This window comes from Miscanthus floridulus, chromosome 8 (assembly GCF_019320115.1).
Source record: "Miscanthus floridulus cultivar M001 chromosome 8, ASM1932011v1, whole genome shotgun sequence".
Taxonomy (NCBI): domain Eukaryota; kingdom Viridiplantae; phylum Streptophyta; class Magnoliopsida; order Poales; family Poaceae; genus Miscanthus; species Miscanthus floridulus.
This window is the reverse complement of record NC_089587.1, coordinates 168,665,017-168,737,105: the sequence shown is the minus strand read 5'-3', so window position 1 is coordinate 168,737,105 and position 72,089 is coordinate 168,665,017. Positions and strand designations below refer to the sequence as shown.

General features: G+C 41.9%; 2 protein-coding genes and 1 pseudogene across 6 annotated transcripts; 1 reads left to right on the top strand and 2 right to left on the bottom strand.

Annotated features, from left to right (window-relative positions):
• Positions 1-22,232: 22,232 nt before the first annotated feature.
• Positions 22,233-24,929, top strand: LOC136477514 (chaperone protein dnaJ 10-like). Of its 2 annotated transcripts, XM_066475704.1 has the most exons (10): positions 22,233-22,430; positions 22,593-22,652; positions 22,775-22,857; positions 23,094-23,247; positions 23,356-23,485; positions 23,566-23,724; positions 23,806-23,984; positions 24,184-24,264; positions 24,372-24,518; positions 24,610-24,929. In XM_066475704.1, exons 1-10 carry the CDS (start codon positions 22,278-22,280, stop codon positions 24,682-24,684), a joined length of 1,221 nt encoding a protein of 406 aa, XP_066331801.1. In that variant the 5' UTR covers positions 22,233-22,277; the 3' UTR covers positions 24,685-24,929. The 2 variants fall into 2 exon arrangements, with proteins under 2 accessions (XP_066331801.1, XP_066331800.1); XM_066475703.1 differs by having other exon boundaries at positions 24,372-24,929.
• Positions 24,930-25,110: 181 nt separating this feature from the next.
• On the bottom strand, positions 25,111-31,030 carry LOC136477513 (ACT domain-containing protein ACR3-like). 4 transcript variants are annotated; one of them, XM_066475701.1, is made up of 9 exons: positions 30,738-31,030; positions 27,993-28,143; positions 27,656-27,742; positions 27,519-27,564; positions 27,287-27,401; positions 27,127-27,194; positions 26,315-26,971; positions 26,092-26,193; positions 25,112-25,855 (listed from the first exon to the last, which is right to left on the bottom strand). In XM_066475701.1, exons 3-9 carry the CDS (start codon positions 27,712-27,714, stop codon positions 25,517-25,519), a joined length of 1,386 nt encoding a protein of 461 aa, XP_066331798.1. In that variant the 5' UTR covers positions 27,715-27,742; positions 27,993-28,143; positions 30,738-31,030; the 3' UTR covers positions 25,112-25,516. The 4 variants fall into 4 exon arrangements, with proteins under 4 accessions (XP_066331799.1, XP_066331798.1, XP_066331797.1 ...); XM_066475700.1 differs by having other exon boundaries at positions 27,993-28,134; XM_066475698.1 differs by having other exon boundaries at positions 27,993-28,040.
• Positions 31,031-41,573: 10,543 nt separating this feature from the next.
• Positions 41,574-42,702, bottom strand: LOC136470147 (tubulin beta chain-like; annotated as a pseudogene).
• Positions 42,703-72,089: the final 29,387 nt, after the last annotated feature.

Here is a 72,089-nt window from a genome sequence, read left to right as displayed (position 1 = left end):
CTTCGTCGGATCTTCTCAAGCCGCCTAGGTCGCCTAGATAGGTTTGCACGGTCACCGTGTTGCTGTAGCGCGCCTCGCCTGGCTTTGCCATGGCCGGTGATGACCGGCGCACTGCTGAGCAGCACCGCCGTGTCGCCATGGCCGTCGACGAGCATGCTTCGCCCCACCTCCACTGCCACCACCTAGGTCATTTGACACGCGCTGCTCCATAGATCACGTAGGTTCACTTGTCCCCACCGGCGAGCTCACCGTCGACGAGCCATGGCTGGACCGCGTCAAAGCAGCGCCATGCCCTGTTCTTGTTTCACTGACATGTGGGGTCACTAACAGCAGGTCCCGCTTGTCAGCGATAGTAGTGCAGTAGGCTAGTTCATTTGTTCCTTTTTTGTGTGCAACTTTGAAATTTTTTAAGTTGAGCTATAGAGATCCAAAATTTATGAACCAAATTTTGTAGTGTTCCTTAGGAAGTGTAGTATTTATGAAAAATATGATATTAGCATTTGTAGTAGAGTTTTTAGAGGAATTAAAATGAAACTTGAAATATGTTTTTAAATATATGTAAACTTGTTTAATTTATATCTAGAGTTCCTGTGCTCCAAAAATTATGAAATTTATGTGGTGAGCTGTTCTTGACAAGTATAAGCTCTGGTAAAAATTTGAGGGTTAGTGCATGAATAGATTTTTAGTTATAGATTTTTCTTTTATAATTAGGTGATCCTTGTATGAATTTTTATAAATTATTTATGAATCCAATACTCATGAAATTTATTGGAGGTTGTCCTAGTACCATATGTATGCTAGGAAAAATATAAAATCTGTTGCTTGACACTTTTCACTAGGGTTTTCTATTTATGCTATTTTAAGCCTTTTTGCCTTGTCATTTTTGCATAGGATGTTTTCCTTGGTAAAATGGCATGAAAATTTTACACTAGTCTATTGGTAGCACTAGTAAGCTACTATAAATTTTTGAGAATTTATGATGCACCTTTAGTATATGTTTATTATTTACCCTAATTATTTAATTAAATTAAGAAAGGCAATTAAATAATTAGATTGTGATTAAGCATAATGTTTTCTATGGTTCTTATGATGCATAGTAACTTTTGATGTTAATGATAAGGCTTAGAAGCCATTGATTGTATACAAATAACTAATTATCGCTTTATCCTTCAAATACAAGACTGCATATATAGTTTTGATTGTGTGGATGATTTCATATGGATAATGGTCTCTACTGTAAAACTTGTTAATAACAAAGTTGTAGGTAACTTACTAATCTACCTTGTGTTAAAGTTTCACAGCCATAGGACTTAGGGTTTTTGAGTTCTAGCTGATACAATTTTGCTATCCGAAAGGTTTACTTTCTAGACAAATTTGATTGAATGATTTGTTTGCCCAATTTAACTCTTGAATCACAGTGAGAGTATTAAAGGAAATTTGTAGATAATTTTATAAGCTTTCTAGAAATTTTAAGATCACCACATTTGGATAAGTGGAACTTCAGTTATGAGTAAAACAAGTAGTTGCTATTTTGTGATATAGTAAATGCATTGTTGAAGTAGTTGATTAAATAATCAAGAAGAGATATGCACATACTCAGTAAATATGATGCACTTGTTATTACTTTAACACCATATTGTTAAGAATGCTTGCAAGAATCCATTCATCATGTATCATCATCCTATACTTGCCAACATGAATGCATTCGCAATATCTCATGTCATACTCATGCATCTAGGATCGACGGAGGAGATAACGTTGCTGGAGTTCAACGATGGAGAGGAAGGGGACCAGCACGAGATTCCTCAAGCCACAACTCCTGAAGGCGAGGAGCAGACCCTAGAAGAGCTTCTAGAGTGCCCTTACCACCGCCCCACTTCCTTTCTAAAAGGCAAGCCCTGGAGCATTCTAAGTCTCTTAGTATTTTACAAAATATTACTGAAGTCCTTATGATTGATGCATTAGGTTATAAGAGTTGATTTGAAACCACTAATGCATATAAATTCCTTGTCCAGAAAAGTACCTTTAACCCTATATAGGTCTAGGATCACGTATATGTTTAGCCATGCTTAGACCGGTAGAAGTCAGGTGATTTCCTGTCACCTATGAGTTATAGGTGGATACCGAAGCATGGTTGGCTATATTTGCTATCGTGGAAAGAACCATGGGGTAAGGTAAATCGAGGCCGGACAGAGTCTATGGTAGGTTGACTCATGTGATTATGTCTGTGCCGATTAAGGACTGTACCGTTGTTGGACCTTTTGACAAGATTGAACGCATGCCTATCACTTAGCTGGCCGGATGACTTGTTCCGACCGCAAAGCTGAGTAGCTCAACTCAGGCCAGGCCCTGATCTATAAGAGTGCGCACTCTGGATGGTAGTAAGGATATGCGGGGAGCCAGACTAAGCCCAAGCGCAAGCTAGGCCTGAACATCCTGGCATTTGGTGTCCCTGATTGTGCGGCGCTGGGCGAACCCACAAAATGTGTACTTGAGTTATACCAAAAGGAACCTAAGGCTACCATGGATGGTAGACCCAGGTTTGTGTTAGGAATAAATTTCCAACTAGTTGAAATCAATTCGAATCACCGTCTCTCCCAGATAGTGAGAAACTTGGCTAGCTCCAACCTCGTAGTAATTGTATTATGGAATATGATGGTTTGAATGAACATGAAATTACAATACCTGCTATGGTTACTATTGTATGTTCTTAAAATGATATACCACATGTTTGGCATAGGATAGTTGCTAATTTAGAGATGGATAGTCATAATTAACTTGATAACAGAATTATAATGGTATAACTGAGTTAATCGCCTTTTATGCAAAATGTTGTCAAGCTATCTCCACTTATACAACCTTGCATGATCCTTGGAGTCATTTTATTTCTGGTTTATGACGGGTAAGTCTAGCTGAGTACCTTCTCGTACTCAGGGTTTATTTCCCATTGTTGTAGATGGCACTGTGTATCATGATTATTGCAAGAGTTGCATCTATCCCGCTGTAGATGAGGAGTAAGCCTTAGGCAGGCTTCTTTATTAATCCCTCTATATGCTTTTGTGGACTGTGATTGTATGTTGGCACTGTATCAAACTATGTTGGCAAATGCTACTTTCAAACTTAATTTGCTTCTGCTTTTATTTATCAAACTTAGTTTGTAATAACTTTGTTTCATACTCTGATGATGGAAATGTATCTATGAACTTTATGTAATATGTGATGTGTATGTTGAATCATGTACAATCTTGGTTGTTGTAAATCATTTATCGAGACCCGTCGTGGTACTCGACGGACTACTGGGTTTATAAGGGTTCAAGTATGATAGTGCGACCACTTGCGGGCTGCCATTGTACTTGTACTCTTATAAATTGGTCGGTTCTGCGACAGTTCTAATGACTCTTGCACCTTTTGGCCGCTCTTCAAGAGTCCAAACTTCATTGCGGGTGAAGTTGTTTAACTCTTCATGCATGTCATTTATTGAAGAGCTTCTTCTACCTTGGTAGGCTCATAGCAAGATACAAAAGAGTGATGAACAATAAATGAAGCAAGTTTTTATGAGCGAGTCATTACACCCTTTGATGGACTCCCTATGATGAGATCTTGAGGATGATCTTGCAGAAGAGGTGTATTTCTTCTATTGACCACTTGAGGAGGAGGTTGTGGAGCATCAACATCTTGTGCTTGTACCACCATTTGATCATGGAAGACATGAGTATCTTCATTTTCTACTCTCCTATCTTTATCACAATCTTGTGGCACACTTGATGAAGAAGGTGGATCAATCACTTGTACATCATCTTCATCATCTTTAGGCTTGATGTCTCCAACCGGAATGTTCTTCATAGCCTCCCTCAATGGTTCATCACCTACATCATCAAGATTCTCATGTGCTCCTTGGGAGCCGTTAGATTCATCAAATTCCACATCATATGTTTCTTCAACAAAGCCGGTGGCATGATAAATACTCTATATGCTTTGGACTTTGATGAGTAACCAATAAGAAAACCAATATCACAACATTTTTGAAACTTCCCTAGGTGTTGCCGCTTCTTGTAGATGTAGCATTTGCAACCAAACACCCTAAAGAAAGAGACGTCTGGCTTCTTCCTATTGAGCAACTCATAAGGTGTCTTGCCAAGGAACTTTTGACAGAATAGGCGGTTGGATGCATAGCATGCGGTGTTGATAGCTTCCGCCCATATAGCTTTGGGGGTGTTGTACTCATCTAGCATTGTTCTTGCAAGAGTGATCAATGTCCTGTTCTTTCTCTCAACTATACCATTTTGTTGAGGAGTATATGTTGTGGAGATCTCATGCTTGATCCCAACTTCATCACAATAGGCTTTTATGTTTGTGTTGTCAAATTCCTTCCCATTGTCACTTCTAATCTTCTTGAGCTTCACTTCAAATTCATTTTGTGCTCTCTTGGCAAACTTCTTGAAGCAAGATGCAACTTCAGATTTATCATGAAGGAAGAATACCCATGTATATCTTGAATAGTCATCAACAATCACAAGACAATAAAGATTTCCTCCTAAACTCTTGTATGTTGTTGGTCCAAATAAATCTATGTGAAGGAGTTCTAGCACTCTTGTGGTTGACATAAAAGCTTTGATTGGATGAGTATTTGTAGCTTGCTTGCCAGCTTGACTTGCACTACAAAGCTTGTTCTTCTCAAACTTCACATCCTTCAACCCTCTCACCAAATCATTCTTCATTAGCTTCTTGAGTGAGCTTATCCCAACATGAGCAAGTCTTCTATGCCATAGCCACCCAAGTGTTGTTTTGGTGAATAGGCAAGTCTTCAAATTTGTATCTTCGGAGGTGAAATCCACTAGATATAGGTTGTTATATCTAAATCCTTTGAATATCACTTGATCATCATCGTTCTTAGATACAACAACTTCCTTCTTGGTGAACAAGCATTGGAAGCCAAGATCACACAATTGTCCAACAGATAGCAAGTTGAAGCTCAATGAAGCAACATATAGCACATTTGAGATAGAATGATCATTTGATATTGTCACTTTGCCCAATCCTTTAACCTTGCCCTTTGAATTATCTCCAAATGTGATTCTTTCTTGTCCATCTACTTCTTCATCTAGTGAGGTGAACATATGAGGATCACCGGTCATATGTTGTGTGCAACCACTATCAGTAACCCAATGACTTTCACCGGTCTTGTAGTTCACCTACACATAAGAGATCAAGCTTTAGGAACCCAAACTTGTTGAGGGCCCTTCACCTTCTCAACAAGTGACTTTGCAACCCAAATTTTCTTAGGCCTATTCTTGTTGGGAGGTCCTAAGAATATGACTTTCATTTTTCCACTAGAATCCTTTCTAAGCATGTAGTGAGCATTGAAGGCAAAAGGTCTAGCATGCTTGGGCAAGGATTGTGGTGGTGGAGTTTGGCACTCATGGGCAAAGTGACCTTCTTGTCCACACTCAAAACATCTCTTTGGCTTTGGCTTTGACTTGTGTTATTGTTGAGCTTGAGCCTTCTTCTCTTGGGTTTGCTAAATACCCAATGCCACTTCTATCTATCTTTATGACGGTGTTCATAAGTAGCTCACTTTGTAGATACTTGCCTCTTGTGAACTTGCTCAATCCAATCTTGAGATGCTCTTTCTCCAATTTGAGCTTCTTGTTTTCTTCCTTGAGAGCATCATTGTTTTTCTCTTCCTTGAGCTTCTTGTTCTCTTCTTTGAGCTTCTCATTCTCAAGGATCAAGTCACCATCATGATCAAGAGTTTCTTGCACAATAGTGTTGTGGCTTTTGATTTTTTCAAGATCTTTCTTGAGCTTTTCATTGTCATTCTTGAGCTTGACAAACTCATCATAAACATCGGCCTCAACCATTTGCTTGCCCTTGCTACTAGAACTTTGCTCAATGCTCTCAATGATCAAATCATCACATGATGTAGCTATACCAATCTTAACAACATCGTTAGTAGCATCATGTAGCTCATTGGATAAGAATTCTTAAGGAATAACAAGATTATCATGATTGATCTTTAGAGTTGTATATTCTTTTTTTAGCTTATTATGGCTAGTGATGAGCTCATTGTGTATCCTCTTAAGTTTATCATGTTTATCTCTAAGCTCTTTCTTAGAAGATTTGAGCTCCTTGAGTTTGGATGATATAGAATCATTTGCTTCTCTAAGCTCAATACTAGCCTTTTCCGCCATATCACATTTTGCTAAAAGTGAATCATTCTTAGCTTCTAGCTTTTCATTCTTAGCTCTAGTATTTATAATGATCTTAGTGTATTGTTTTAGCAATCTAGCAAGATCATCATAAGAAGGTGATTCAAATTCATCATCATCACTATCGCTATCATCATTACTAGCATGTTCATCACCACTACTATCATCATCATTTGATACCTTGCATTCACCCTTGGCCACAAGGCATAGGTGTGTAGAGGATGATGGCAGTGGTGGTGGTGAAGATGATGAAGAGTCAATAACAATTGCGGCCACCTTCTTATTGTCACTATCATCATTGGATGAGCCACTAGATGATTCAATGTCCGTGAGCCAATCACCGACGATGTATGCCTTTCCACTCTTCTTTTTCTTGTGGAAGTCTTTCTTCTTGCCATCTCTCTTCTTGTATGGCTTGTTTTTCTTCTTCTCATCTTCTTCTTCATTACTTGAGTCATCTTTCTTGCCATTGTACTTGTTCTTGAACTTGTCTTTCTTAGGTTTGGTGCATTGGTGTGCTAGATGACTAAGTTCTCCATAATTGTAGCAATCCATCTTAGATATTGGCTTCCTTCTAGAGCTAGTGAAGAACTTCTTCTTGCCATCGAACTTGATGCCACTCTTGTTGAGCTTCTTTAGCATCTTGGTGTTTTTTCTCACCATGAGAGCAAGACTTGCATCATCAACTTCATCATCACTTGAGCTCTCATACTCAAGTCTTGCTTTGCCCTTCTCTTGGCTAGCTTTGAATGCTAAGTCATTTTCTTTCTTTTTTGTAGAGGATGAGCCATCTTGAGGTGTGATGTGCATGTATATCTCATGAGCATTGATCTTTCCCAAGATTAGTGTCAGTGTAGCGGTGGAAAGATCACCTTGATGAAGCATGATCACAATTTGCCCATATTTGTCAATGGGGAGGACACTCAAGATCTTTCTTACAACATCGGATGGTTGCATTTTAGTGAGTCCAAGCCCATTGACTTCCTCTATAAGAATATTCAAGCGTGAATACATTTCATTAGCACATTCTTTAGGAAGCATCTCAAAGGAGTTAAGCTTTTTCATGACAAGATGATAGCGTTCCTCATGCTCACTCTTCGTTCCCTCATGGAGCGCACAAACGTCTGACCATAGTGCATGGGCATCTTTGTGGTTCCTCACCCAGTTGAACACATCTTTACAAAGGCCTCTAAAGATAGTGTTTCGAGCCTTTGCATACCATTTCTCGTAATTCACCTCATCGCCTTGTAGGTTAGTAGAATCCCAAGGTTTTGGGAAGCCTTGTGAGGCAGCTCTAAGTATTCCAATATCTAGAGCTTCTAAGTATGCCTCCATGTGAATTTTCTAATATGGAAAATCATCCCCTCAAAGATAGGAGGAGGTCCATCCCCGTGAGACATCTTTCTCTAGGCGGTTAAGCCTAAATATATGAGCACGAGGCTCCAATACCAATTGAAAGGATCAAGATGCCCAAGAGGAGGGGGATGAATTGGGCTAATTCTAAAATTCTTTGCAATAATTAAATCCAACGGTTAGCCCAATTAATCCCTTGTGCCTAGAAAGGGTTTCTAATGTTCTACCACATAAAAAGTCTTACAACCTAAGTTCCAATTGAATTGCTCAAAGTAAAGAGAGAAAGAGGAACACGACGATGTTTTGCTGAGGTGTCGGAGAGTCATTACTCCCCACTAGACCTTGTTGGAGCACCCGCACAAGGGTGTAGCTCCCTCTTGATCCGTGCAAGGATCAAGTGCTCTCTATGGGTTGATTCTTTGACACTCCGTCACGGTGAATCACCCATAACCGCTCACAACTTGAGTTGGGTCATCCACAAGCTCCGCTGGATGATCACCAAGCTCCCAATCACCACCAAGCCATCTAGGTGACGGCGATCATCAAGAGTAATAAGCACGAACTCTCACTTGACCACAACAAGCCTAATGAGAAGGGTGGATACACACTTTGCTACTCTTGATCTCACTAATGAGGGCTCTCTTTGGGATTCTCAAATCTCAATTACCTCACTAGGACCTTGCCCTTCTTGACACTTTTAAAGGTGTTTCTCAGCTGTTGAAATGAGTAAAAGTACCCCCCCCCCACACGAATGGAGGAAGTATTTATAACATGGGCTAAAAAACAAACCGTTTTGTGCCTCTGTGGGGTGACCGGACGCTCTGGTCATGTTGATCGGACGCGCCGGTCAGTTCACCCCAAATTCTAGTGATCAAATAGTGACCGGATGCTGGACAGCGTCCGGTCAGCACTGACCAGACGTGTCCAGTCATGATTTTTCCTCTCTAGAACCTTACTGGAGTTGACCGGACGCTGGCCCTCAGCGTCCAGTCACTTCACCTCTCAGCATCTGGTCACTTCTAGATGACTTCACCTTGATAAAATGAACTGACCGGACTCTGCGTCAGCGTCCGGTCACACCAAAGCTAGCATCGGGTCAGTATTTGACCCTCCATTCACTTCCAACTTTCGAACATACATGAATGAAGTTTGCTCCAATGGATCTAAGGGCTTTTTTAGAGCTACCTAGTGCTAGGTTTAGTAAGTGTGCACCACACCTAACTCACTAGACTCACCTAGGTCAAGCTACCCGTCCATACCCCCCTTAATAGTATGACCAAAGGAAAAACAAAGTCCTAAACTACTCTAAGTGTCTCTTCAACACCAAACAACACTTAGAACTAGTCCATCCTTAACCTTGTCATCCATCCTTTGAAAACCAAAATGATTTCCATCGTAGGGGCATGACCATCATGATAACCCAATCAATCTTCATTACCATGACCTAACTTAATTGCCTCTACAAAACACACATTAGTCATAGTAATCACGTACTATTAATCACCGAAACCTAACTAGGGGCCTAGATGCTTTCAACACCGAGGGTGTTATAGCTAGTTATCTTCTTGCTTGTGTAGCTTAGAAGTAGCTCCCTTGTATAGCTAGTTTACATTGGTAGTAAATTAGTTGCTCTTTTGCGTGACTAATTGGCTTGAGTAGCCTTGTTAGTCACATTGCTTAGTTTGTGTAGCTAAGTAATTTGCGCTCTCTAATTTGGCTTGTGTAGCCTTGTTATTGACCATTGCTAGTAAGCTTAGGAGCTTTGTGCTTTTGCTTTCTAACACATGTAGGAGCTTCCCCGTTGCTTGTAGTACTAGTTGCATAGGTTTGTGTGACCTTGCTTCTAGAATTGGTTAGGTGAGATCTAGCTAGTTTGGCACCTTAGTTACCCATCTTAGTATCTTTGTGAGATGCTAGAGAACTTAGATAGAGGGGTGTAGTCTTGGCTAGACCGATAGTTTTATTTCTGCATTTATCTCAGTTAGTCAGTGCGACTATTTTTTAGAAAGGACTATTCACCCCCCTCTAGTCCGCCATCTCGACCCTACAGGGGCCTCATAGAAGCGGGGTGGGATCCAATGAACCTTGGTTGGAGCAGACAGGACCCCTTTCTATGGGTTCACCGTGCTCATTGAAGGGGACCATGACGCCTAAGAGGGGGAGGGGTGAATTAGGCAACTTAAAATTCTAACTCTAAACTATGGGCTCTTTTTCTAACCCTAGCAAAACCTATGCAAAAGATAAACTATCTAAATGTGCAACTATGGTTTTACTAGTGTATTGCTATCTCTACCGCAAAAGGAGTAATACAATCAATGTGAATGCGGAAGCTAAAGAGCAAGGTAGAGATATGCAAACTCCCATCGACGACTCTGGTATTTCTACCGAGGTATCGAGAAGCGCGCAAGCTTCCTCCTAGTCCTTGTTGGAGCCCCTCATAAGGAATCCCTCGCAAGGGCCAAGCTCCTAGTCGTGTAACTCCATGGATAACCTCGGGCCTTCCCCACGCGCAAGTGGGTCTTCGATGTGCCTTTCGGCAAGCCTCTCCTAGATGCTCCCCGCCGTCTTCACTATCAAGCTTCCGGCCGAAATGCCACAGGCCTTGTTCCCTCCGGTACACGGTGGTGGCCACACCACAAACGTGGTTGGTGTGATCTCGTAAGACTACAAGCCCCTCCGATGTACAATAATGGTGCGCACAAGCACCGAGTGGTAAGAGGTATATAAACCTCACTAAACACTAGGCCTAAACCTAGAGCAAGCGCATAAGCAGTGGTCTAATCAACCTAAGCACTTAACAAAGCACCTACGCTAATCACCTAATAAAAAACTAAGCACTATGCAAGTGGAGATCACTAAAATGGTGTATCAACACCCTTGATATGTTTTCTCAGCTCCACACTTTCTAAATAGCTGGTTGGGGATTGTATTTATAAGCCCCACTGAGAAAATAGCCATTGGGGATGAAATCTCACTTTTCTACTACTGACCGGACGCTAGAGTCATCCTGATCGGATGCGTCCGGTCGTCCCGACTGTTGGAGCCACGAACAACTGATCGGACACTGCCAGCGTTCGGTCACTTGCCATCGGACGCGTTCGGTCGCAAATTCGCCGCTCTGGAACCTCTCTGTACTTGATCGGACGCTGTTGTCCTACATTCGGTCAGTTTGCCACCAGCGTCCAGTCACTTGCTGAGTGTGTTGTTGGACTGATGAATAGCCATCGGTGCATCCAGTCGATTTACTTGTTCAGCGTCCGATCACTACTGCTGATGCCTACTATTGCCTAGCCACTGATCAGAGTGTCTCGTCACTTTCTTCCAGCGTCCGATCCAGCGTCTGACCGCTTCTGTAAGCTTGTTTCTTCTCGATCTTGCGTGCGGCTTGGTTCCTATCCTCATGCTTGGACTTTGCTTGATATCTTGGGTCTTCTCTTGTGCTCCTAAAATCTTGCTTGAGGTGTTGATCATCAGATCATCATGTCGCCTTTGTCCAAGTCACGTCTTGCATCCTATTGAACTATAAAACAATCACTTGCAAATTCATTAGTCTAATTTGGTTGTGTTGGTCATCAAACACCAAAATCCAAAGTAAATGGTCCTAAGGTCTATTTTCCTTACAATCTCCCCCTTTTTAGTGATTGATGACAACACGATAAAAACAAGCAAATAATAAAAATTTTGAATTTAAAACCTATCTACTTACTAGAATGCAATGCAAGGGGCAAGATTATATGATGCTAAAAGATACTACTTGTAAGACTACATAAAGACTCATCTTGTCCTTGCAAATGTCCCCATGTGGTATTATAGATTTAAGCCTTGCTTCCTACAAATTCTCCCCATTACATAGGCTAATCCATAATCCACTATCCTCCCTTTCTTGGACCATTACTACAAATTAATGTTTGCTTTTGGTCCTCTAAATTCTCCCCCTTTGGAATCAAACACCAAAAAGGAAGACATTAGTAGCACAACTACCACTTGCAATCGGTGGTGGATATTTGAAGTATGATGCTTAACTCCGGGGACTCTATTTTCCTTGCAATGAGACTACTACACACATGATAAGCTTGAAAAGGTGTTAGTCTCAAAGCATCCAACTTGTAGAGTAACATCCCCCTAAATTTGTACACACAAGTATGGAATACTTGCAGGAAACATGCACGTTGATTTTAGAATAAAAAATACCACTTGAAATATGACATCACATGAATGTGAGAGTCATTTTCAAAGGCGATATTCAGTAGAAATTATCTACAATTTGGAATTTGGCACATATTAGATGAACAATTAAAGGACAAGCTACGTGTCGTGCTCCTAAACAATTTTAAACCATGTAGGATTGCTCCAAGAAATAAGAATGAAACTGAGCAAGCCTACCATATGAAATACCTAGTGTATGCATGACAAAATATATAAGAATGCAAATGCAAACCTAGGCATGAAGAGTAACTAGATGCTAAAAGATACCAATTGTAGGAAAATTTAAATCTAAAACCAATTGAAGTAAATTGAATCTAGTTACCTAACATGGGAAGGGGAATTTGGGTCCATAGTATTCACTAACCCACTTGGTAATGATTTTGTCCATCATGATGCACCCCATGAAAATGCATCCAAACTTTGCCAAGTCTCCAAATTCCCCGAAGTCCATATGACTTCTCACTTCCCTTTCGGGATCCAAACCTTTTTGGTGCTCTTCATATTGGAGATGATTTCCTTTGGCACCCAAAAGCATTTGACCCCCATTGTTGGCTTGCTTGTTTACCTTGATGGCCACCACCTTGTCATTTTCTTCTTCTTTAGCAAGTATGGTGTGGAGGCCTTCTTGTCCACCTTGTTGGTGTAGGTGTTAGAGAGCTTGCTTGTTTGCTTCTTCTCTTTCTTCTTTGCTCCTCCCCCATTCTTCACCTTGCACTCATAGGACTTGTGACCTTCCTTGTGGCACATGTAGCAAACCATAGTTTGTCCTTCATAAAGCTTCTTCACTCCCTTGACGGTGTTATCTTGATGAAGTTGGGCTTGCTTTGCCTTGCCTTTCAATTTGAGTCAAGTCCTTGGTGAGGCAAGCTACTTCTTGCTTGAGTTGCTCATTCTCCTTTGCAACCTCTTGTGTGCATGTATCTACAATAATTTTCTCAACACAAACTTGGTTGCACAAAGGTGAGTCTAAACATAAATCATTACAAGAAGTAGAGACATCCTTTTTAGACATGTTAGAACTTTTCCTTTTAGATGCCTTAGTGGGAGTTGTACTAACGGCTTCAAGATTAGCAACTTTATTAGTTAGCTAATCACAATGTTTGCGCATGGTTTCCATTTTAGCAAGCAAACTTTTATAAGCATCTTGTGAGCTAGCTAACTTTTCTTTTAATTTTTCATTTTTCTTTACATGTTGCTCATCATTGATTGTGCATGCATTTGTTGTTGCACTAGCCTCAAGTTGCTCAATTTTAGTAGATAGTTGAACATTAAGATTCGCAAAATTCTCATATTGTTTAAGCAAAGTTTTGTATGCTTCTTGTGAACTATCTAGCTTTTTCTTTTATTTTCTCAAACTTCTTTTGTTGACTAGTGCAAACTTTAGCATAGTTAAGGTTTTGTTGCACAATTTCTTCATAAGAAGGCATTTCATCATCACTATCACTCTCACTAGAGGACGAGCTTTTGTTACCTCGTGCCATAAGGCACACACGAGAAGAGCTTGATGATGAGTGCTTGCGCCCTCGCCTCTTGTGATGGTCTTTTTCTTCACTTAAAGAATCATCCCATGTCCTTATTGATGTGAGGGCTTGTTTCTTGCATTCCTTCTTCTTTGTCTTGGGTGTGGGCTTATTTAGACAAACTTCCACAAAGTGCCCTATCTCGCTGTATCCATAGCATCCTCTCTTTATTTGCTCATTTCTTTGATTGGTGAAAATGAGATCTTGAATTTGGATGGACACACCCTTGATGTTCAGCTTTTGGATCATCTTCTCCACCTTGTTGATTAGTTTGATTGATTCTTCATCAAGGTCAAAGGTAGTGGAGGAAGATTGATCATCACTTGAATCATCATCATCATCATCATCATCCTCATCTTCTTCATCTTTACTTGAGGAGCTTGAGCTTGAGCTTGTCTCAACTTGCTTGCCCTTCATCTTCTTTTTCTTGCCACATGCAAGAGCTTTGCCTTTGCTTGATGAAGAGGCTTCTTCTTGACCCATCTTGCGTGACATTTCAAATGCCACTATCTTGCCAATGACTATGGCCGAGGTCATGGTACTCAAGTCCTCCATATTGTGAAGGATAGTGATGATGCTTGCATATTTCTTTTGTGGTAGCATAGAGATGATCTTCCTTATGATGTCCGCATCATATAGCTTTGTTAATCCTATAGAATGGAGCTCATTGATAATTAGATTCAAACGAGAATACATATCATGAACAAGCTCATCATCTTTCATTTCGAAGGAATCATAATTTTGTTTAGCTAGACAATGTTTTTGCTCACGGACATTACTTGTGCTGTCATGGAGCTCTTGAAGTTTTAACCAAATTTTATGTGCCATATTTAAAGTGAACACTTAGTTAAACACATCCATGTTAAAAGATTCAAACAAGCAATTTTTTGCTCTAGCATTGAAATGAATTTCCTTTTCATCACTCTTCGTGGGTTTATTGGGATTCTTAATGGGTTTCATCCTATCACGAGTGACTCTCCAAACTCCCAAATCAACCACCTCAAGGTAGCAAGCCATTCTAGCTCTATAATATGGGAAGTTAGTGTAACAACCCAAAAATCCACACACCAAAAATCACAACTACAAAATTTTTGTGTTAGCCCTATGTGATGTTGAGTGACATATGTAGAAGCCTAACCCTAGTTTTGGATTGGATGTGACCCAACTAGGTTAAGATCATAAGCATAGTTTGGTTTTATGCCACATGTGTAATTAAATTCCTAAATAAATAAATCTTGCATGCATCCTTAATCCGACTTGTGATTTGGATTCTCTTGCCTTATGTGATATTTAACTAACTTAATAGTATGATAAACCCTAACCAAATTGGCAACAAATAAAAGAGAAAGGAAAGAAGAGGGGGCAACAGTAGCCTAGGCCTGCTCGGCCTTGCGAACCAGCCTCGCCTGCCCTTTCACGCACGTAGCCCACGAAGCCGGCCCAGCATCACCGCCCGCACGTGCACAGCCGCTGACAAGTCGAGCCCGCTCGTCAGCCATCACACGCAGCACGCAACCACATCGCGCCAAGCGCCTAACGACCCGACCCCGCTTGTCAGCACAGTAGCATCTTCTTCCTCTCGCCCACACATTCTCCACCACACAACCGGGAGCCGACCAGCGTGGCAGGCGTAGGCCTAGGGTCATGCAAATCACATGACCTTGTTCCCCTTGCGCCGTGCCTACGCTACCGCACGTGGGCTATCGGATGCGCTGCATGTATCACCACCGCTCGATCGCTGTCCGCCATTGGAGCCCTTGGAGCTCAACTATAAAAGCCAACGTCCGTGAGCCCTAACCCTCAGCCCATTCACCGCCGTCACTGGTGGCATAGCACCACACAGCGTCAAGCCGAGAGAGAGGGAGGAGGAAGAATCAAGGAGGAGAAGGAAGCCACGGCGGGGAGGACCTCACCAGAGCCAGGAGCACCACCCCAATCAGCTACAGCGATGTAGCTGCTTGGCACGGCACTGCATCGCCTCATCACGGCCTCGCCTCACCACCGCACCGCCATCCTACCACCACGAACCCTGCGGTGAGCCATCTTGCTGAGACCACCTCCCTAGCCAAATGGAACGTGCACCGCCATGATCGAAACCTTGCTGAAGCTTCAAGCTCCGGCCTAGCCCAACTGGTTAGCTAGGGAGACCACCATGGCCATGCTTGTCGAGACCTAGGACGCGCCGTGCGTGCTGCCATCAGCCAAAAGGAGGACCCCAGCCATGACGTTGTACATCGGAGCAGGAGCGCACCTGCACGAACACACTCACCATGGCCGAGAGCACAACCATGGCGAGACCACCGCGTCTTCTACGTTGCGGTAAAGGCAACGTTGACACCCGACTGGTTCCACCATGATGAGAGACTCACCGCGCTCACCCTAGTCGAGGAAGAAGCCCACCGGAGCCCTACGTTGCCACACCGCACCTCGTCGGAGCACCACCGCATCTGTTTTGCCCCCACCACCATGGCCAGAGCCACTGGGAGCACCAGGAGCTCCTTCAACATGCCCACCGTGGCCGTAGAAGCACCATGGAGATCGCACACTCCTCCAACTAGGCTCTCGCTACCACTGCAGCCCTGTCCATGCACGCCAACAAACCCACATCGCCGTTCACCGCGGCTAGAGCCCTAGGAAGCCGTAGCCGTCGCCTTGACCCCACCATCGCACTCGCCAAGGCTTGGGGAAGCTATCGCCTACCCTAATCGGACGCTAGTACCACCTGAGAGGCTCATCGGTGACCTCACCGCTGGCGGAAGCCCCGTTGAGGAAGAGAAGGGGATTTTCCCATCATCGAGCTCCGACCACGACCATGTCCCGAGCAGCTCTGCCGAGCAGCTCCGACCACGACCTCGCCGACCATGACCACGCTAACCACGTCCCGAGCAGCTCTGCCGAGCAGCTCCAACCATGACCTCGCCGACCATGACCACACCGACCACGTCTCGAGCAGCTCCATCGAGCTCTGACCATGACCACGTCATGCACGTGAACCAAACCCTAGGAAGGAGTAAGTGAACCAAGTCCCTCATAGACCGGTTCTGCGGTCTATGGACCAACGTAGGTGGGTTCACCATGAACCGCGCCTCACCTGGGCCCATGGATCACGGCCCATTAGTGGCCTAGTAAGACAACATGGCCGCACCAGCGCGCGCCACGTGGTAGGCCAAAGCCCACCCCGTATCCAGCCCCAACCAGCCCAGTCGAGGTCCAGCCTATATTGGCCATTGACTGGTCAACATTGGCCATTGACCGGGGCCACCTGTCAGTGACTGTGATCCGTTGACTCACCCATTGACTTGACGATGACTTAGATCGGGCCCACAAGTCAGCGACACAGAGCCGCTGGACCCACTTGTCATTGAGTGACGTCATGCTGATGTCATGATGACATCATGCGAGACCCCACCTGTTAGTACCAGAACTGAGACGATGATGTCATACTAACGTCAGCATGCCACGTGGACCAGTCACAGTGTGACATGTGTCAGCCCTGAATTAATCTGCCTTTTCCCATTTTCAAAGATGATTTAAACTTCGGAAATTCATAACTAATTCATACGACCTCAGAAAAATATGAAACCAGAACCAAAATCCATCTAAAATCGAAATTTACGCAATGAACCCTTGTTTGAGTGCATTTCGCTCTTTTGAATTTTCATTGCTTCTTTGTGCTATTCTATAGACGTCGCTAACGCGACTATAATTCGATTGTATGCAGACTCGAAGGAGAATCAGACGGACAAGGACCGAGAGTACCATGAGGAGTACGGAGATGACTTCACTGAAGGTGCCACATCCCACCCAATCTCGTAGCACCTATTACGCATGGCTAATATAGAACTGCTATTGCTTTACTTTACTGCTATAATCATATTTGATAGGACTTGCATGGTAGTATGCTTACTTGATGGCCTTTACCTTGACACAACATTACCCCTGCATACCCTGCTATTAGGCTAGACACATGCTTACTACTATATTTCATTACTTATACTTCTACTACGCTTATACTACATTAAATGCATGGTGGAAACTGGTGTTATCTAGACTATGGGGAGAGTGCTACATGTGTGACTTGGGTGTGTGGAGGGTGAGGGTTGTGTCGACCAAGTTGGAGTATACGATGAGCCTAGAGCAAGTCTTGCCATGGGGTGCTACCTGGGCACCCTTAGAAATGGATACCTGTGGTGGGTAAATGGTATATGAGGTGGTCCTAGGTGTGACCCTGTGATGGGAGGAGCCCGGGATGGAGGTGCTATGGTGGCACGATAAACGGAAACCCTGATGGAGACATTCTGGCTTGGTCATCCCTAAGGACTTACTAGTACTCAGATTCACCGGGAAGCCTTACGTACCACTCGCCCTATATGATGCGAGATGGCCGGACTACTTGGTAGGATATTGCCACTACTGCTAGGTTGATAGCGGACAGTGCAAGGAGGTATGGGGCACGGAGGATTTCCCCCACACCCTTCTAAGACTTCATGGAGACCTTGTGGACCCAGCTCATGACTCACAGTTTTAGCCGCCCTAGACTAGACTTGGGGTGTACCAGGGCTGAATGGTAGAGTGGCATTATCCTAGGCTAGAAAGCGTCCGGAATTAGCCCAGTTGATGACAGTCAGCGAAGAAGGTAGATCTTATGGTTATGTAAAACCTCTACAGAGTGTATGGTTGATCGATCGATACATATGCCGACTTATCGGTTATGGACCTTTCTTAGGTTTTGCTTAAACTAGATAATGAGATGAGTCCTTCTCTTCTTCCCCCGTGAGAGAGTGTCGGTCGTAGCCAGGGGCTACGGGCCTTGAGACAGTGCCGAGAGGGAGTTGGCCTATCGACTGAGCGATGGTATGGTGATGGTGTGGAGATGGTGGTGTATCGATCCCTGGATCGAAATCTGGCTCTAGACGGAAATAGGGTGGAATGGGTGTGGGAATGGTGTTAAAACTTGACCAACTATTATTATACACTTGATATGCTATTACATAGGAAACCCTAGCCTTATAGGTTCCTTTTGATTATATCCAACTTGCATCCAATTTCCATAAAGCAGTGCTCATAGGGTGGGAGTGGCCAGTACAAATCGTACTAATAAATTTTGGCACATAGGTTCTGCTGAGGAGTATAGCTCCGAGGAGTTTGACGGTTGAGGGGTTCGTTCCTACGCTCGAGTTTGGCGATCCTATCCTCAAGCTGTTCTGAATGAATGCTACTTTTGATTCCACCAATGCGGCGATGTAATAAATTATGTAATTCTACACTATTTGTACTCTGATATTATCGATGTATGGATGTGGTATTCGACTAGAAATTTAGGTAATATGATCTACAACGGTCTTATTACACTTCGACTCTGTGGATTTCCCTTCGCGGAAATTAGGTCGCTTCAGTTAGTGCCATCAAAGTGCGGAGGCCTAGAGGTATCCATCCCAACCACTCTAAATAGCGTCGGCTCAACGGCGGTTAAGCCAAAGGTCCAAATTGAGCCAACCGGCTCTGATACCAATTGAAGAGGACCGTGAAGCCTAAGAGGGGGTGTGAATTAGGCAACTTAAAATTCTAACTCTAAACTATAGGCTCCTTTTCTAACCCTAGCAAAACCTATGCAAAAGATAAATTATCTAAATGTACAACTATGGTTTTGCTAGTGTATTGCTATCTCTACCGCAAAAGGAGTAATACAATCAATGTGAAAGCGGAAGCTAAAGAGCAAGGTAGAGATACGCAAACTCCCGTCGATGACTCTAATATTTTTATAGAGGTATCGAGAAGCATGCAAGCTTTCCCCTAGTCCTCGTTGGAGCCCCTCGCAAGGAATCCCTCGCAAGGGCCAAGCTCCCAGTCGGATAACTCCATGGATAGCCTCGGGCCTTCCCTATGCGCTAGTGGGTCTCCGACGTGCCTTCTGGCAACCTCTTTCGGATGCTCTCCGCCGTCTTCACTATCAAGCTTCCAGTCGAAACGCCGTGGGCCTTGTTTCCTCCGGTACACGGTGGTGGCCACACCACAAACGCGGTTGGTGTGATCTTGAAAGACTACAAGCCCCTCCGATATACAATAATGGTGCGCACAAGCACCGAGTGGTAAGAGGTATACAAACCTCACTAAACACTAGGCCTAAACCTAGAGCAAGCGCATAAGCGATGGTCTAATCAACCTAAGCACTTCGCAAAGCACCTACGCTAATCACCAAATAAAACAGTAAGCACTATGCAAGTGGAGATCACTAAAATGGTGTATCAACATCCTTGATGTGTTTTCTAAGCTCCACACTTTCCAAATAGCCGGTTGGGGGTTGTATTTATAAGCCCCACTGAGAAAGTAGCCGTTGGGGATGAAATCCATCTTTTCTGCTACTGATCGGACGCTGGAGTCGTCCTGATCGGACACGTCCGGTCGTCTCGACTGTTGGAGCCATGAACAACTGATCGAACGCTGCCAGCATCCGGTCACTTGCCACTAGACGTGTCCGATCGTAAGTTCGCCGCTCTGGATCCTCTCTGTACTCGATCGGACGCTGCTGTCCTACGTCCGGTCGGTTTGCCGCCAGCGTCCGGTCACTTGCTGAGTGTGTTGTCGGACTGATGAACAGTGCCATCGGTGCATCCGATCGATTCACTTGTTTAATGTCCGGTCGCTGCTGCTGACGCCTGCTGTTGCCGAGCCACTGATCGGAGCGTCTGGTCACTTTCTTCCAGCATCCGATCCAGTGTCCGGTCGCTTCTGTGAGCTCGTTTCTTCACGATCTTGCGCGCGGCTTGGTTTCTATCCTCATACTTATACTTTGCTTGATATCTTGGATCTTCTCTTGTGCTCCTAAGGTCTTGCTTGAGGTGTTGATCATCGGATCATCACGTCACCTTTGTCCAAGTCACGTCTTGTATCCTATTAAACTACAAAACAATCACTTGCAAATTCATTAGTCTAATTTAGTTGTGTTGGTCATCAAACACCAAAATCCAAAGAAAATGAGCCTAGGGTCCATTTTCCTTATAGTCATGTAGTGCCCGTTCTTTTTTTGTCAGCCCTAGCCCAAATCGAGAGCTCATCGGCGAGGTTTCCATGGCTACCCGAGAGCTCGCGCCGCTAGAGTTTAGGGAGCCATGGCTAGCTCGCCACACCACTGTTGTCCGTGCCTCATAGGGCCCTGTGCCCACGTTGTGCCGCGCTACGCCATGCTTGCACCATGGGCACGACCTCCTTGTCCATGGGCACCGCTGCCGTTGCCTGATCGCAAAAGTGGAAGGAGAAAGAAAAGAAAGGGAGAGGGGAAGAAGAAAGGCGAAAAAGGACATTTTTTGTTCTTCTCTGTCCTCTGGGGCCAGAAATGGATATTTTATTGGACGCGGTGTTCAGGAGCAAATTTAACAACAACCAACGTGTCTAGCAGCAAATGTGACTTATTCAGTGTCCACTAGCAAAAGAATGTCACTTTCAGTGTCATGTAGCCTATTTTGCCAATTTGCTACCACTATCTCCCTTTGCCCCTTGTTTTTGCTGTTTTGGTACTTCCACTCTAACGAGTGGCGATCGCAACCCATTAACATAGAAGGGGCTCATCCACCTCTTTTCTCCTCTTCTTGTTTCTCATTTTCTTCTTCTTCTGCTTCTTCTTCCTCCTCCTCCACCTTTTATTCTTCTTCTACTTCAACATTGTCCAAAACTTGTAGAAGAAGCTCCATTGTGTTCACACCGGTAGAAGGGTTGGAGCCCACCCTGCACCTCCTAGATCCGCACCCACCTCTAACCTAGCCCATCGTGAATCCTCCACCACCTTGTCTAGCATTTCTCTTTCCATCGAGCAACAACAAAACTATGATGTGAGAAGCTTTTTAAAAAAAATCATAACACACCTTCTCCAGAAACAAAATAAACCTCCTATAAAAGTAAAGAAATATATATATTATTTTCTAGTAGCTAACAACTACTGATAATCTGAAATGAGCTTTGATTGATATAATCCCATAACTAGCACCTCCTTTTCCTTTTATGAGCCGTTGCATCTCCTATCTGAAAGTCTTAAATAAACTGATAAAAAATTAGATTGATAAGTTAACACGATTTAATTACTGTCTGCGCAAGCAATGCGGCGACCACAAGCCATAATCATACACCCCATTCGCAGCATCTGTTAGCTGACACTAGAGAAGAGAGACAAAAGTGAAAGACAGCAGCAGAAAGTGAAAGAACAAAACTTAACAAATAATTTTCGGAGAAAAAAAATTCTATCAAACAATAAGAAAAAGAGGAAGCGGGGTAAACAACAGGAAAATATATCGATTGATTGTGAATCAAAGCAGACGAGAGAAAAAAAAATGGATGGAAAAAAGTAGCTGTAGTGGTAATCATTTGATCTTGAATTCTTGATCCACTAATCCAAGGAGAAAGAGGGAGGGAGATCACTAGTTGTAGTTGAAGCCTTGCAGGTCCACCATCACCTCGCGCCGGCCGGCGCGTCGCAGGAATTGTTTAAGGGACGGGATTCTCTCTTCCGCCGCGGCTGGGCTGGCTGGCTGGCTGCGTCGCCACGCCCTGCGCACATCGCGCTGCCCAGCTCTGCTGCTGCTGCTGCCGCTGCGTGCGCATCACTGGAAAGATGGCCCTGTGGGGACGGGCTCCTTCTTTCCTTCCCCGCGCCATGAATGATGCGCCTTTTCTCTCTCTTCCTTCCTTCCTTCCATCTGGCTCAGGGTCCAGTTTAGTTTGCAAAAAATTTTACAAAATTTTTCATATTTCTCGTCACATCGAATCTTTAGACGCATGCATGAAGCATTAAATATAAATAAAAAATAAAACTAATTACACAGTTTAGACGAAATCCACGAGATGAATCTTTTAAGCCTAATTAGACTATGATTAGACATTATTTGTCAAATAACAACGAAAACACTACACTAGTCATTTTGTAAAAAATTTTTCATCTAAACAAGGCCTCAGTCAGCTCTGTCGCCTGCTCCTTCTTCTCGGTCTCCTCTGTCTGTCCATGCTCGGCTGCTGGCCTCCTGCTTCTTGCTTAGGCGTTCTTGGTTGGGGAGCAGCACCGGTGGCGATGGCGAAGGAGACGGAGTACTACGACGTGCTCGGCGTCTGCCCCGCCGCATCGGACGACGAGATCCGCAAGGCCTACTACATCAAGGTCCGCCCCCCGTGCCCCGTCTTTCTTGCTCTCTGCTGCTTCTGCTTAGTTTCTTGGTTCCTATAGTTCCAAAAACAGCAAATGCCTCTTGGTTCCTTCTTATTTCGGGAAGTATTGTATATCTTCGAGTGTTGTTAAGGGTTATTCCGTTTCTTTGTTCAGGCGAGACAGGTGCATCCTGACAAGAACCCCAACGACCCACACGCGGCCGAGAAGTTCCAGGTTCTCACTGCAGCTTGATTTGATCCATATTCTAGTTGGATAGCGACTTGATTCAGCGGAGTAGATGTATGATGTGCTGATAAGCTGAGATTTTTCTTTTTCTTCCTGTGGATGATTCCCAGGCTCTTGGAGAGGCTTACCAGGTGCTGAGTGACCCTCTGCAGAGGAAGGCCTACGACGGTTATGGCAAGAACAGCATATCCAGGTAGATACATAGTTAACATGGTGGAATTTTCCAAAAATAAAAATGAAAATTAGAGTATGATATAACTCAGCAGCAATCTATACTTTAGAACTCTTATATACTAGTAGTAAGTGGAGCTAAATCTTTTTTAGAGAACGTGCTTAGGCGTGTATTTCATTAAGAGAAAGTGGAGCTAAATCTTGAGAGGGTGTTCATGTTATGTTGGATCAATCCTGATTGTCCATTTTCTTTTCCAGGGAGAACATACTGGATGGCACTGTAGTGTTTACCCTTCTTTTCGGGAGCGAGCTGTTCGAGGATTACATTGGGCATCTTGCAATGGCAACAATGGCTTCCTCGGAGTTGACTAACGATAATGACAGCCCTGAAAAGCTTCAGGATAGGCTCAAGGTTAGCTGACTAAGTAAAAACAATGACCTCTATCTTTACTGATGATACTGTAGTACTTCAAATTTTGATGTGATGATGTTGATTTCACTTTATATTATTGTGATCAAGAATGTACAAAGGGAAAGAGAGGAAAAGCTAGCTAGATTCCTCAAGGAATTCCTCTCTCAGTATGTTCGTGGAGACAAAGAAGGATTTGCTAATCGTGCTGAAGCTGAGGCAAAGAGGCTCTCAAGCACTAGTCAGTCTTCTGATCCTAGTAAACGATTTTTGTTTTTATATGCCTCTCACATTCAACTCATTGTGAATGTCCATTTGCAGCATCTGGATTGGATATTCTTCGCACCATTGGATATATCTATTCTCGACAAGCAGCAAAGGAGCTTGGCAAGAAGGCCGTGTACCTAGGACTGCCATTCGTAGCCGAGTGGGTGAGGAACAAGGGCCATCTGTGGAAGTCGCAGATCACAGCAGCGAAAGGTGAAAAATATTTTTCTTGTGGCAGCTTGTGCTCCGATGATTAAATTGCTGACTGATGAGGGGGAAAAAGGAGAAATGCAGGGGCCCTGCAGCTGTTGCAGTTGCAAGAGGAGGCCTGCCGGCAGAGCAGCAAGGATGGCAATGCCACCGAGCAGGATGTTGACTTGCAGATGAGGATGAACAAGGACCTGATGATGTGCTCACTGTGGAAGCTGAATGTTGTGGATATTGAAATGACTCTATTGCATGTTTGTGAAATGGTATGTGTCTTGAGGTATCCAATTTGTATAAAGTATGATAAGTATGAGCAGTATGTGTTCGTAGCTTCAGAATAAAATTTCCTTTATCTAAAACAAGTACCTACAACTGTCTGGATTACAAATAGTCTCTTATTCCAGGTTTTTCTGTTCAAATTATCAGCAAATCAAGCTTATTTAATTTGACAAGTTTGTTCTTTAGGTGCTATACGAAAACAATGTCAAGAAAGAGGATCTGAAGGCCCGGGCAACGGCCTTGAAAATTCTCGGGAAAATATTTCAGGTACAGTGATTGTCTATTCGTTAATGCAATTTATATAGCTATATGTGCTACATCAACAGTTAAACCAGTAAAACTGTCATTTACAATGTCAATTAAAACATGAATAGAGGGAAAAGGAGGCATTGCCAGCGCCAGCGCCAGGTCCATCAGGACCGTCAAAACGAACAGTTCTCGACGATGGCAACAGCTCAGATGACAGTTCAGACGATGACCTGGCCCGGACAGTGCCATACCGGACTCCTGCATTTACCCAGGCAAATTGTCCAGCCACCCGCGTATCTGTTATATATTCAATGATTTATGTGTTGAAATCTTCAGTAAGAAGTTTGTATGTTTGTGGTGCAGGGAATCGGCAGGCTGTTCCGATGCTTATGCAACCCGGCTTATGATGTTGACGATGATTTCGAGCCCCGCAAATGAGTCCCAAAGAGGCAGGTACCAACGGATGTTCCAAAGGTTCGTGACTTTTGTCAAGCATATGATTCAGAACAGTGTGAATTCAGATCATATGTTGCCATCCTTTGCCTTAAGGATACACATGTAGATGTTACTTCAGCTCCGGTGATCAGACCAACAGATCAGAGATCCTCATTTTCTCTCCCATGAACAGTGGACCTCCCATCCTTTTTTTGAAATAGATCCAACTGAATGTTGTTGTGCTTATGTAATTGCTTGTTATTGACGTTAAAAAAAGAAGGAAAAGAACAAGTGCTTGTAAAAATCTATTTCTGATCCTAAAATGATATGGGAAATTCAGGTATGATGAACATCAACTTTTGATCCTGTTGTCGGCGTATTGTATTCTGTCTGCAAATATTTTGTAAGTTCCTACACTGCTGTCACTGTCAGAATATATGGAGAGTAGTAGCTTGCTCTCTTTACTGAGACTTTTTAGCATTAGAGACAGTTGGAAGTCTCAGTAATGCTAAAAAGTGCTCCTGCTTCAAACATGGATGAAGTTGGATGTCATGCAGAGCCAAATGCAGAGACAGTTTCGACAGATGAGCATGAGGGATGAAATTTTGTGCAGATGGAATGAACCCTTAACAAGCAGTCTGCAGCCTGCATCCATAGAACCACCATTCTGGTTGAGGCTCCTTATGAACTGTACAACCACCACAGCTGCCACATAGAGATACAGTTGCTGTCTCTCTCTCCCCCTCCCACCCACTAGGCCACTACCCTAGTTCTCAGTTCATTTCTTCTACACCAGCTACACACAACTGGAGTTGAATCGCCTGACCACCAGTTGTCAGGCCCGGAGTTTTGCGAAGAGGCTGCCGAAGGAGAAGAAGCTGCTCCTGACCATGCCGCCGGATCTTGTCTCCGGCGCTCTGGCCACCGCAGCAGGCACGCTCACGTTCTTGACGTTGAGCATGGCGGTCTGGCCAAACTGGCCCCGGAGCCCCTCGACGGTCTTCATGTCCACCGGCTGGCCCGAGGGGTCCCGGACGTAGAAGACGTTGGTGGCCTGCCCGCCCGCCGTCGTCACGTCGGCGCGGCTCACCGTGAGGCCGTGCTCCCGGAGCACCCTCGTCACGTCCGACAGCAGGCCCACCCGGTCCCTGCCGCACACCTCCAGCGTGAAGCCCTGCACGTAACGTACAGCACGTCAGCATCTTATCTTGCCATATTCTACTTTTCAGCTGGGTTAGCTTATTTCAGCTTATTCTCTCTCACATAACACTATTGAATCAGCCCGAAATCAACCGACTTATGTACCTACGCCCTGTTCGGCTGGTTTCCGCTGGCTTATGGTACATATAAGATTCCTCTGAGCAGCAGGAGACAGGATCACAGGAGTCAGGCAGCGATCAAGCTCTGTACCTCGGATACTCTTCTAGAGATGGCTGCTTCCAGGCACCTGACCACCTTCTCTGCTTCGTCTTTCAGAAGCGTCTTGCCGTCCTTGCGGCGGATGTACAGCTCCTGGAACAAGAACAATGGAAGGAAAAGCTTCATGAACCTGCTTGCATTGCATTGCCTGATACAGACAGACGTGACGTGAACAGCATCAGGCACTGATTTGAGTGTACATATGTGTATGTACCTGGATGCCGTAGTTGGCTTCGGACGACACGGCGGCATGGAACACGACGTACTCCATGTCCGTGAGCGTGCACACGATGTCGAACAACAGCTTGGACCGGTCCTTGCACTTGACGTTCACCACGGAGTAGGACTTCTCCTCGCACTGCTCCACCGTCACCTCCGGCCTGTCGCCCTCGCCGCCGGCCGCCACGGGCGCGCCGGCGCCGGCGCCGTCGCCGTGGACGGCGTCCACGTCGGCGTGCATGAGCTGGTGCAGCCGCCGGTCCAGGTGGTGCGGCGTCGAAGAGGCGTCCGTGAAGTTGGCGTGCGCGCCGCTGCCGTCGTCGTTCCCCCCGCCGCCGCCGTAGACGCGGAGCACATGCCGCAGCCGGTTCTCGATCGTGGACACGCGGCCCGGGTCGTCGATGGCCTGCCCCGTGGCCACGTCGTTCACGTACACGATGCAGGCCACGCGCATGCGGTGCGTCCACACCTCGGCGGCCAGCACGTTGCACTGGAGGTCGGCGAGCACGGCGAAGATCTCCGAGAGGAGGCCCGTCCTGTCGGGCCCCTTGAGCTCGATGGCGGTGTGGTCGCCGATGGAGTGCAGCCCCACCGACCTCCCATGTGAGTTGCTGCCTTTTGGGCACAGCAAATTGCTCTCTGGACCTAAAGCCTGACCCAAGAAATGGAACAAGTTTGAGTTCATTCTTTCGGCGTTGCTAATTAAAATTTATTCACGCTAGTTGAATTGACCTGTCAAAAGATAAATTCACACTATATAGTTAGCTTAAATTTCATTGGCACAAAATCGTTCTAGAATTTGCCAACCTCCTCAATGTACTTGATGGTCTTGGCATCAGTAATCTTCTGCCCTTGCTTATCCACGACATGGAACACTGCATCAAGTTGCAACACATGGTATGACTCAATTTGAACTATATGAGTTGCAACAACACATAGGTAGAACAGAGGGAGTAGTATATCTTACCATCCATGAACCATCCACCATCAGAGGTGATGTACGCTTTAAAGATGTGGAGGTCCAGATAACTCATGACCTGCAGCACCTCCAGCAGAATGCCATTCTTGTTCATGCTGTCAACCTGCATTTCAAAGGCAAAACCAAGATGAGATGAGATGCATGGTTCTCACTTTCGGGAACATTACTACTCTGTAATCTATCACTGGAGCTGAAGAGGTTAGAAATGCCTCATACATACCTTCACCAAGGTGCAGTCGGTGCATGTGGTGTTGTCAATGCAAACCCTGCAAAGTCATCACCATCTCTAAGCACATGAAGTAGCAGTGGTTCTAACAAGCACTGAAAGATTAATTGGACGACAATTGAGTGAGAGACCTTGGAGAGTTGATGCGCTGGTTGAAGTTCTCGTAGTCCGGATCAAAGTAGGGCAGCATCTTCGGAGTCGGTGAATCCTTCCTTCCACTGAAACAAACAAATTTATGAGCAAAATATCATCATCAACATCAACATCGTCTAGCGTAGCAACTAGCAATGTCATGCTGCAAAGATGCGCTGTAGTAACTCGATGTCAAGTTGTCAACCATGCATGACAATCCCGGCCAATCATTGAGAGCAGAGACTTGGATCCAATTATTCGACGACAGAGAAGCCAGCACTCATGAATTCCTTGGTAAAGAAGGTGCAATCATTGTGAACAAGAGAACAAACATACCTTTCACTAGATTCTTCTTTCAGGCCTGAGCTCTGCACCTCAGATAACCTGGAAATTACGCCATTAGCTGCTGTCGATCAGTCTCTGAGCAAGGACGTCTGAACCATCGGATGAAATGAAACTGCTGCACTGCTTGCACGCTCTGAACTTCCTAGGCCAGGAATTCAGACACTTGGAAGAAAATAACAAATGCGCAGAACTGCAGAAGAAGCACTTGCATATTTCTTCACCAGACAAGAGCACATCGCAGCTAGCCGTGGACCGAACCGGGGCCTAACGCTACTAGCTATAACAAGGCCACTCAACTAACAGGTAACAACGGTGGCTGTACCATCTGTGGTCGAAGATGTCACTATAGACCTCTCTCTACAGGGCTACAGCACCATAAAGGCGCAGGCACTGATCACCTTCACCTCAGACCGCACAACAGCAAAGATGACCCGGACCCTCTTGCCCTCTTGGGCTCCGGCGAATCGGCGACGAACAAAGTGGCAACCTAGAGCAATAATATATCATACACACGCACGCATGTCGGCATGTGGCTGCGAGTTGTGATGTTGGTTGGATTCAGAGCGACGAATGAACAGGCGGCGATGGGCGGATGAATTATTGCCGGATCGGAATATAATCTAATCCGGCGGGAGGAGAGAAATCAGCGGCAATGGGTTGTGGTTGTGGCTGTGCAGTGCAGTAGTGCAATAGAATAGAATATAAAATAGGCACTGAGGAATCAGGAACCACGTCACGGTGACTGGACGCCGATAATAAAGAAGCGCAAAAATGCCTTTGGCCGCGCAAATGACAAGCGCTTTAGTCCCGCCGTCAGATTCGCGCCAAAAGTGCGCGCGCGGCCACCAGCAGAAATCCGCCGCTCTGCAACTGGCTTAATTGGGCCACCCCATTGGCCAAAATGGCCAGTAGTAAGGTGGCTACGTCATGGCCTTTTTTTTTAAGAAAGAAAAGAAACATAAAAAAATTTAATAGATAGGAAAAGAAAAAGAAACTGATCGTCACTTTGTGTAATGTTTTAGGTGAGGCCAACCCTTTCTTAACCGTACGATCTTGTTCGAGGGTCAAATAGCCAATTCTCTCATTATCTGACGAAGTTTACTATTTGTCACAAGTAACTATTTGTTTCCTTCGCTAGGCACTATTACCCTTTGCCGAGCGAGGACAGGTGTTTGGTTTTCGTGCCTAAACGTCTCAAAGTCTACGCAAGCGAGAGAGCCAAATCAGCTCTCCTTGACAGACGAGCTCCTTGTTGCTCGCGCTGGTGCACCAAGTCACGGCGAGGCAAGGCCATGTCGAGAACCAAGCAAGCCCTCGGTCGTCCGGCTATATTCGGTGTTAAGCTACCGTCACAGCTATATATAGCTACAATAAGGTCAGTAGCAAGAGCTTGTTGCTTGAGCGGGGGCTTTAAGGTGGGCGGGTCTATGGCGAAAGCTTGGGGGTGTCTCTAAACCTGAAGTGGTAGGAATGGTTTAGGCTGGCTTCACGGAGCAGCGATCGCTGCTCGCTTCCAACGGTGGAGGAAAACAGGCCGCTGCACCATGGTCCTCCAGCAGACCATACCATCTTTTTTATGATGACATTATTATCTAAAAAAATATATATAGTTTGCAGCTGCACCAGTAATCCACAGGTGTGGGGCTGAAGTGAGCAAGCCCGAGGTGACTACTGACTAGGGTCCATGGCTGGAAACTTGGAATATCTGAAGTCCACTTGCCTTAGAAGGAAAGTCGTGTGTGGCAAGGTGGCCTATGGAATGAGCTAGCTAGAACGGTGGCACAAGGTTACGACGGCTATGGAATGAACGGCATGGAGCCACCAGGAACGAGGATGGTAAGAGGGCCTCTCAGGGATAGGACGTACGTCATGGCCGTCTAGCTAGTTCATGCAAGAGAGCCATCGCTGCTAGTCTATCTTTCTGTGAGCCCTAGGATGGAGCATATAGAAGTTGAATCGAACACGACTTCACAAGCAAAGGTGAGGGCGTACGTGCTGGCAGAGGACGCCAGTAGACAGTAGTGCTTCCAAGCCCCAGGTCCCCGGCCAGTGGCCGACGGTGAGGTACACGGCCCCCCTGCGAGCAAGTCGTCACGTTTTGATTTCTTCACATGGCCTCCAGCGACCAGCAGCAGCAGCCTGCCTGTCTTCACGTCACGTGGGTGGGAATGGATCCTCCCTCTCTCGCTCGCTGTGGGTGTTGGGAGGGACAAATCACAGTATCACACACACACACGCCACGACGACGACGAATTTCCCCCAGAAAGACAGAAACCAAAAGGAAGGCTGGTCGCTTTCTGCCGGTGGGCGCCGGGTGGAAAGCAGACGGCTCCAGCCATCCAGCGTGCGCGCTGCCGTGGCTGGCGGGTGGCGGCTGTCTCATCCCATGATCTCCTCAATATCTCTCTCATCACAGCCGGGTGGCCTGGGCCTATGCGTATGCTAGGTTGGTAGCCGCCGCTCGGGTGGCCACTCGGCGACATGGGTGGCCACTCTCTCTCTGGCGCTCTGGCTCTGCCTGCGTGACGGCCTTCGTCGTTTCTCGTTTCGTTTGCACACACTCCCTCTCGATCCCTCTCCGTCTCCGCCGGTGGAATCGATCGCCATCTAGCTATGTGTGTCTACATCACCCCGATCGGGAGCGTCCACTTCGATTCTGAGCGGAGGTACTGGTGAATGGATCGATCGCGCGAGGAACAGACGGCGGGGCGATTAAGAGCGAGCTGTTGTTGTTACCTGCTCGTCTCGTCTGTCCGATCCTTCGCGTCGTCATCGGTCGCTTCTGCTCGATCGGCTTCCTCCTCCTTCCTCTGCTTGGGTCCGTCCTTGTGCTTGCTTGCTCGGCTTCGATGCCCGCCCGGCCTGTTCCTACATCGCACGAACAAGAAGGTGGGTGGGAGATCGAGGGAGGGAGCGAGGGAACACCAGGGGTGGAAGAATCAAATCGAGAAAAAGGAATGGCAAAAGGGAGGGAGATATGGATGAGCGGATGGAGAGAGGGGGGAGGGGGCTGGGGGGCCTCCTCCTCCTACTCCTAGCAACTAGAGATTGGCTGTGGTATAGTGCTAGCCGGGTACATAGCATCTCTCAAAACAATATATAGGGTGTAGTATTCTAATAGCCGTTGTGCGGCAAAAGAAAAATGTATGGACACAATGGAAATGGATTATTCCATGGCAGCAACAGGCATGGTGACATAAGGCAGCAGATTCATGCGGAAAGAAATTCGATCCCTGAATTAAAATGATCGCAAGCTAGTCAGCTGTGTGCCCCTGCTAGTTGTTTTTTTCATAAAAAAAAGAGAGAAAAGGCCGCGTGCAGTGCCATATGTCCCAGCGGCTATAACGCAATGGCGAAGAAAGAACAAATTACGTAGTAAACGAGGGAAATCTATCTGGCGGACTGGCCGTGGCAAGATATAAGCACACAGCTAGCTCGATCGTACGTCTTGTGATCAGGATTTTAAAACAGGGCGATCGATCGAGAAAAGCATGAAGAATGGATTTAACATTGTAGAGGATGTGAAGGAGATTCGCATGCCACGTCATTCTTCTCTAGACTTTAGTGATGCGTACCGTACCATGCGCGCGCTTCGACTCGATCTGTGCTATGCACGGAAGGATCCCAGTCGTACGTATATGACTTTATGAGTTAGTTTATTGAAAAACTAATTAAGTGTGCAGCACTTCACTAGTAGAGAAACGACCTTTGATCCAGCTCGAAATTTGGCTTTAGTCTCGGTATTTTTCGCGTCCGAGACTAGAGAGACCTTTAATCCCGGTTTGTAGATCTAGCTGGGAGTAGAGGTCCCTTCCCAACGGCTACTGCGCTAGGCTTTTGCTGGAGGGGACCTTTAGTCCCGGTTAGAGCTACCAACCGGGACTAAAGGTTAACTTTTACTCCCGGTTGGTACCTCCAACCGGGAGTAAAAGTCTACTCCCGGCTGGAGGCTCCGTCCGGGACTAGAAAGGGACCTTTAGTCCCGGTTTCTGTCTCCAACCGGGACTAAAGGTACCCTCCTATATAGCCCTTGTTCCTCCCCGAGCCCGAGCCACTTCGAGCTCAGTGTTCTCTTGCTATCGCCGACCTCTCTTCTTCCTCATCACCGATGTATCACAAGATTTCTTCCATTCCTCCATCGGTTCTAAAGGTTATCAACTTTATACTCTCGTGTTTCATCTGTAGCTTATTTCATTTTATGGACTAGATATATATGGTTTTTTTATGGTATATATTTTTTTATTTATAAGCCATTTAAGCTCAAAATCACTTTAAAGTTTGCGTATTTGGACGAAGGAAGGTTAAAGTAGTTATTCAAAACTAGTATTGAGCTTTCATTTCTAGCACGCATAGTACACTTCATGCTTTAGAGATATAGAGAATTTTAGAGTTTTTTTAATTTTATTTGTTTATAAAATGAGAAATTTATATTATATTAAAAATGAGTATAGAGAGTAGATGGCAACTGCTTCCGGGTCCTCGGCCTCTCATCGGGTTACAAAGCGACTGAGGCCGGACCTTCCTCTCATTGTATGCGGCAAGTGTGAGGAGAAGATTATGATGGAGTACCGGGTGAGGAAGGAGTGTCCCAACAAGGGCCGTATCTTCTACAAGTGTCCGGATCGCAATGTGAGTTATTTTGTCGTATTTGATGATTATGGTTAATTTATACTTATTTTCATGATGATTGTAATTAAAGTTCTAATTTTTTATTTTAATTTCAGTGGGATGGCACTGGATGTTCAGGCTGGTACTGGAAGGAAGAGTATATTGAACACGTGCAAAACTCTCTTGCACAGGCGGCTACAACGGCTGATGAGGCAGTGATCCTGCGGAAGAAGCCCATAGATGTTGAACAAACGTATGATCTGTCTGTTTTAGTTGAGATTAGTCATGAAATCCTTATGCTGCTGAAGTGTATTTTAGCTTTAGTTTTTTAGTGGTAGTTGGGATTATCTACATTGTAGCGAGACTTTCATAAATTAATACCTTGTGTGGTGGCATGCATGTCGTATAATTAACTAATTATATTCTAGGTTTTAATATGGTATGTATGTCATGTAATGCAGATGAGCTGGCATTAGATGTACAATGCTGATCGTCGCTCCCAAGAGTTCATTGAGGGTGTGCATTCTTTCTTACATGTGGCCGAGGCAAACAAACACGATGGTTTCATGTGCTGCCCATGTGTCATATGTAAGAATTTGAAGGAATATGCTAGCTCAAGGAGTCTTCATTCACACTTGTTGAAGTCGGGTTTCATGCCAAACTATATTTGTTAGATGAAGCACGGAGAAACTGGGGTTGTAATGGAAGAAGGTGAAGAAGAACAATGGGACGATGATGACATTATTGCTGAATATAGTGCCTTCAATGATACTATAATGGGGGAAGCTGAAGAAGAGGTAGTGGCAGAAGATGAGCCCGCTGATGATCTTGGTCAGGCCATTCGTGACGCACAAAGAGAATGCGAAAGTGAAAAGGAGAAGATCAAGTTCGAGCGCATGCTAGAGGATCACAAGAAATTGCTATACCCAACTTGTGATGCGGGACAGAAAAAGTTGGGTACCACACTAGAATTGCTGCAATGGAAGGCAAAGAATGGTGTATCTGACAAGGGATTTGGGGAGTTACTGAAAATCTAAAAAAAGATGCTTCCAAAGGATAATGAATTGCCTGTCACTACGTACGAAGCAAAATAGGTAGTCTGTCCTTTGGGATTAGAAATCCAGAAGATACATGCATGTCCTAATGACTGCATCCTCTATCGTAGCGAGGAGTACGAGAAGTTAGATGCATGCCCGGTATGTCATGCATCGCGGTATAAGATCAGGCGAGATGACCCTGGTGATGTTGAGGGCGAACGTCCCATGAAGAAAATCCCTGCCAAGATTATGTGGTATGCTCCTATAATACCACGCTTGAAATGTCTTATCAGAAACAAAGACCATGCAAAGTTATTGCAATGGCACAAAGAAGACCATAAGGTAGACAATATATTGAGACACCCTGCTGATGGGTCCAAGTGGAGAGCAATCGATAGAGAATTACTAGAGTTTACAAATGACGCAAGAAACTTAAGGTTTGCTTTAAGTACAAATGGTATGAATCCTTTCAGGGAGCAGAGCAGTAGTCATATCACTTGGCCTGTTACTCTATGTATCTACAACCTATCTCCCTGGTTATGCATGAAGCGTAAGTTTATTATAATGCCAGTGCTCATCCAAGGTCCAAGGCAATCTAGCAACGACATCGATGTGTACCTGAGGCCACTAGTTGAAAAACTTCTACTTTTGTGGAACAGACTAGGTGTACGTGTGTGGGATGAGCACAAATAGGAACACTTTGACCTGCGAGCATTGTTGTTTGTAACAATTAATGATTGGCCTGCTCTAAGTAATCTTTTAGGACAATCAAACAAGGGATATAATGCATGCACGCACTGTTTCAATGACATTAAAGGTATATTCTTGAAAAAATATTGAAAGGTTGTGTACCTTGGCTATCGTTGATTTCTTCCTGTGAATCACCCCCTAAGAAAGAAAGGCAAGCATTTTAAAGGTAAGGCAGACCACCAGTCCAAGCCGGGCAACCGAACTGGTGAGGATGTACTCAATATGGTCAAGGATGTGAAAGTAGTATTTGGAAAGGCACATGGCAGCGAACCTATTCTGAAGGACACCGACGGTCACGCACCCATGTGGAAGAAGAAGTTCATATTTTGGGAGCTACCCTATTGGCAAGTCCTAGAGGTCCGTAGCGTGATCGACATGATGCACCTGACGAAGAATCTTTGTGTGAACCTGCTAGGCTTCATGGGTGTGTATGGGAAGCCTAAGGACACACTTGAAGCACGACAGGACCTGTGATGTTTGAAAGAATGAGACAACCTACATCCAGAGAAGACAGATGATGGACGGCATTACTTAAGTCCTACCAGCTACACTCTTAGCAAAGAAGAGATGGAAAGCATGTTTGAATGCCTAGCAAGCATCAAGGTACCATCTGAATTCTCCTCGAATATAAAGGGTATAATAAATATGCCAGAGAAGAAATTCCTAAACTTAAAGTCCCATGACTGCCACGTGCTCATGACGCAATTGCTTTCAGTTGCATTAAGAGGAATTCTACCTCCAAATGTACGTCTAGCCACCGTGAAGCTATGTGCATTCCTCAATGCAATTTCTCAGAAGGCAATCGATCCAATGGATCTAGCTAAACTATAGAATGATGTGGTTCAATGTCTTGTCAGCTTTGAGTTGGTGTTCCCTCCTTCCTTCTTTAATATCATGACACACCTCCTCGTCCCCGGCCCACCTCGCCCCCAAGCAGTCTTCTCCAAGATCCACAGCAGGCCACAGCTATGGCACGTCTTCTCTAGGTTTGGCCCGGTCTCCCTCTTCCTCTGCACTTCCCTTGATGATGCCGTCGTTAGAGTTCCAACGACGATGAAGATCGCCGGGCTAGGTTGGGGCAGGGCGCCCATGGCCTTGGCGGTGGCGGGAGCGGGAGGGGAAGAAGGAGGCTGCCGCCATGGCCATGGAGCTCCGGCATGACAAATCCTTTAATTAAAAGCTCTACTAGATGATCATGTTTATTAGAATTATGATTTTATACATTTGTACATACTTGTTGCAAATGAGCTTTTGTATGAATCTAGAATCTGGGCAGGAGCTAACTTTGATCTGGTAGGAGTTATGGTTGATATCATGAGCTTTTGCAATTTCTACAAGTCATAAAAAAGATGCTTCTGTATGAATCTAGAATCTATACATGATCTTTGAAGTTTGGATTGGAACCTGAGTGGTAGAAACTTTTTGCGACAAAATCTCTATGCTGATGAGAGCAGCATTGACAATGGAAGCATTTTTGAAGATATAGTCAGATGCTTGCTTTTGCATTTGTTTTGTACATTTTGCTGTTATAAACAATAGTCTGCTGATTTCCATTAGTATCAATTTGGCTCATCAATTTGGTGCATACTTCTGTAACATGTTTTTTTAGTAAAGTCTAAGTCTCTAACATGTTTTTTTGGCTACAGGAGCTGGACCTCGCGTTTGACACCTTGGATGTGAGCCACCGCCGCCACCATATATAATCCATTTATGATGGATTAATTGCTCCAACCTTTTATAATCGGATGGATGCGTGTGCCGAGCCCTTGTGCTGGCAGTCTTGTAATGCGATTTTGTGCTGAGCCATCGAGCTCAGTGGAGCACGGGCGCGCCCGGTGTCTCGTCATTTCCTCCTTTTTGCGCGGTAGCTTATGACGACTAGTTAGAAAATTGTAGAAAATCTGTACTAGTTGAACTTGCGGACCGTGTTCATCTCAGCGAGCATGTTCTCTGCCGAGCAGTAACGGACATCAAGGAGGAGCTTTGATTCTATGAGGGAGAGCGGCAACGGTCATGGAAGACCGTGTTCCCTTCCTTGTAGAATCAGAGCTCTTCCGTGGCCAAGTACGGTGCCGTCCGGTGGAGAAATGCTCGCCGAGATGATCACGTAAGCAAGGTCAACTAGTACGGATGGTTATTTATTCACATGTCCTGATATCGTCGTAGTAGTCTGTCAATCACCGTACCCAAACGTAGTATATATATAAATATAAACGATAATCGATTGTTATGTGTGTACACTCCCATTCTTCTGTTAATTTGCGGAAATATCATGTGAATTACTTACCTACCGTAGTAAAAGACGAGAACACAATGACCATGGGCACGACCATGAAAAATGCCAACGACACAACACTAGCAACTTTCTCGGCAAGCAGAGTAGTGTTAAACGCTCTGGAAACCTTTAAACTTTGTCAGTTAAGATTTCTCCTTCAAACAAGCTAGGCACTTAAATAAGGCTTATGCTAGATTCTATCACTAGTACAGATACAGAAATGATTTTTACAAATGTTACTATCCTTGAGGTGGCACGTCTTGCAGGAGTTCATTTTATAGATATAGTTTTTATTTTTTATAGATATATCTGGTGGTGTAAAAGCTAGATGCCTGCCCCAAGAGACAACATGGATGAAGAAATGATGAATATTATCAACACCGGCACTCAATTTGCCGATGGTGACCAGCAGGATGTAGATGATGGGAGTCAATACCTGGCTCTTGAAGAGAACCAAAAAAATATTGTGCAAGAAAATACAGGCGAGGTATATATATTTATATATATATTTGAATACTATATATATATATTTGAATATCTATCATCTATTATACATAGCCCTCTGGATCGACGACAACAACGGTGAAAAGCAAAAAAATTTGAGGCCCGAAAAAGCCATTGGAGGGGCGCTACATAATATCGGAATTCAATATCGAGACAGGCGAACCACTTGGTCCACACGCAAGGAAATTCGTGCAACACTGTGGGTGCCTTGTAAGGGACAGACTTCCGATCAGTGCCCATGAATGGAAGCAAAAGATCAATGGGCCTCATGTTAGTTTTGTCTCTGATCTTGATAAGAATTTAATTTGGGATGATATTCTTCAACATTTCACGTTGCAAGCGGATGATTATGATGCTATCAACGATGATGAATTAAAGGAACTAGTTCGAAAGTGGGCTATGAAGAAGATGGCCACATAATTTCAGACTTGGAAGAAATCCCTATACACGAAATACGTCAAGAAGAACGTAACGCCCAATTTCAATACTAGTGGCCCGCTCGTGAAGTTGAGGCCCTACTGGAATGATTTTGTACAGTACAAGACATCAGAAGAGGGCGAGGAACGGGTGAGAAGGAACCAAGAGAATGCCCGACAGAAGGTATACCACCATGGCATGGGATCTGGTGGCTACGCGACTGCCATTCCCAAGTGGGAAAAAATAGAAGTGGACATTCTTGCCAAGGGCATCACACCAGAATCACTCAATTGGCCCAAACGCGTGAAGAATTGGTTTTTTGCTCATGGGGGAAGACTGGACCTAGAGACCGAGAAGCTGGTTCATGGCTCAAAACTTGAAAGAGCAACACAAAGATTATCTTATGCTCTACAAGCTAAAACTATTGGTGCGTTTAGGCCCAATAGAGAGAAGGATGAACTGACGTATGCCCTCGGGACCACTGAACACAGTGGCCAAATAAAAGGTTTAGGACGGAATTTTTCTTGGGAGCATGGTTTCCCTGATGACAGAGATACCTACAGAAGCTGGTAGAGAAGAAAGGATGAGGATGCAATGCGGATCAGTAGGTTGGAGGAATTGGTTCATGAGTCATGGGAGACGTTGCTTCAAGCACAGGAGCACGAAAAAGACATGCAAGCTAGAATGCATGACGAAATCATAAAACAAGTGCAAATAGCAATGAGTGCCTAGAGGCAGGCATCAGATCCAGGAATGAACATTAATATTAGCCCCCCTGATCAGTTGAAAAGCAGCTACGCTTCGACGGAGTTGCCAAATCAAGATGACGCAATGCTATGTTTCCCCGTAGATGACATCACTGCACCATTTACATCATGTGAGCTACATATTCCAAAAGAGAATGCCACAATCATGGTGGCTCTCGGTGTTTTTTCTCCTCCAGATCCTACCAATACACCAAGAATCCATGGGGCAATAATACCACCAGGATATGTTAGCGTCTCAGTGGATAGAGTTAACAAAGGTTTTAGTGACCTGCCTCTTGACATTCCAGGAGGTGATGGGGAGAAGACTCTAGGAGAAGCAGAGAAAACATTCATACTATGGCGCAAGCGCTACATCATTATTCCTAGGGTCTCTAGTCTACCGCTGCTTCCTCAACTGCTAGACAATAGGTGCGGACAAAAGTGAACGAAACAATTTTTTCACAAACTTTCTATTAACATGCATGATTAATAATAACAATTTCTTATACCTAATTATTCTTTTTTGTAATCACACAGTAGGGCCTCCGCCAACCTAAGTCCAATTATTCAATCTCCAGATCATCATAGTGCTCCGGGCAATTAGGTGGCAATGCCGCCACCGCCGCCACCTCCAAGGAGGTCTCCAACGCCTCCAAGGAGGTCTCCAACGCCTCCAACGGCTGCCCCGCTTCCCTTGATGACTAAGAGGAAGCCAGCTCCTAAGAGGTCCGCCCCACAAATAAAGTCGTCGTCCCACCAGCCGGCAAAGAAGAAAGCCTCATCGAATCTAGTTATTCCCCAAAAACTGTCTTTCGAGAAAAGTGAAAAGAAATTAAAAGCTGTAGTAAAAAAAGATGTGGACAGTTTCTTTGAAAAAGTAAAAAAGCAACGAGAAGAGAGGGAGAACCCGGAGAAATCATACTTCTACCTACCGCCAGATCTTCTAAGAAAGAAGGTGGACCAGAAAAAGCGGGAATCTCAAAAGACCCGGCCAAAATCGGACTACGACCGCTCTCTCACCAAGTCATTTGAGGCGGCGTAGAAAAAGACTAGACCAGGGAAAGGTGTTGTACAACTCGGACAACAATCGCAACAATCAGTCCCCCCTCTTGTTGTTCGTAATGAATATGGTTCGAACTTAGACTTAGACGTCGATTTTAAGGAGCTAGCTTGGTTTTACGAGGAAACTGGTTTGGACCTTGCCCAAGTGCTTGCTGAAGGACCATCTGCTCCGAAAGTGGATCCTTGGAAGAAATTTGAATGTGGAAAGAGTCTATACAACCCTGAGGCTTAGGTGAACTAGGTACGCAAATGTACCTACTAAACAAGTGGTACATGGCAGCGTGTGAACAGGGAGAGGCCTTTGTTACTGTCAGAGTTAGAAACCAACATTACTTCCGTGGCGATGACGTTATATATGTCGAGTTTGAAGAATTACACCAACTATGCCACCTGGACTCTCTCAACAAAAGTCTCATTAGCTACTATTGTCTGTAAGTGTGATTATTTTCTACTATTAAAGTGTGTATATATAAAGCTACATGTATGTATATACATTATATATCCTCACACTATATTTTTATATATGCTGATATGAGATGACAGAACTCAGAAAGAGAAAGGATAATGATGTTGGTTTCGTTGATCCAAATGTCATATTCAAACACCCTAATCCCCCGCCTTAATGGAAAGCTAAACTCGAGAAAAATCTCATGAGGTTCTTAGTGAACCAACAAAACAAGGACATACTCTTCCCCTACAACTTCAAGTAAGTGTTAAATAATTAATGTCGATCATATGGACATTTGTTCAATTATTTGCTTACTAGCTAATCTATCTCCCATATATATACATATATGTTGACTCTAGTTAATGTCGATCATATTTGTGTATAAAAACATATGCAGCAATCATTGGATATTGATGGTCATCGATATGGCCAATAGTCGGTTGAGAATCTTAGACTTGTTAAGAAAAGAGCAAATAGAGTACCAAGATATGATAGATATTATCCAAGGGTAATATGGTTTCTCTAGCAACTATATATACCCCGATCTCTTAACTGCAATAATTATTAAAGACCAAATTAATGTTTTATTTTATTGGGCGCAGTGTTTGGAAAAGTTTCATTGAGAATCACCACATGAAATATTGCAAAGCGCCACTAGATGTAATTGCACACAAAGTAAGTACTATCTATATTTATATATATATATATATATATATATATATATATATATATATATATATATAATTCAATTAACACTATGCATGCTTTTAATTCACCGGATCTTTTTTCTCGTAAAAGTGGGTTCTGAGGCAAGAACAGGGGAACAACTACTACGGATACTATGCTTGCAAGTTTATCGGGGCGTACACAAAAAGAACTCCTGAAGAGATCCTCAAAGTATGTTATATAAATATATTCATATATTCACAATTTCTTTTGTTGCTCATATATATAAGTAATCAAGTGACCAACACACACACACACACACACATATATATATATATATATATATATACACACACACACACACATACAATATAAACGTGACAATATATGTATATGCATGTAATATATATGTTAGGTTCATACTTTAGTTTGTACAAAATGTTCGAACATTATAAACGTGTAGAACACGTATATTATTAGCAGCGTAGAATGCGTATTCGAAAACCTATTCGAAAACCAAAACGAATCATCAATTGAAAATAGAAACAAAAAAAAGAAAAAAAGGAAACATTTAGTCCCGGTTGGTAATACCAACCGGGACTAAAGGGCCGCCCCACGTGGCCAGGCCGGGAGGCCCTTTAGTCCTGGTTGGTCTTACCAACCGAGACTAAAGGTGCATCTTTAGTCCCGGGCGTGAAACCGGGACTAAAGGAGGGGACCTTTAGTCCCGATTTCGTACTCCCGGTTCCAAAACCAGGACTGAAGGCGGTTGAGAACCAGGAGTACAACCCGTTTCTCCACTAGTGCTTGTTATCTCATTTGTGACTTCAGAGAGAAGAAACAACCGCACGTGTACGTTGGCGCGGTTTGTTCACGCGCATGGCGTTGTTGTTAGTAGATAGATGGTGGTACCACTACGTCAGATATGGTTTTCAGAGGCGGCTAATAAGTATTTGTAGGGGCGGTTCGGCCAGCCGCCCCTACCATACCGTCTCTACAAATCATGCATTTGTAGGGACGGTTCCCAGACCGCCCCTACAAATCGATTTGTAGAGGCGGCTACAGTACCAACCGCCCCTACAAATTATTTTTCCGCAAAAAAAATTAAATTTACAATTCACGTTGTTCGGGATCCACTCCACGAAGTAGGACGAGTTCTTGTTCTGCACATTCAGCATCTACTCGTCCACCTCCTTGGTGCTCATCTTCCCACGGAACATGGCTGATGCTGTCAGGTAGCGCCCATGTCATGGGTCAGCTGCGCACATCATGCTCTTGGCATCCCACATCTACTGGGTCAGCTCGGGGATAGTGAGGGCACGGTACTGCTGGGATCCCCTTGATGTCAGTGGTGCAAAGCCAACCATGAAGAAATGGAGGCGAGGGAAGGGTATCAAGTTGACTGCAAGCTTCCGGAGGTCAGAGTTCAGCTGGCCTAGGAACCGCAAGCAGCAGGTAACACCACTCATGGTTGCAAAGATGAGATGGTTCAGGTCACCAACTGGCAACATAAAAAAACATGATTCAGATTCATATCTAAATGGCAGAAACAAATGCAAGAAACAGGATAGAAAAATCATGAAATGATCATCTCAGGGCATTACATTGTAGTATTCTATAGTACAAAGCAAACTTCAAAACAGATAGTATGGTGTCAAAATGCTAGTGAGATGCACGTGCCCGACATACACATAAATTCAATCAAGCAGTGCATGACTGCAATAACTATGCAGCAATGGCAGACAAGGACCATGTAATTCATTGCAACATCACAAGACATATCCAAGAGATAGATTTGTGTCACAGGATTTCACACGAAGATGACTTCAATCCACTCTTTTGCACCACGATATGAAATCAATGATCAACAAATACTAAAGTTGTGGGTGCAGTGACTGAGCAAAGTAGCAATGCGAACTTACAAGTGGGTGTAGCAAGCTTCAAAGTGCGGAAGCAGATGTTGTAAAGAGCTTCATTGTCAAGGACCATACACTCATCAGCATTCTCAACAAGTTGATGAACTGAGAGTGTAGCATTGTAAGGTTCGACCATAGTATCAAACACCTTAGGTGATGGAAAAACTGAGAATGTGAGCATCATCCTATCTGGGTACTCTTCCCTGATTTTTTAGATGAGCTGGGTGCCCATCCCAGAGCCAGTACCTCCACCCAATGAATGGCAAACCTGAAATCCTACAGAAGAAAAGGTAAAGATTATTTCAGATAGAATTTCAGAGCAGAAGCATAAATCAAACGGACAAGCAATTTTTTTACACAAAATATCCAATAACCGAGATTCTAGTTGCTTTGTAGATAATAAGATGACATGAAGATGGACAAACCTAGCAAAATGCAACACCCTAACATGAACTAGAAGCAAATATCCTCTAGTAACCACTAGCTAAGATGAGTTGTAAGCTACATTACTAGCCTGACAGATGAATTTTCTCACAGGCACAGTCGCACAACCATTTGCACCATTTTTATAAACAACAAAACGCAGATAACAGAGAAGTCCAGCACAGCCAAAGTAAAGAAAATAGGTTAATAACATCTCTAAAGTTAAATCATCAGTTATATAAGCTCATCTCTCACAAGTTAAATGGCTCAATAAATACTTCACAGTTACTAGTAGTACAAAAGAGCCGGATTCCTTGTTGACATCTAACTTATGAGTTCAAGCAGAACTAATTTGAAATGGTGACAGAAAACATTTATCTATACTATAGTCAGGTCAGGTTGGATTAGATCATATATTATAGCTATCTTCTTTTGAGATGCTAGATGTCAACAAGGAATAAAGAACACATATTGTTCTAACAAATGCACCATTGATACATCCTATAGTAGTGTAGAAGCATGGCATACCTTGATATTAATCCTGTCGATGTTATCTTCTCCTGTGCAGCCCCCATGTTATTAATTTGATCTATCCTGACAAGTGAGATGTTTTGTCAAGTTAACATGCTTAAATAAGTGAGATGTTTTGTCACTGGCTTATTGAAGAGGCTTATTAATTAACATGCTCAAGTTTGTCAATCACCTGAGGTTGCATATAACCCATTCCTTGGTTGTATGCTCCTTGTTGGCCCATCTAAAAAGAGCAGAAACAGTCAGGTGGAGGTCAAGTCTATTAGGCAAACATATAGTAGTTTGTATGGTGAAGACCTAAGATTTTGATCACATTTATACCCCTAGTAATTTTCTAATAAAAAGAACACGTGAAATGCCCTATTCAGAAAAGAAGCTAGAACTTGCAGTGCAAGCACATGTTGCTTAGGAACCAATACATGTGAGGTTAATTGACAGATTTTTTCAGAATGGAACTTGAGTTCACATTTTTTTTTCAGAATAGGACTCAAATTATATATATTAAATTGGTAGAAATGCAGCACGTGTCATTATGAGCAAGGGGGAAAATGCAATTACTTGATTATAGATGGCTGATACAATTTGCATAAAAAACTACAGTAAAGCAAAAGCTTCAATTATAGATGGCAAGCTATCTTCAGGTTCTCTAAAACAGGTGTGGCAGGTATAAGGCTATAAGATGGTTATTTGCATAGCTGAACATATGCAAGACTGAAAAACTACTCTAAATTCAACTTAGCATCCATGAAAAAAATTAAAAATCTGTTCATTGAAAAGAAATCATAAAACAGTTTCAAATCCTAAAGAAAACTCACCTGGTGCATAGAAGCTAAGCATTCTGTTGGCATGGTACATGCATGATCAAGATGCAATCAATATCAGTATCCTTAACACAAGTTGTAGAAGCAAAAAAATAACCTAAAGAAGGCACATATAACTAGCAGTGCATACAAGCTAAGAATAAACTGAAGGAGATGAGCTATTCTAAAAACTGTTGCGGCAGCACTAAAGATTTTTAAGCAGAACAAAGTAGTGGGAAACAAAAACATATATGATGAACTAAATAATAGTTTAGTTACCAAATTAATTCCTGAGATGTGTAACATAGTTGCCATAGTAAGGGGTGTAAATATATGATGCAAAGTTTACCTGTAGCAGCTCAAAGAATGGTGCAATAAGGAAAGCCTGGAAAATATTGTCAAGGAGAGCTGGCGCTTGCTTCTGCAAGGAAGGCCTGTATCAGTAGTGTCAAGCAGTAGCATATGGCTTTGTTTACACAACCCTGTATCAGTAGTGTCAAGCATTAGCATAAGGTCTGTATCAGTAGTGTCAAGATTAAGTTACTAGTTACTTGTTCTTTATGGCCTACAACAATATAGAATTCCTTTCCAGCAAGAATAAGTTGCCTAACAGTAAGTGTTTCAATCACTATAGCTAGCACAGATTTCTTTTGCAGAAAGTAAGTGTCCAGGCCAGCTTACCTATTTCAATGTATCTTCTAAGGTCAATAACAATCATTACTTTTTAGAAAATAGCAAAAACTTACTATTCTAACAAGGTTGCATCACAAGATCAGCAGCAAAATCAACACACTATCTTCACTACCATTCTGTACATATTTTTTGACTTATAAAGGTGCTTCTAGAATGAGACATCACAAAAGAATGAATATGATAGCAGCAACTAAAACAAACACACCCAGGTTCAGCTCCTGTTGAATATGTCCCTGGAGACACAGAAAACCAACTTGAGAAGGAGAACGACAGGACAAAAAAACCAGATATAATTGTTCCCAACTAATTGCATAATGGATGGTTTAACAAAAATACTCACAAGCATACACTACTATAAGAGGAAATAGCAGAGCACGTAATATCTATCAGGAATACGATAAGCTACTACTAATAAGTGATGGATCCAGATCAGGAACATGTGATCTAGCCTAGCAAGAGTCAAGTGGGAGAGGAGCAGGGAAGGGGGTGAGGAGAGATGCAACTAGAAGAGCCCTCACCGCCGCCAAAGTAGCCTCCGCCGTCATCTGACCTCGAACCCTAACAAGAAAAAAAATATGTGAAGGAGAAGGGAAAGGCCAGAAGGGAGAGGGGAGCCGAGGAGACGAGATTGATCTACAGATGAACTCACCTCCTCGGCGTGTTCATGGCACTCCACCTCCTCGAGCAGGCCACCCGCGCCGGTGCGCCGCTGAGCCCGGGCCAAGGTCGGTTCCGCGCCGAAACCCTAGGTCTGCGTGGCGGTGGCGCCGGAGGCCGGCCGCCCAGGCCGAGGTGTCGCTCCGCGGGGAGGAGAGGCGGAGGCGGCGCTCGGCGGTGTCGACGTCGGCGCGTGGCGGAGGCGACGACAGAGGGTGGCGCGGCGGATGCCACGGGAGAGAGCGACGCGAGGGAAAAGCCGAAGGCGGCGTCTCGGGCTGAGGTCGAGAGGACGAGGGAGATATTTTTCTCCCCAACAAGTATATATGTGGTGGGCATCTGTAGGGGCGGCTCAATCATCAGCCGCCCCTACAAATAGCAACTCCGGGGATGGTTGGTGAGTGAGCCGCCCCTACAAATCAGACCTATTTGTAGGGGTGGCTCGTATCACCAGCCGCCCCTGCTGTTCCATTTGTAGGGGCGGTTGGTGTCTGAGCTCCCAAGCACGCTACTGTAGGGGCGGCTCCATCACCAGCCGCCCCTACAAAAAATTCATCCCGTTGCTACAAACCGTTTTCACGTAGTGTACGATACAGCTATAGATAGCATCTATATCTCTACTTTTTTTATGGAATATATCTATATCTCTACTTGGTTGTCATCTCTAAATCCGCAAGATATAATTAATTAATAAATCACATGGTCCTCGCATGCATTCATTCGCAACGATAAATGGCGTATGTATAGCTACAACATACGCATGCATGTCTGACACTTGGCCGGTTTGGGAGGGTTTACCGGCTTTCATTTCTGCATGCAGCTTCTTCGGCTCTCTCCATGCTCTTATAGTCTTTTTTTCTCTCAATTATTTCAAGTAAACTAGTACTCCCTTTGATTTTTGCATCCTCATCAGAAGGTACCAAAGGTACAATCAAATTATAACTAGTAGGAGGTCCCGATTTCTAGTGCTCCGTCACAAATAGGAGGAGCTAAATAAGCGATATTTTGGGTTATATCTAAAGTCAAATTTTCCAAGCATGGACCACGTCACTATTAGACTAGCATATCTGAGAATAACGTGGTATGTATTCTACTATATAACAGTGGCAAAAAGAAAAACGTATGAACACAACAGCACGATATGTCTTCGGCTATGGATATTTAGCGACAGAGGTTCGTTTTCCTAAGTTAATAGGCAGCTATAGCATGCTACAAGTCCAAATAGCTGCCACCACTGCTTAAAATAGCTATATATAGTCGACTACAGCGGCCGGTAGGCGGAGATTTGCTATACATATATACCTAGGGACGACGGACGTCACATTAGAAATTAAATGGATTATTCCATGGCTGACATAATGCATGCAAGATTCATGAGAGAACAATTTTCTGAACATAATCGCAAGTCAACTTTGTGCTCTAATATTTTCTCAGAAAGAAAGAAAAAGGTCATGTGTATATGCCATCCTTGGTACAGTGAAAGAAAAGAGCAAACAAGAGATATGATCTATCTGGCACTGGCACGGATTAGCACAGCTATCTTGTGTGATCGGAAGAATCTAAAACAGGGCAAGTGAAAGCGCACATGAAGGATTTTTAGCATGGTAAAGTCCAGATGTGCGTGGATATGAAAGATTGAGATTCCATCTCCATTCGCCACTATACATCATGCGCCTCAGTGCCCTCCTGGAGCCTGGATGAATCACTATCCACTTGTGCACACACTGTTCGGATAAGCTTCAGATCTTTCTTCGATATAAATCTTGTGAACCTATCTGGACAAATATATATGACACAAGCGCTATATATGTTCACCAAAACACACCAGTACAGCCTCGTTCGGTTTGCTGAATCTTGGCTGAAACTGGCTGAAAAATACTGTTCTGGCTGAATTGCTGGAAGAAAAAAACACTGTTCCGGCTGAAAAAACAAGCAGAATATGGGGTAAGCCGAACGGATTTGAGCAACCGGCCACCACCTTGCTTTTCTCCATGAAAGAGAAGATAGACTACTTATTTAGAATATTTTTTTTCAGGAATTGTGAAGTTCCTTTCAGATTTTTTTTTCACTCCACGAGTGAAGAAAATGGGTGTTCTTTTCAGTCATATTGGGTGAACAGTTAGTGCATGGTTCTCTAGTGATAAAAATTGAGCTGTTTGGACGTTGACCGTAGCTATACCTTTTTACTATTTTTTGACAACATACCTTACTATTATTTATTTACGTTGACGTAAACATGCATGACAAATCAATTCAGTTTTATTTTAAAGGTACTTCTATTATAATTACAAGTACATCAACCTATGCAGTGAGTGTCTACATGGGATCTTTATTTATAATAAATGAGCATTATTGTAAGTTCGTGAATAAATACAACTAATGAAGTTGCTTATTATTGCGCTGTCTCTCTCTTTCTATGTGTCCATTTTCTAAAATAAGATCCATATAAAGATATATTCTGATAAACTTTGTAACTAGTATGTGTTTTTCATCCACATTCATTGTTCTTCCCCTTTGCGTCGCACATTCACTGTCAAAATGATGGAATTCTCCTAGTGTTTTTAAATAGTAATAAAACACACTACAAGAAACACCCCCTCTAGACACGTTTTCTTTGTGACGCTGGTTGAAAGCGTATGTACATGGGCACGTAACGACGCTTCTAAGCACGACTTTGGAAACGTGTCAACTGGATACGACATTTGACACGCTTTCACTGTTACAAGACATGTAAAGACACTTCTCGAGACGATTTTGGAAATGTATCAAAATGACACGGTGTTAGACATGCTTTTAATCGTCAATAGCGTCTAGACACGTTATAAAGTGTGTCATAACACCGTCCATATATATCTAAACACACTAATTGGCACGATACTAAAAACGCCACAAAACGTTACAGATATAGAGATGCTTCATATCGTTTGTACCATCTAGACACGTCACAGAACGTATCAAACAATTGTTTATAGGCACGTAAAGACACCTTTTGATACGATAATAAAAACATATCAAGCTAACACAAAATTAGAGGCTCTATTTGACCGTTACATGCTTGTAGATACGTGATAAAGTGTATCAGCTTACCATCAATAACTATCTAAAAATGCTTTTTTTGAACAGTAGTGTTGTGGTAACCTTTCCCTAATTCTCTACACGTGGTCAAGAGGTCAAAACTTCCTTGCCTGTATTTTTCCATATTATTCATAAAAAAATGTTCTCACACTCAACATTCCATAATTTTCTCGCAACAATTCAAGCCAAATAAAATACATGTTTTCCCCATATTTTTCCAAAATTTTCACACGCTCAACAATTTCATAATTTTCACTCAAAGATTCAAGCAAAAGAAAACACATGCTGCTTTTTCAATCATATGACTAACCTCAATTTCTCAATCATACGGCCAATCTATAAATTACTGGACTCAATTTCTCAATAATTCAAGCATTACATGTGAGTGGCATTGATTTCTCACTTAGACCACCAATTGTAAATGAAACTTCTTAAAAAACATATTACAAAGAAAACACATGCTAGCAGCCTACAGAAACTAAGATGCTCTTCGATCCATCATGCAGGAACATATCCATCACCTGGGTGAAACAGAGCAACACACACCCTCCTGCATAGACAAGAGTAACCTGAAACAAATATGCCTTGTAATAAGTGCAACCTGAATAATTATTATTATATTTATGTATGTCAAAATTAGTGGCACTCAATTGTCCACATACTCTAAAAAAAACTGATAATACCTGAAAGCCAGTTAGTCTAATTTGCTTCATCCGGTGGCAGTTCATCATCACCCATGTCAAAAGTATCTCGTGGCTTAAATCTTACCACAGAATTCCATCCTTCAGCTTTTGGGCGTTCAACATAAAAGACTTGCTCCACTTGTGAAGAAAAGACACAGGGATCATGCTCCAGTTTTTTCCCAGTGTGTATTTTCTTTGAAAAATTCACAAGTGGTAATCCAAACTCATCGTTTCGTAAACCAGCACGATGATGGACATCATACCAATCACATTTGAAAAGAACAACCTTGTAGTTAGTGTATGTTAGTTCTATTATATCTGTTAATCTGCCATAATAATTAACCCCATCTTCTGCAATGTTCACTGCACCACTATTTTGTGTCGACCTTGCAGCCTCACGACTCAGTGTGTGGAACCTGAAACCATTAATAATATAGCCGCTGTATCTCACACCATGTCTGCTCGGTTTGGCAGCCAAAGCTCGAACTTTTTTAGTGATTCCTAGTCCATCACCTAGGATAACCTATAGTGAAGAAATTAATTATTAGATCAATTCATTCTATTAGACTCCTCGCCTAATAAGCTATTTCAGTTGTACTACCTTCTGTTCCAACCAGTCAGGGAAGTGCTGGTCTATCAACTTATCGATGGAAGCCAGAGTCAAAGTAGTTGAAGGACACGATTTTCCTTTCTCCTCGTCCACAAACTCTCTACAACAATGGATTATTTGTTATACAGTGATGGCTTCAACATAATAAAAATTAAAAATAGAGTCAAGAGAAATTATAGTACACACTTGCGGAATTCTTCAAGTTCATCGCAGTGTCGCAACACGTATTGATGTGCCTGAATAAGAAGCTGGCTATCAAAATGGCTTACAGTAGCTTTTCCAATTGGTTCTCCAGCACTCTCAAACATGTACATATCTTTCATATTGCCTGAAGGTTCGGGATTTCTAGCCGGTCTATTAAAACAAGTATCTCCATCAAGAAATCTGGAACAAAATGTCATGCACTCCTCCATGCAATACCCTTTAGCAATCGAACCTTCTGGCTGAGCTCTGTTCTTCACAAGCGCTTTAAGCCGAACAAAAAATCTAAATGAAATCATGAACACTTGTTGTTAGTTGAACAAATTATTGACAATAACCCTGCAAAATGTAATTACATACCTCTCCATGGGGTACATCCACCGGTAGTGAACGGGGCCACCAAGTCTAACTTCTTCTACCAAATGCACCATCAAGTGCACTGTCACAGTAAAAAATGATGGTAGAAAAATTTTCTCCATATTACAGAGTGTTACCACAATACTCTCTTGAAGGGTTTGTAGCTCATCAGTATCTATCACCTTCGAGCATAACTTCTTAAAGAAATTAGATATTCCAATAACTATTTCCATGACATCTTTGCTGGGGTAACAGGATCAGAGTGCCACTGGAAGGATGTCATGTAGTAAAACATGATTGTCGTGACTTTTTAGTCCAGTCAATGTACAATATTTCTTGTTAACACACCTAGAAATGTTTGATGCATAGCCATCAGGTGTTCTTAGGTTTTGGAATACTGAACAGAGAACCTCCTTTTTTTCTCTAGACATGGTAAAAGGTGCATCAGGCATAGTTTGCTTTCCTTCATTATCTACCACAGGATGAAGATTGTGTCTAATTCCAAGTTCCACTGAAAGAATATTGACCGCTTTTTCAACCAATCTTCTGGCTTCTTCTCCTTCTTGCCATTGTTCCCATCTTTCTGTTTCTTTTGTCCTCTTTTACGCTTGGATTTCTGATGGCTTTCATCACCTTGCTTTCCTTTCTTTTTTCCTTTGTTATTTCCCTTTGTATTCTTTGTTGTGAGGTCCTTTTTCCCTAAAACAAAAACTCTACCTTCTAACATTTTTAAAATAGAAGTACCACTCATTATTTCAGGAGCAAGTCCAACCTCTACCATGCCACCAAACAGGTTCTTTTGCCTTCGATATATATGGTTCTGCGGGAGCCACCTACGATATCCCATATAGCACATCTTTTTACCATTCTTCAGGTGAAATGATTTTGTTGCTGGACCACATGATGGGCATGCATATGTACCACTTGTGCTCCAGCCATATAGGTAAGCTAATGCAGGAAAATCATTTATAGTCCACAACAATGTAGCTCGCAGAGGAAATTTCTTTCGAGAAGAGGCATCACATGTTTGCACTCCTACTGCCTGCTTCCTGCTGCAGTATTAGATTTTGTCTCTAAAATAAAGTACTGTAGATTCTCTGATTTTCACATCTTAAATAGTTGCCGTATGCATATTTTGATCCATGTCCTTTTTGTCTAGAACACATTTATTTATGATAGATCGAAACATGTACATGTGAATTTAGTAGAATTTCTTTCATGAACATAGGACTCAACCTCAGTTATGAGCTCTGAACAATTCTTATAAAAAAGACAATTTTATTTCTTATATGAAAACATATAACATTGTTTATGATTCTGTTTGTATTTTAGTGTTAAACGATTTTGTATAAAATTGATCTAAATTTACTCCATGAAACATCTATTAACTATATGTAATTATTTGGCTCTACGGTTTCTCCGAATTTGTATGGAGTAGTTATTTGACTCCTGGATTTTGTATGGAGTAATTATTTGGCTCTATGACTTCTTTTTATTCGGTTTTGTCACTCTGTGAAAATCTAATGATCCCATTGTGTAGATTACTAGAGCACAGTCAACGCTACAAATTTATACTTATCCATCTCTCTTTTTCCTGTCAGAAAGATTCATGTTCTTCATTTCCCCCTTTGTATGTATGGTTCTCACTGTGTTGGTTCCGTGCGACATCTTATGAGTGCACTATGTGATTTACGATCAGCATTGAAACTTTTCTTGGTTATCTGTTTGTTGAGCAGCAAACTAAAACTACTCTTTTGTAGTAGAAATCATGGCAAGAGGACCTCGATGATTAAGAAACTTGCACCTTGAAGCACAAGATGAAAGACATGAGCAACAGGAGCCTGATGATTTGGTAGATAATGAGATTGAGGAGAATTTACAAGGTAGATGTTGACAATATATTAGCCCACATGCCGTGCAAGTCCAATCAAGATAATATGTAAGTTTGATTTTTGTTTTGGTGACACATCTAAATACAATGTCAAATAATATAATTTCATACATGTAGGGCCTAATGGACAGGTGCGACAAGTTTTAGGAGATTTTGGAGTCTCAGACTTATCAAAACTAAAAGGAGGAAAGGTAATTGTAGGGACCGATGAAAATGGTGTACCAAATGAAAGGTCAGCCTCTGTTCTTGGACAACACCTTGGTGATCTAGCACAAACACAAACATTTGCGCCATTACACATTCAAAGATGGGACAATGTTCTATTCAATAAACACAAGGAACTAATAATCATGGATGTTGAGGTAAATGTAATCTGTACAATGCTAGAAAAGTACACTATTGTTTGTTCCAATCATCAACTATTTACTTTTTCTTTGTACAGTCAAAATTTGTCTTTCCTAGACAAACGCTACAACTTACAAGAGATTGGATCTTAATAACTGTAAACAATAGGTGGCGAGCCTACAAATCTAAGTTGAAGAAAGAACATTTCAATCCTGAACAGAGATCTCTAGAACAAATTATACAAGGTAGACCAATAACTGTTAATGAACATCAGTGGAGACCTCTTGTTAGCTTTTGGTGTCAAGAAGCACATAAGGTGATATCTTTTTATCTAACATTTACAAGAAATTTGAAAGAAAGTAATGTAACATTTGTGCTTTACAATTTTGCTATGTTTACAGAAATTGTGTGCAACAAACTCTCAGTGTGCAAAAGAACAGAAGAATACGCACACAACGGGGAGGAAAAGCCATGCTAGACTGAAGAAAGAGATGGTGATATATATTCTAACTGTTGTTATGTGTAAAATTCAATGATCATGTAATAGAATTGATTGGATTCTCAATTTTAATATCTTGTGCAGGAAGATCGAAGGAAAGGAAAGGTTCATAGGATAGAATTATGGGACGCTGCTCATAAGAAAAAGAGTGGGAGATACAGCACCAACAAAGTGAAATTAGTAATGGTATATTTTTCTGCTACTTGTGGATTCGATTTGGAGTTATTGTTATGATTATGTGACCTTGCTATATGCTTATTTCGATAGGATGCATCATTTGAGGAATTAGAAAAAAGAAAAGAGCAGAACAATGGTAATCTTTCAGCTAATGATTTTAATGAGGTGTTCAACGAGATTGTTGCTAAACAATTAAAAGCACGTGGGTACTACGATGATAAGTACTGGAGTCAAGTGCAAGTTTCTAAAGGTATTACTCTTGTTACTGAAACTGAAGAAGAAAGAAGGTATCGTGACAAAGTGAATACAATGGACAATAAGATGCAATGCATGAGTGGTGCTATGAAACTTTGGCTTGCTTTTGTGTCACAAAAGTACCCAGATGATGATTTGCTAAAAAGAATGGAAAGAGCTCTACATGATGAAGTAAGCCTCCATGGGGTCCCTATCTATGTCTCTCTCTCTTAGGAATGAGTTTATTCATATCTTGTAACTAAGCGTATGTTTTTTCATTTTTCTATAGGTTGTTGATACTGAAATGGATGGTCAGACTGATACTGAGCAAGACTGTAGTGATGACGGTACCCATGGCGCATGTAGCGATGATGGTATTGAGATCGACAATGATAATGCGTACTCTCTAGAAAAATCTGTTCAGGTAACACTAACCTTTCTTCACCTGCTTGTTTGTGATTCTACATTATTGTAGCTATGAGATGCAGCTACAGGAATTAGAAGGGAGCACAACCCTTATTTCTAATTTCTAAGCTACAATATACCATGTAAGTACATTCGAATGTCTTAAATTCTAAGGTTACAAATATGCAGGGGGCACATACCCAGAATTCTAGTCAAGTCAACAAGGATTGTTCCGTGCCAGAGTTACCACGTGAGCCAATGGTTGCAAAGGTATGTTAGAAATATACAAGGGTCAACAAAATTAAGGTCTGCTCTTTTTGGTTGTCCACGTAGCTTCAACAGTGCTTACTGCTGATTGCTTCTCAGACAGCCTGCATTTGTGATTTTCCAGGGATAGTTCTTGCCAAACTCTGCTCACCGATCTGCTTTTAAAAAATAAAACCTTGTAGATTTCAATTCACAAAAACTAGAGACAAACCTAAAAACTAAAACCTTTCAGATTTGAACCACATATCATAACTCTTTTATTATTTAGTGTAAAATGGTCTCACTGGATGCTTTGTCCTGAAAGAAAGCACAAAATAAATATTCCAATGTATTGCTATTTTATGGTCACATGCAGCAACAATTATTTTGCTGTTATCCTTACTGCAGGCAAAAGAAAAACTGTCATAGCAAGTAAATAGGCATGTGACTAAAAGTAAATTTACTTAGCAAGTAAATACTGTCATAGCAAGTAAATAGGCATGTGACTAAAAGTAAATTTACTTAGCAAGTAAATATTCCATACTTGGCTTGTTCAGATAGGAAAGACTGGTGGGAGACTGCAGCTCATAAACACATTTGAAGGGAAATATGTTGCTTCCTTAGTTCCATCTAGTATGTATGATATTTTTTTGAAGGGGTCTTAATGTGAGATTTGGTTAACAATCTTGCTATAGCTCCCAATATGAAGTTAAAACAATAATCTAATTAAGAACTGTTGTATAAGATGTGCTAACATTATGAACTATTCTAGTCATGTACATCTATTTGATTATCAAAATCCGAATTGAGTGCAACATAAACCATGTTACATGTCACAAAATTGATAGTGCAACTATGACTGCAGGTGGCACATATTGAGAATCAAGGTCATGCAGATAAGGGTTTTGAAGGTCTAACTTTTCCACGTGCTACCACAATGACCAATATTGTATGTCTATATTTTATATTATTGTAACACTTCAAAGTATGGCTGAACTTGCTAGATCAATGATATGGTTTGATTGTGTCTATTGCAGAGATCTCAAAGAATTAAAGCTCTTGCTTGTAATCAATCAGGATCGGTATGTGCTTGTTTCCTTTGTTTTGAAGCTAAATTAATTACAAGTTTGATGATCATGACTATGTTTTACAAAATGATAGAGCCAACTGGAAGTCTATCTTATTTCACTAAGAAACAATTATAAAATCGTGGCCAAAGGAAAGCTAGTGACTACTGATAGCACTCGAAGCATTGGTGGCACTGTGCTTGGAAAAGAATTTGTTGGGGTTTATGTTGAGACCCTTGAAAATAATGGAAATGGAAACAATGGAGATGAGATGTTACCTAGACCACTCTTTTCTATCAAAACTATGAAAGATGCTATTGGCTTTCTTGTTGCTTGGCCTCGTTCGCATGTAAGTTCTCTCTTATATTATCAATTTTTTTATTTTGTATTTCTAAAAAATATACTACATATCCCTCTAAACACATGTCTCATTGTAGGTTAAAAAACTTAAGAGTTCAACTCAAGCTGGTACAGCCTTGGTATCTTTCATTCTTGCTATATTGGTTTTATTAGAATTCATGTGTCAACTCAATCTTGTCTTATTTTGCAGCTTGATGGAAACGTGTAACTTGATGTGCTTGGAAAGAGAAGCTACAAGTTTCAGAGTGAACAAGATAGACTTTAGATGTTAGTGAAAAATATAGATATTTGTATAATATTGCCACTTTTCCTATGCTTCTTTATGAATATGGTTTGCTTCTAAGAGTGCACTTTAATGGGTCATTAAACATTATCTTGTTTTGTAAAGACAGTGGATTTTTCAATGCAATGCCTTCATGATTCACTTCCTCATTATCTAGTCATTCCAATTCATGTGTGTCCAAATTTGTAGAAGTCTCTTTATTTCTAGTAAGAATGTGTAACTATAAATATGGCTATAATAAAAATATACACATTATAAAATGGATAAATATCTTTTTTAGATGACGTTATAAAACGTTACTATATGATGTTTCTATATTAGTAGACACGAAATATAAATGTGTGTAAAATTGTATCTATTTTCTTGAAATGCAAAATAATGTTACTAAACAATGTATCTATATTGTTAGACACGTAATATAAATGTATTACTTAAACGTCTCTATACTTCTTGATACACAATTTGATGTCATTACAAAATGTGACAACATTAGTACACACATAATATAAATATATCTATGAGAACGTCTCTACACTTTTTAACACACAATACAACATCATTACACACCGTTACTACATTAGTAAACACATTATACGAATGTATCTATGAGAACGTCTCTAAATTTCTTAGCACATATGAAGCGCTGCTATATAACGTAACTACACAAATAACCACGTTATACAAATGTATCTATAAAAGTGTATCAATGTCCGTAGGCATGCAACAAACGTCTCTACAATACGTCTCTTTATCACCTTGACACGCTTAGAGAACTCGTCTCTACAAGTCCTAACACGGTCCATGCGAAGATGCTTCTAACACGCTTTATAAAAACATACCTACAATCTTGTAGAGACAAAATAAAACGTGTCTATCATATAAATAAAAACGTCACTACAGGGGGTATTTCTAGTAGTGACACTACCACTGGTCATGCACATGGGAATCCTCACTAGGAGGCATTTAGTAGGAAAAGTTTATACTAAAAATTGAATGGTAAAACACTAGGAGAAGCCCACCACACTAGGGGAAATTGAAAATTCTAGTTGTGATTCGTCATTCGTGTATCTTTAATACATGTTTATTTTAAACCTAAGTTTTTTGAGTTATCATTGACTCTTGTTTTTTTAGGGAACTGGAGGGGCCGTAGCCCCTACATCATTGACTCTTGTTGTTGTCCATATATCATGACTTCATGAATCTAGTTTTTGCCCTGGTAGTTTTGATCTTGTTAGTCACTTCAATCTGCATATATATAAAGTTGAAACTCTAGTACCTATTATACTTTCCATTCAAAACATTTTGTCTTTTATTAAAAATATGTATGCTTGGCCTTATATTGTACTCTTAAGTTATCATAATGGAGTAAATAATCATTTCAATCTTCACCCACCCCTCGAGATGTCCTCTGTCAAAGATTATGCGTGTAGTTATATACTTTTTAGAGTAAAAATGCACCGACGATCTCTAAATTTAATTGGGAGGCGGTGTCATCTAGGTGCCAAACTTTCATTTTTGATTTTTGGGTCCCTAAACTTGTTTCGGGCTTCAGCCTGGTCCAAACAGGTCTCGACCCGCTCCATACGCTGACATGGCAAGCTGACTCAACACTGATATAGATTTCATAAGTTGGGTCCAGTACCTAAACTTTCCAAACTTACAATATTGCATATTTGGGTTCTCAAACTTACTAAACGGCCACACGAGATACCTAAACTTGCACGGTGGTGTAATCTAGGTCCTTAACTTCCAAGACATATCTAGGTCCCTAAACTTGTTAATAGGGCCAGATGAGGTCTAAATTATCATGTGATAAGTTGCTTGCTTGGCTACTGACTGTGCACCCAGCATGTGGGGTCCACATGTCGTCTCTCTCTCTCTCTCTCTCTCATCTCCTTCCTACCTCCCTCTCATGCCACCACCACTACTTTCTCTAGCATCACCGTGGACCAAGCACTAGCATAGGGTAATTGGACCTCGTGTGGCTCGATTATCAAGTTTAGAGACCTAGATCTATAATTTTAGAAGTTAGGGGCCTAGATAGCATTGTCGTGCAAGTTTAGGTGCCTTGTGCAGCCTGTTTAATAAGTTTATGGATCTAGATATGCAATGTTGGAAGTTTAGGACCTAAACGACATCATCGTGCAAGTTTAGGTCATGGACCCAACATGTCAGCATGCCACATCAGCGCATGGAACGGGTTGGAACCCATTTGGACCAGTGATGAAGCCTGAGACAAGTTTAGGGACCCAAAAATAGAAAAATAGAAGTTTGGGGCCTAGATGGTACAACCTTCCAAACTTTAGGGACCATAATTGCATTTTATTCTACATTTTATATGAAAATAGAGTGCATATAGTTAAACTATCAATGTGTATATGTCACTACTACATAAACCATTTTTAGAGGCACCTTCCTCTTTGATAGATACAACTATATCAAAATATATCTCTATGAGCCGACTCACCTCTAGAAATAGTTTTTTAGAGGCGGTAGGCAAGCTAAACCGCCTTTAAAAAGCTTGTTTTAGAGGTGGCTAGGCTTTCCATCCGCCTCTAGAAATGAAGCATTTCCAGAGTCTGTTGGGAATTTGCCATGTCTCTAAAATAAGTGCAACATAATAGAATAAACCTTTTCTATATCAAGTTAGATGAAGACAAAATTTATATCAAAGTTGTAGTACTTGAAGAGATCTACAACTTCGTAGTTGTCGAATTTTCCATTTAAAATCATTTAAGGTCCGAAAATTATGTTTTAAGTTTTCATAATTTGAAAATTTCAATATTTGAAAATTTTCCAAATGACCTTGGATGGAGGAGTGACCTTAGCCAAAGTTGTAGTACTAGTAGGTATTTGCAACTTGTAGTTGACTAATTTTTTTCATCTGAAATCATTTAGTGGCCAGAAAATTTATTTTAAATCTTTAAATTTTGATTTTTTTTATTTTTTCAAAATACCTTGGATTGAGAAATGATCTAGACCTAAGTTATAGTACTCAAGGAGATATACAACTTTGTAGTTGATGATTTTTTTTCATTTGAAATCATGTAGTACCTAGAAAATACACAGTTTCACAATTAATGATTTTGAAATTCATATTTTCTTTGAATTTTTCAAATGACCTTAGATGGAGAAATGATCTAAACAAAACTTGTAGTACTCAAAGAGATCTATTTAGCTCAAGCTTTTTTTTAATTTGAATTCATTTAGGATCTTAAATATGTATTACAATATTTACTAAAATGAATACAAAAGAAGTTTATCAACCACTTTGCTACAAGTGACTTTAAGGTACGTACAAGTGACTTTGTAGTATACGTTGTGCGTCCAAGAGCTGTCGTGAAGCACGATATGCCGAGATGGACGAGTAAATAGTGACAATGATGCAATTAAGATGCTCGAATGGACGGACGCCTCCCACCATTCACTTTCGCACGTATCGCTCGTCCAACGACCCTATCCGCTAGTCTCGTCCGTGCGCCCTGATGCTCGCTGCGCTGTTTCCTCCCTGCGTCACCGTGCCCATCCACCCACCCCACAATACCTCACCGCTGCTGGTCCCCGCAGCGTCGTGCCCTATCCCCTATGGCCTCCTCCGCGCTGCCTCTCCCCACGATACCTCCTTCGCACTGCATTCCCCACCAGGCCTAGTCTACCTCGCTTGCCTTCACCACGCTACCTCCTCGCTATGGTCGGCCCATTCGCCTTCACCGCCTCCACCGAGCTAGCGAGTCGCGGCCGCCTCCACCGAGCCAGCGAGCCTCCACAATGGATGCTCCAGCAAGCAGGCAAGGAGGACAAGATTCGTGTTACGTCGCGCCTGTGGGTGGGTTGCCCGTGCCGCTGCCACACAGCGAGGTCCATGCGCCACCATCGACCTACGTGCCGACGTGCCTCCATTCGTCCAAGCCAAGCCCATGTTGCAAGAGTGTGTTTCAAGTGTTACAGATGTTTCATCTTGATGTTGCAAGTGTTTCATCTTGATGTTGCAAAAGTAGATCAAAATGTTGCACTTGTTGCAGTGGCTAATAAACGTATGTTTAAAGTGTATATTTTAAATATTTCATCTTGTTTTCTAGACGTATGTTTGCAAGTGTTTTATCTAGAAGTTGCAGATGTTTTCACACATATGAAGTGTTTTCATGTGTTTTTTGCAAGTGTTTCATAAACATGTTTTGAGTGTTTCAGCTATTTCGTATGTATGTTACAAGTGTTTCATTTGGATGTTTTAAAAGTAGATCTGATGGTGCGGCTAGTGTTTTAGATGTATGTTTCATGTGTTTCATTTATCTTCAGATGTATGTTTCATGTGTTTTATCCAAAGCGCCATACAGTTCTTTCTGGGAAAATAAATATAGTGGGAATTGAAGACAAATCAGACATGTTAGAAGAGTATGAAAGAAATGTCCGAATTCCACCCTTCATAGTGAAGAAAGATCCAAGCATCATGTTAAATGATGAAGACACTCCATGGTTACGACAAGATCATAACCAAGGGTCATACATCAAGAAGAAATTCACTGTTGTGCCCGCATGATACAACGATGCACTGTTGTGACATAGTTTTAGAAAGTCTATATAAGATTCAAGAATTTATGACCAGTGTTTGATAAAACTTTCTCAAATGGGAAAATGAGCTATGTAACAATTGTAGATCTTGCTGAGATGATCAAACTTGGTATTCAGAGTTTTTTCATCTGAGGTCATTTAGTGTCTCATTTGAGCAAGTTTGACCAAGTCAAATTTGGTCAAATGAAAAAACAACACTTTGACTCTAGTATTATGAACTCTAAATGACTTTAAATTGGAAAGTGTTGAATACCAAGTTTGTTAAAATCATCAAGATCTACAATTGTTGTTTTGGTCAGCTTTCCATTTGAGGTAGTTTGGATGGTTCAAATTTGTGATTTTTAAATTTTGACGCCTACAAACTAGTTTTCGGAACCCTAGATTGTCTCAAATTGAAAAGTTTTGAATACCAAGTTTGTTCAGCTCATCAAGATATACAATCCTTATATAGGTCATTTTTTCATTTGAGAAAGTTTGAACAAAATGTAGTTCAAATTTCACAAGTGTGTGACATAGTTTTAGAAAGTCTATGAGATTCAAGAATTTATGACTAGTGTTTGATAAAACTTTCTCAAATGGGAAAATGAGCTATGTAACAATTGTAGATCTTGCTGAGATGATCAAACTTGGTATTCAGAGTTTTTTCATCTGAGGTCATTTAGTGTCTCATTTGAGCAAGTTTGACCAAGTCAAATTTGGTCAAATGAAAAAACAACACTTTGACTCTAGTATTATGAACTCTAAATGACTTTAAATTGAAAAGTTTTGAATACTAAGTTTGTTAAAATCATCAAGATCTACAATTGTTGTTTTGGTCAACTTTCCATTTGAGATAGTTTGGATGGTTCAAATTTGTGATTTTTAAATTTCAATGCCTACAAACTAGTTTTCAGAACCCTAGATTGTCTCAAATTGAAAAGTTTTGAATACCAAGTTTGTTTAGCTCATCAAGATCTACAATCCTTATATAGGTCATTTTTTTCATTTGAGAAAGTTTGAATAAAATATAGTTCAAATTTCACAAGTGTGTGACAGTTTTAGAAAATCTATATAAGATTCAAGAATTTATGACTAGTGTTTGATAAAACTTTCTCAAATGGAAAAATGAGCTATGTAACAATTGTAGATCTTGCTAAGATGATCAAACTTGGTATTCAGATATTTTTCATCTGAGGTCATTTAGTGTCTCAATTGAGCAAGTTTGACCAAGTTAAATTTGGTCAAATAAAAAACAACACTTTGACTCTAGTATTATGGACTCTAAATAACTTCAAATTGATACGTTTTGAATACCAAGTTTCTTAAACTCATCAAGATCTACAATTGTTGTTTTGGTCAACTTTCCATTTGAGATAGCTTGGTCGGTTCAAATTTGTGATTTTTAAATTTCTACGCCTACAAACTAGTTTTCGGAATCCTAGATTGTCTCAAATTGAAAAGTTTTGAATACCAAGTTTGTTCAGCTCATCAAGATCTACAATCTTTATATAGGCCATTTTTTCATTTGAGAAAGTTTGAACAAAATGTAGTTCAAATTTTACAAGTGTGTGACATAGTTTTAGAAAGTCTATGGGATTCAAGAATTTGTGACTAGTGTTTGATAAAACTTTCTCAAATGGGAAAATGAGCTATGTAACAATTGTAGATCTTGCTAAGATGATCAAACTTGGTATTCAGAGATTTTTCATCTGAGGTCATTTAGTGTCTCATTTGAGCAAGTTTGACCAACTCAAATTTGGTCAAATGAAAAAACAACACTTTGACTCTAGTATTATGGACTCTAAATGACTTCAAATTGAAAAGTTTTGAATACCAAGTTTGTTAAACTCATCAAGATATACAATTGTTGTTTTGGTCAACTTTCCATTTGAGATAGTTTGGATGGTTCCAATTTGTGATTTTTAAATTTCTACGCCTACAAACTATTTTTCGAAACCCTAGATTGTCTCAAATTGAAAAGTTTTGAATACCAAGTTTGTTCAGCTTATCATGATATACAATTTTTATTTTGGTCAACTTTCCATTGGAGAAAGTTAAGATGGTTCAAATTTGTGATTTTTAAATTTCGACGCCTACAAACTAGTTTTCAGAACCCTAGATTATCTCAAATTGAAAAGTTTTGAATATTAAGTTTGTTCAACTCATCAAGATCTACAATCCTTATATAGGCTATTTTTTTATTTGAAAAAGTTGTAGAACAAAAATACTACATTTTCTTTATTTTTATAGGTTCAACAAAAAATTTCTTTCATTTTGGTCAAAAAATCGAGAAAAAATTGAAACATTGACGTTACAATAATGTGATAATAAATTTCCTACCGAATAATATTAGTTTTATTAATTTTAAGTTACAAATATATTTTTGCATTAACAAAATACTTAGTATTAGTAATATTTATATTCTATATTCATAAAAGAAATTAAAAACTTTAGGTTACAAAATTTTCCTATTTGCAATAAATAATTAGTTAATTAATAGTATTTTTTAAAATAAATATTGCAAAGTATTGAAGTTGCTATAGAATTAATTAGTATTAAACAAGGAGAACAAAATCAAAATCCCAGTCCTTTCCAATTACTCTGGCGGGCTGCCAAAATTTTCAGGCCTTCAGTCCCGGCCCAGGCCAGGAATCGGGACTAAAGGGTGGGCGGAATTACCCGCCCAAAAATACCTTTAGTCCCGGCTGGTAACACCAATCAGGACTAAAGATCCTTTAGTCCCGGCTGGTAAGTCGAGTCGGGATTAAAGGGTTGGACCTTTAGTCCCGGTTCGGCTTACCAGCCGGGACTAAAGGGTCCCGGCCTATATATATCGAATGGTTTCTCTGTTCATCTTCTACTTTTCGATCTACAACGTCGATCTCGTCTCTGTCGTGCCCAGCCGCGTCGAGCTCTGCCGCGCCGCCGTCGTACGTCGTCTACCCCCGCCCGGCCTCATCGTCGAGCCCCGCCCGGCGGCTGTCGAGCTCGTCTCCATCGTACGTCGTCCTCGCGCTGCTCAGCTCGGCCCCATGGCCAGCCCGCACGCCCATCATCCGCCCGCCTGCTAGCTATAGCTCGGCCATATTTATTAGATAGTTTTTTAGATAGTTTTTAGATAGTTTTTTAGTTAGTTTTTTAGATAGTTTTTGATATATGTTAATTAGATTTAAATGTATTAAAATTTAATTAGTACTTTATTTAGATAGTTTTTTAGATAGTTTTTTATTATAGTTTTTGATATATTTAGTAATTATTATTCTATCTCTCTATATATGTGTTAGATTTAATTTTGATTTAGTAATTCTATCTATGTATATATGTTAGGTTTAATTAGATTTAGTAATGAATTCTATCTAGATATATGTGTGTTATTTTATTTAATTGGATTTAGTAATTATATTCTATCTCTCTATATATATGTTAGATTTAATTTTGTTTTAGTAATTGACACATGCATATTTTATTAGTAATTCTATCTCTATATCACATGCATATTTTATTTTAGTAATTCTATCTATATATCACTTGGATATTTTATTAGTAATTCTATCTATATCACATGTATCTAGAGAGAGATTCTATATGTATACATATATATGTACTTAATTATTTCTATGTGTATATATACATGTACTTAATTATTTCCATGTGTTGAGAGAGAGAGAAAATTGTATCTAGAGAGACATTCTATGTGTTATCACATGCATATCTAGAGATATATACATATGCACTTATTTCTATGTGTTGAGAGAGAGAGAGAGAGAAAATTGTATCCTTCTATGTGTATATATACATGTACTTATTTCCATGTTTTTGGATCGAAAGTGTTTTTGATTCGATTCCAAAGCCTATACCTTATTATTGTTTATCCTTATGAAATATTATGTGTTATTATATTTAATTGGATTTAGTAATTCTATATGTGTTATCACATGTACTTATGTTATGTGCTATAGTAATTCTATCTATGTCTTAAAGATACAAATGACTGCTCCGGATGATAACTTGAATGATGACATAATGGCGGATATTATCAACGCCAGCACCAATACGGATATAGATGACACGAGTTAGTACTTTGCTGATTATGAGGATATCCTGAATATCCCGGTGGTTGAAGATCAACAAATTGTCACGCAAGAAAATACTGGCGAGGTATATTCGATTATCTATCATCTCTTATAGATGCATGCGTACGTATATTTGTTGTTAATAGTTGTGTTTCTACTCATGTAGCCGGTCTCTGGATCTACATCAACCACCGACAAGAGTAGGAAAGTTCGAGGGCCAAAAAAGCCATTAGAGGGCTGTTTCATAATATCAGAATTCGACACCGACACCGGCAAGCCATTGGGACCACATGCTCAGTCATATGTCAATCAATGTGGATTCATTATAAGGGATAGGATCCCAGTTAGTGCTCATGAATGGAAGCAGAAGATATCCGCTCCTAATGTTAGTTTTGTATCTGATCGTGATAAGAACCTAGCTTGGAGAGATATCACTTAGCATTTCACATTACAAGCAGATGATGCTTTGAAGGAGCTAGTGAGGGATTGGACAATGAAGAAGATGGCAACATTGTTCCAGAGTTGAAAGAAGACATTGTATAAAAAGTTTATCTTGAAGAATGAAATGCCAGATTTCAATGCTAAGGCGTTTGTCAAGTTGGAGTCCCATTGGGATGACTTCATACACTACAAGACATCTCAAGAGAGTGAGGAACATGTGATGAGGAATCAGTAGAATGCCCGACAGAAGCAATACCATCATCGTATGGGATCAAGTGGTTATAGGAGTGCTATTCCCAAGTGGCAGAACCTAGAAGCAGAGATTAATGCCAAGGGAATCATACTTGAAACAATAGAGAAGAACTGGCCTCAACGCATGAAGAATTAGTTCTACACTCATGGGGGAAGCCTAGACCCAGACATTGGCAAGCTAATTTTTGGCCAAAAAATTGAGAGAGAAACATAGAGACTAGCTTATGCTAGGGAAGAAGCTGATAGTGGTGTTTTCAAGCCCAATAGAGAAAAGGATAAATTGACATGTGCCCTAGAGAATCCCAAACACGGTGATCGAACAAGAGGCTATGGGGCGGTTCTGTGGCTACAAGCATTCCCAGCAGACAAGGATACCTACAGAAGCCGCCAGAGAAAGAAGGATGAGGAGGCAGACTGAATCCGTGTGTTGGAGCAATTTGTTAATGAGTCACAACAAGCATTGTTTGAATCACGTGAATGAGAAAAATCTCTTGAGGCAAGAATGCAGGAGGAGATCAAGAGGCAAGTGCAGCTAGCAATGAGTCAAATGCAATCGCAATCAATGCCGGGAGTCACCATTAGCCCCGTTGGTCAGATGAAAAACAGTTGTGCTTCCACGGAGCTACCAGTTATTCAAAGTGATGCTGGGTTACGCTTCCCTGTTGATGACATTACCGAGCCTCTAACAACATGTGAGCTGCACATTCCAAATGGTAATAATGCATCAATCATGGTGGCTGTCGGGGTTGTATCTCCAATAGACTGAACGAAGACACCAAGAATCCATGGGTCAGTTATTCAACCTGGATATGCTAATGTCTCGGTCAATAGAGTGCTCAAAGGTTACAGCAATATTCCTCTTGACATTGAAGGCGGTGATGGGGAGAAGACACTAGGAGAAGCAGAGAAGACATTTATTCAATGGCGCAAATGCTTCATCATCATTCCTGGGGCGCCACCGCTTCCCCTACCTCACCCTAGGTACGAATGAAATATTATTTTCCATTAATTTTATATTGGCTTCAAAAATAATTGACCCACAACTTATTTTTGTAGCAGGGTCTCCCCCTAGCCTAGCCCAATCATTCATTCCCCATCTCATCACAGTGTCGCGGGGGGCGAGACGACTTCATCCCTACGGCTATCTCCAACTCCTACAACGGCCCCATCGCCTCCACAACGATCTCCAACTCCTACACCAACCCCACCGCCTCCACAACAATCTCCAATGCCTCCACGCCGGACTCCAACACCGGCCTCATCGCCTCCACGTTGGTCTCCAACACCGCCCCACCCCCTCTACAGCGACGCACTACAAAGATGTCTAAGGTCCTAGCGGCAAAGAAGACCCCAAAAAAGAGTTATTTCTTAAGAAATACTTTATGAAAAGACTGATGAGCAAATAGCAGCTAAAGAAGACAAAAAAGTGAAAGATTTTTTTATAGATATCCAAAAGCAGAGACAAGCGAAGCTTAAGGAGAAGCGTACTTTTACATACCACAAGATCAGCTAAGGCAGAAGGTCGAAGCTCACAAGAAAAAGATGCTTGAAGTTTGTAAGCCTCCGCCACTATCAGACTATGACCGCTCCCTCGTGAAGTCACATGATGCACATAAGAAAAGGAAAGGAGCATCAGGGAAGGATGTCCCATAGCTCAGACAACAGAAGCAACCAATGCAAAATCTTGTTGTTGCTAATGAACATGGTTCCAACATAGAAGTCTATCGACCAGACAACTTTGGAGAAGTGTCGGTTCAAGACCTTAATGCTTTTTTTTAAACTAACTGGTTTAACCTTGGATCAATTGATGGGCAAAGCTCCAATCTAGAACCTAGAAGTTGATACCTGGAAGACTTATAAATTTGGCAAAAGTCTGTACAACCCTACGACTCTGAATGAATTAGGTACGCAAATGTACTTGCTCAACAAGTGGTACATGCAGGCATGTGGCAGGGGTGAGCAGTGGATCTTTGTCAGATTTAGAGACCATCATTACTTCCATGGCGATGACATCTTACATATTAGTTTCAAAGAATTGCATCAACTATACCACTTGGACGCTCTGGACAAATCAATCATTAGCTCCTTTTGTTTGTAAGTGATTCTTACTTTTATTTAATAAACTCACTTCCATGCGTACGTGTATATAATTATCCTCACATGTAACTTATATTTATATACAGATTCTAGATGTCAGAGCTCCAAAGAATACAAGACACCAGTGTTGGCTTCATTGATCCTTATATCGTATTCAAAACCAATATTATTGTTAAGGAGCACTGGTGAAAGCTCTAGTTTGGTTTTGGTGAATTGATGAAACCCTAAGTGCTAACCTAGTTTATCGAGTGATCATGAGATAGGTAGCACACTTCAAGTGGAGAAGCCAATGAAGATCATAACATGACAATGGTGATGACATGGCGATGATCAAGGGCTTAAACTTGAAAAGAAGAAAGAGAAAAACAAAATGCTCAAGGCAAAGGTATAATCCATAGGAGCTATTTTGTTTTGGTGATCAAGACACTTAGAGAGTGTGATCACATTTAGGTTTGATAACCGTACTATTAAGAGGGGTGAAACTCGTATTGGAATACAGTTATCAAAGTGCCACTAGATACTCTAACTCATTGCATATGCTTTTAGGATCTAGTGGAGTGCTAACATCCTTGAAAACATTTGTGAAAATATGCTAACACATGTGCACAAGGTGATACCCTTGATGGTTAGCACACTTGAGCAAGGGTGAAGAGAATGGAGTGATGCCAGCGTCGGTCAAGTGACCAGACGCTAGATCCAAATGCACCAGACGCTAACTGCCTGCGTCCGGTCACGCTGACTTGGCGGTATAGTGGCTAGGGTTTACCACCGGACGCTGAGCTATGTCCGGTCAAGGTGGACCGGATGCGTTCGGTCGAGGAAAACTAGTTTTAGACCCTTACTGTACTCGACCGGACGCTGAGGCTCCAGTGTCCGATCAGTTTTGCCGGAGCGTCCGGTCAGCTTCGTAGCTATTGAAATCTGACGAATAGCGTTTGAAGCCTGTGACACGTGGCGTCCATCAGTGGACCGGATGCTGGGTCTAGGGTCCGGTCAGTTGGACCGGTGCGTCCGGTCAGAGCGCAATGTGCCCAGTGTAGGGGTACAATGGCTCTATTTCGTGGGGGCTTCTATTTAAGCCCCATGGCCAGCTATGGCTCATATCTTTGGCCATTTTCATTGACATAACAACCTTGTGAGCTTAGCCAAAGTCCTCCCACTCTTCTCCATCATTGATTCATCATCATAGTGAGATTGGGAGTAATCCAAGTGCATTGCTTGAGTGATTGCATCTAGAGGCACTTGGTGTTTGTGTTTCACTATGGATTTTGCTTGTTACTCTTGGTAGTTGCCGACACCTAGATGGCTTAGAGCAGCAAGGATCGTTGAGCGGAGGGTGGTGATTATCTCCGGCTCCGATCGTGGTGATTATGAGGGGTTCTTGACCTTTCCCCGGCGGAGCGCCAAAAGGTACTCTAGTGAATTGCTCGTGGCTTATGTGAACCTCATCTTGTGTTGGTTGTGCGGCACCCTATTGAGGGTTTGGTGTGTGAAGCCAATTAGCGCGTGAGCCTCCAAGTGAGTGCATCGCCACAACGAGGACTAGCTTGCCGGCAAACAAGTGATCCTCGGTAAAAAATCATTGTGTTCATCATTGATTCCAAGGTGATTGGTCTTCATTGTTATTCATCTTCGTGATTGATTGGTTCTTTCATCTACACGGCGGTATAACATTCTTGATCACTCTCTTTACTTTACCGCAAACTAGTTGACAAGCTCTTTAGTGTAGCTAGTTGTGAGAGCTTGCATGCTTGGTTGGTGTGGCTCTTTAGTTAGCCTTTGAGAGCACACTAACATAGGGTAGTGTCATTGCTCTTGTGTGAATTGACACTATCTAAACTAGAATTGTGGTAGGTGGCTTGCATTTTGAGTAGGCTAGCGCAACACTTGCTTTGCCTCATAATTGTCTAACCATTTGGTTAAGTATTGTTGTAGAAATTTTTATTAGGCTATTCACCCTCCTCTAGCCATTAGGACCTTTCAACTAGTATCAGAGCTGAGGTCACCATTATTTGAGGCTTAACAACCTTTGGTGTTAAAATGGCTCAAATCAACAACACCAAGAAGCCACCCCAATTTGATGGCACAAATTATCCTTATTGGAAGTCAAAGATGACAACACACATCAAGTCAATCAATAGAAAGGTGTGGAAGGTGATAGAAACCAAAATTGAGATTGGTAATCTAGAGAATCCCACCGCCACCAAAGAAGTGCTTCTCCAAAACAATGACATTGCTCTAAGTGCCATTCATGATGCAATTGATAAAAGAACATTTGAGTAAATCAAGAATATTGAGATGGCACATGAAGCTTGGAAGAAGTTGGAAGAATCATTTGAGGGCACTCAAGCCATGAAGGGTGCAAAGGCATATATCCTCAAAGAAAAGTTTGCAAGCTTCAGGATAAAGGAGGATGAGAGTGTGTCGGAGATGTTTCATAGGCTTCAAGTGCTTATCAATGATCTCAAAGCACTTGGAGAAGAGGTGAAGGACAAGGACTTCTCCCACAAGTTCTTGAGATGCTTACCCTCAAGATTTGGTACATTGGTCACTATTCTAGTGAGGAGTGGTTTGGACACCATGACACCAAACCAAGTGTTGGGAGATATAATGACCGATGACACTTATAGAGATGATGATGAGAAGGAAGAAAAGAAGGAGAAGAAAGATGAGAAGAAGGATGAGAAGAAGAAGAGCTTGGCATTCAAAGCCACATCATCCAAGGGCAAAGCAAAGCAAGAAACATCAAGTGAAGAAGATGAATCATGGGATGATGATGATGATGAGAAGATGGCTCTATTTGTCAAGAGATTTGGCAAGTTCATGATGAAGAAGGGCTACCATGCAAGAAGAAAGAAATCTTCATCCAAGAACAAAGAAGAGTCAAGAAGGTGCTTCAAGTGTGGGAGCAAAGATCATCTTGTTGCCCAATGTCCATACAATAGCGACAATGATGATGACAACAAGAAGAACAAGAAGAAGGATAAGAAGGAAAAGAAAGAGAAGAACGACAAGATGGCCTTCAAGAAGAAGAAGGGTGGTTCATATGTGGTCACTTGGGATAGTGATGCTTCCTCAAGTGATGATGATGATGATAGTGATGATCACAAGACCACCAAGAAGAATGTTCTAGCAAGCATTGCCATCAATGAAAAGCCTTCTCTCTTCGACTCTTCATCATGCTTCATGGCTAAGGCCACTAAGGTACAATCTTGTGATGATGGAAGTGATGAAGAACATGTTGATGCTAATGAACATGAAAATGAAAATGATAGTGATAGTGATGATGATGAACCTACTAAGGATGAATTATTTGACATGCTAGAAGATGCTAAAGAACATTTTGACATTAAGAGAAGGGAATGCAAGAGCTTGAATAAGGAGGTAAAACCCTTAAGCAAGCCCTTGTTGAGCTCAAAGCAACTCATGAGAAGCTAGAGGTAGCCCATGAGAAGCTTGGCAAGGCTCACAAAAAGCTTGAAAAAGCTCATTCCACTTTGCTTAATGAACAAGATAAAAAGAAGTATGTTGAAACTTGTGATGTAGGTGTAACTTGTGATTTAATTGATACATCACTATCTATGCCTATCATTGTTGCTACTACTAACCTCTCTTGTAGCACTTCCACTTCTACCTCATCTAGTAGTGATGGTCTCACTTGTGATGCCTCACTAGTGGTTGAGAATGAGAACCTCAAGAAGGAGGTTACTAAGCTCACTCACACCTTAGCTAAGGCTTATGGTGGTGAGGACCGCTTGCTTATGGCCTTGGATAGCTAAAGAGCTTCTCTCTACAAAGAGGGATTGGGCTATACCCCCAAGAAAGGCAAGGCGGCCTTTGCTCCTCATAAGACAAGTTTTGTGAAGAACAATGGTCGATTTTGCACTAGTTGCAAGCAAGTTGGTCATAAAGAGCAAGAATGCACCAACAAAAGCAAAAATGCTAATGTATCCTCCATTAAGCTTAATTCTTCCTATATGCTTATTAAGGGTATAAATGGTGTAAAGGCTAAGTTCATTGGCAAACCATGGATGGGCTCAAAGAAGAAAGCCATTTGGGTGCCAAAGAGCTTGGTTACTAACCTTCAAGGACCCAAGCAAGTTTGTGTACCTAAAAAGAATTGATCTTCTTTTATAGGTTAATTACAAAGCTGGAGGAAGGCATTGGGTTCTTGATAGTGGGTGCACTCAACACATGACCGATGATGCAAGAATGTTCAACTCAACCAACACCAATGGCAATGATGGTTATGATAGTATCACATTTGGTGACAATGGCAAAGGCAAGGTCAAAGGGCTTGGTAAGATTGCAATATCTAATGACTTGAGCATATCCAATGTGTTGCTAGTAGAGAGCTTGAACCTCAATTTGCTATCCGTGGCTTAATTGTGTGATCTTGGATTCAAATGCATATTTGGGGTAGATGATGTAGAAATTATAAGTGTAGATGGCTCTAACTTGATCTTCAAAGGCTTTAGATATGAGAATCTATACTTGGTTGATTTCAATGCTAGTGAAGCTAGATTATCTACATGCTTATTCACTAAGTCTAGCATGGGTTGGTTATGACATAGAAGGCTTGGTCATGTTGGAATGAAACAATTGAATAGATTGGTTAAGCATGACTTGGTTAGAGGCTTGAAAGATGTTGTGTTTGAAAAGGATGAGCTTTGTAGCTCTTGTCAAGCTGGCAAACAAGTTGGAAACACCC

Bases quoted from the DNA above. Each gene is read 5' to 3' on its own strand.
- LOC136477514 (XM_066475703.1), top strand. From the start codon at position 22,278: ATGCTCGGCTGCTGGCCTCCTGCTTCTTGCTTAGGCGTTCTTGGTTGG. The intron at 22,431-22,592 runs GTCCGCCCCCCG...TTCTTTGTTCAG, and splicing joins GCAAGGCCTACTACATCAAG to GCGAGACAGGTGCATCCTGA. The intron at 23,486-23,565 runs GTCAGTCTTCTG...GTCCATTTGCAG, and splicing joins AAAGAGGCTCTCAAGCACTA to CATCTGGATTGGATATTCTT.
- LOC136477513 (XM_066475702.1), bottom strand. From the start codon at position 27,714: ATGCTGCCCTACTTTGATCCGGACTACGAGAACTTCAACCAGCGCATC. The intron at 27,195-27,286 runs GTAAGATATACT...AACTTGATGCAG, and splicing joins TGGTGGATGGTTCATGGATG to TGTTCCATGTCGTGGATAAG. The intron at 26,972-27,126 runs GTTGGCAAATTC...TTCTTGGGTCAG, and splicing joins CCATCAAGTACATTGAGGAG to GCTTTAGGTCCAGAGAGCAA.